We start from the raw sequence: 72,089 nt of genomic DNA, 5'->3' as shown, positions 1-72,089 counted from the left end.
TTTACGTTTTGGCGTGGGGGAAAATAATTGCCTTCTCCCGTTTTGTTCATCTCTGTCTTCAGTCGAATGTTTGCAGGAGCTGCCCCGCTCGGGTCGAGCTCCAGTTTTGCAGAATCTATGAATAGGGGAGGGAATGTCGAAAGCAGAACCTCCGGCTTAAAGATAGAGTAGTTTTACTGGAATCAGCAGGACGGTTCATTTTTAATCTGCGTAAGCATGTTTCTGCATTGTTCTTTATGCATAGCAGACAACTATATAAATATATATAAGTGTATACATAAATGTATAAAAATAAATGTACAGTGTTGGGGCATAACTCAACTGAGCCTCTGTTCCCCCACATCCACCTCAGTCCTGATACAAGGATGGAAACAGAAACCTCTGGGCTTGGGGGGAGCTTCTCGCAGTAGTTTGGTAGAGGAAGGAATCAAAAAGCAAGTGAAGCTGAACACTTGGAAAGAAGCAGAAAACTGGAGGGGGTTTTCCCAGTTTAACAGATAATAAAAACGTCTGGCAGAGCACAAACAGCAGGAAACATTGCTGAACAAGCTGTTCTAGAAGTGACCTGACTTTGCAAGACAGAAGGGTTGTCACTCTCAAGGAACTGTAGTGCACCTCTCGGGAAAGCTGCAGCTTTCAGGGAATTTCAGATTCTGAGAGAAAATGAGCCATTTATGAATATCTGGCTGCTCAGAACTGTCTACATCTCTGCAGGAGTATTTGGCCACTGCTTTTGAGTACTGAGCTCCAGAAAAGGGCTCTCTTGCTTCAGAACTTGCTTCTGGGTCACACTGAGAGATCACGCTGTGTTTACGGTTCTACATTGAAAAATAAAGGTGCCAGTGAGCAAAAATGAGGCTGCTCTGGGCTGTGGGAAGGGGCCCCACCTCAGGTGGATTTTTCTGCTCATTTTACTAAGATCAAAGTAAGCATGTGCTGATTACAGATTCCTAATAATGAACATATCAACAGTGCTTTTGTAAATATTTTAGTAAATGCAAATTAGCAACTTATTAATTCTGAGTAGTTTTCCTTGCTTCTTTTTTTTCTTTGATATTCAGATCTTCGTCTTTGACTAAGCAGTTTTTTACTGTCTTGAATCTATTCTGTTCTTACTAATGTGGTAAATCCTTTCTACTGCAGCTGCAGTTATACTGGCCTGGGTATTACTACTTAAGTATTACTACTTAAGTGTAACAGTAAGACATCTTTGCTGGCATAGTGACTTGTAAAACCAACATGGTTGGCAACATTTTCTGAAGTCAACTTGATGACATAGTTTATATTATCCTGCACATTAAATTGTATAACTCTCCAAATTTATTTATTTGTTTGTTTGTTTGAAGCTTTGCCTGTCTTCCTTCAAGGATTTGTTGTAGTGATCTGGCTCCTTTATTTCATTTTCTGTCTGAAACCCACTTTTTGTAAATATTTTTCTCTTAATTTTTCTGTTGATGATCTGTTCTCTTTGTGTATACTTGGACCCATATATATATATATATATATGCACTTGTCTGAGCTGATCTGCCTTTGCTATTAGGTACTCTAAATAGGTGTTCAATACCTTCCCCTGTCTTTGTTTAGACATTAGCCCAGCCTTCTGAATGACACCTATACACAGATATAAACCCAGTGTGCATTCATGGCCCTCATCCATAAATACAAGCCCTCATCAAATTCACACTAATTTCATTTTCTCACAAACCCATTGCTTTTCCAAGGCACACACAGATCCAGTGTGTCATGTGCTCAGCATCTTCTCACGCAGTCATTTCTGTTCATAATCTGAAGTCTGAAGGCAGGTCTTTTTTTTTTTTTTTTCCCTACCAGCCAGAATGGGAATACCAAACCAGAGAATAGCCAGGAAGAAAAAGCAGGACCAAAATTGCTTGCATTAGCTGTGCCCAGCAAGCAACAATTCCATCTTTTTCAGAGGCACCATCCTAGGTCCTGTTTAGCTCTGAAAAGTGATGGTTCCCAGGCTCCTTGGGTCAACTCCCACGTTTGTATTCATCTTCCCTTTCACTTAAAAGTTTTCCTGTTTACCCCAGGCACAGAACTACTCTCATTTATCAGCTCTGCCACTCCAGTTACACCTGCCTACAGGCACTACAGGCACTGCTTCCACCTTCGCTACATCCTCTGTCATGTCCCATGCCCAGCAACACCCCTTTTCCTTCTGGGAGCCCTGCCTGTGTGTTTCTGTTACACCACTCCCTCCTCTCTCGCTCCCAGGCAATCACTGCGGCTTCCAGGCTCTGCAGTTTCAGACCCCATCAGCCCACATCGGGTCAGACGGTCCTACAGGATAGCTTATACTGGCCAGTTTCAGGTTAACTGAAATCCCTAGTTGCAAACTGCCAGTTTTATGTTCACTAGTCAGAATATGTTTGGGGTTTTTTTTCTAAATGTGACTCTAAGTTTTGTTAGCTATTCATAGCTTTAGGCTAGAAACTTCTTTTTTCCAAAGTGAAAAACTCCCTTCTAAGGGTGACACCAAGAGCATTAATACAGCCTTATGCTTCTAAAACTCTGCTACACAGCTGCTGTTACTACATGGGCATGAAGTGGAGAGAGTAACCTATGCGGCTGTTACTGTGCCACCTGAGCCACCCCCTGGTGAATCCTCACCTTTCCAAGCCCTCCGTCCCGCCTCTCCCAGTAAAGGCTCACTTGACACAAATCTAGAATACTTTGTTATAGTATAGATGCTTTAATATTGGGTAGAAATTTTCCTGTTACTATAAATCTAGCATGTCAGACTGGCTGTTGATTGGCAGTAGTATCAAATTCAATAGCAGACAGACATTCATACAGTCCATCTGATGTAGCATTAAGGGAAAAAAAATCCGATACTGCAATACATGCAATAAAACGAAACTGGCTAGTGGGTCCAGAGCTGCCTCTGGCCTGTCCCCGTTAGCTTTTCAAAGCTTGTCTTCACCTTATCCTTTCCTTTTGAGATCCTTGGCACAACCATAACTGCTATGTCATTCATCCTTCCATGTAACACAGTAATTTTTTTGCCATTCTTGTCGTTTTTCTCATGAGGGTTGTCTTTCCACACTTACCCAATACAGTACTGCGTGGAAAATCTGCCTGCCTTACTGGTATTTTGCCCATGTTCAAGGCTTTTAAGGAAATCCTCATTTCACTAATACATACACACCAATACCATGCGTTTCACATAACTACCTGCAGCTAAAGCAAAAATACACATATGCTTATAAATGCCTCTCAGCAGTGAGGCCAGAAGGACATGGGTAAAATAGAGGGTGAAGAGTTCTTTGCAGCATCCCGAGCACGCTTTCAGCATCTCCGCAGGGAACGCCAAGAAAACAGGGAAGTGGCTGTGGCTCTCTCTTACCCTTTGAACATCGTCTCTTGCACTCCTTGAGGGGAGGGACGCTACCATGTTGTGCAGGGAACAGTCTTGGATTTTCCCTTGATTGCTGTTCTAGTGAACTTCTGAGAAAAGCCATTGTTAGGTCAGGACTTTGGATCAGTAGAGCAAAACTAAATCACACTGGCACCGTAGAAAGGGGAATTACATGCAAAGAACAAATATTCAGTAGAGCTCCATTTTTGGCTGCAGTCTTCATGCAGCTTTTAACTACTTCTGCTCCCAGCTGCCCCATGTCTCAGTGTGTTGGCCTAGACAGCCTATGCCTAGAGAGATATTTTCCAAAGTCTTCCTAACCCTGTTAACTAGCGCAGGTTTACAGAGCTCAGAGCCGTAACGTAAAGCTGATGCACCGGTTAAAAGCATTTCAAGAATTTGTCACATAACTGATCTTAGTGTTTAACTTAAATTTTCAACTCTGGCAAAAAAGCTAATTTATTGCTTAAAATTTAAGCATTTATGTGCTTATAATGACTTCAAGCCTTTGTATATGCCCACCTACACCAATAAGGTAACTGAGACATGTAAGTACTTTGCTAACCTGGGGTCAGCATGCTTAAAACATACATGGCTGCCATCAAGGGAGCCTTCCATTGTTAGTACTATTATAGTGAAATCAACAGTAGAATAAGACAATTTTTTCAAAGATTTGCCACAAAAGAGTAGTTGGTGTGTTCACAAGAAAAGCTGTTAATATTGGACCGTAGACTTGTTTACCAAACAAACCTATGACTGATTGTACTCAATATCAGAAATTATATATACTGTAATCAACAAATGTTACACTTTTTAAACAAACCAATAAAGCCATCACTTAACTGCCTAGAAGACATTTTAGAATAACTATAAATAACCATAAAACTTTCACAGCTTTTGTTTCATGGTTTAAATGCACCTGAGAGACTGATAGGTTTCTCTGTGTTTCTTAATCATATGTGAACAGGTTTGTAGGCAAAACCATTCCTGATTTGTTTGGCCAGATGTGTCCTCTACCCCGTGCTAACCAATTCCTTAAGGACAACCCCTCTTCATTTTGTTGGAACGAAGCTTCATAAATCGGGGTAGTAGGGAATAAGCAGGTTCCACTACAAAAAATGGGAGTGGGCAGTGAATCATCGAGGACACTTTTTATCAGCTCCAGGAAAACCGATGCTTTCAAGCACAAGGTCTTCAGTGAGCGTGTCCCCTCCACGTCTGCGTGCCCACGCGGCCCCACCAGCCCGCAGCGGCAGTCTGGCAGCAGAGCTGCAAGGCAGCACAGCAGGGGTCCAAGCCCACCGTTGCCGGTCTCCAGCGGCCACCTCCAAAACGCCTCTTGCCGGGTCCCGCTGCCTCACTGTGCATCCCGCTGATCTAAGGGTGTCTGAAGCAGGAGCACGTCCATGAGCTGGGCTTGGCTTCGGCATAAACTGGAGTGGGCAGAAGCGAGGGTTGGGACTAGCCTTAAGCTTTGTCATTTATTAAGAGACTAAGAACAATGACTTAGGAAGGACAGACAACCTCTAACAAGTACCATCAATCTAGTTGGAAAAAAAGACTTGACTGGGTGTAACATTCAGAACAAGGATATACGCTTGCAGAAATTCTAGGGCATAATGCGTACCCGGTGCTGACATGACTTCACAGGTTGGAAGAGGGTGTGCCTTTGCACCTTGTACATTCCTTCTCAGAAGAGTTGATCTTGTTTTCCAGCCACGCGTATGCATTTAGACTCAGAAATCCTACAGCTAATGGAAACCTTTACTGTACTCATTAGAGAATGTGCACACAGAGAAACCCAAAGCAATTTTACTTTGCCTCTTTCTTTTAACCAATTTCTTTTCGGGTGGAATAATTTTTGCATTAGACACCTTACTTTGTATTCAATAAAAATGCATAGACATTTACTTTTTTGTTATCTTCAATATTTTGTTTTGTGGTAAATCAGATATACAGTCAGTCTCATATTAGAGGATCTAAGAACCAGGATTTAAGAAAGTCTGGAAGCCAGAGCTCCCATTGGCTTCACACAGTGGTAGAATCTGTCTTCATTACTTATATAATTATATTTTATATTATATCCACTCACAGACATACAGATAGGCACCAGGGAACCACTTGTTAAAATTTCTGCGCTCTTCTCTGAATTTTATGCTGGTAAGACAATAGAAAAAGCAAAAATGTTTTTCCTTTGCATCCTTCCATGCCCAAATTGAAAATTTGTTAACAAGCACAAGAAATGAAACTAGATTGATAAAACCCAACGATCTCTAGTCACTCCTCACTTCAGGTAGGAGGAGAATAATGTTTGCTGGTGGATTGTTCCTGTGAAAGAACTGGACACACGTTTGCAAGAATAGCATCATTTCGCTGCAGGGAAGTTCTGTTTATTATCATGAGGCTGCAAATGTGCAGTCAAAAAACTTCAATGCTTTAATTGCAATAGAGTAGATGCTCTGACTATGAGTCACTGAAAGGCTCTAACAACTTTCTATACAGAGAAAGGCAGGAAAATTCCCAGCTATTCATCTTTTGCCTCCTTTATCTCCTTAGAATCTCAACATGGAAGAACTCAAAATTTAATCTAAATTAATTAAATCCATGACTGTACAGCAAATCACATAAACTGAATTAAACATGTTCAGACACTCTTGTCTTTACTTTGGAATAAAGATTAACTAGATTAAGACCAGTCCAATTCAAAGTGAACATTGTCTACAGAGTTTTCTGTGGATTATCCAGCCCACCATAAATTCCTAGACATATTTTGGAATGAGTTTCCTGACTGCTGCTAGTGGACAAACCCTAAGGGACAGTCACCCCACAAGCTCTTTTGGGATGCCGACTAATCACCCACAGAAAATACTATGTTCAGTGAGAAGCCTCTCTCTCTGGTAAATCTCTTTATCTGCCAGATTCAGAGAACATCAGACCAGGAATCCAAAACCTGTACATCTATGGGAAGGAGATGTTGAACTGGTTTCTTGTAGCTGCTCTCCCAGACAGCTTGAAGCAGTAGCTGCAAGTACTGTAGGATGAATACGAGAGATACAGACTACTGTGTCTGTAAAAAGTTAAATTCTCTTGCTTGACCATGGTTCCTTTGATTATCACCTTCTGTGTTGGCTCATGATGCGTTACCGCAGAGCACTTTCTCTCCCTGCAAACGTGGGGCGGGGGGGGGGGGGGTTTGTCAAAAGTTTTTGTAACAATTCATTGATTTTAAGGATTTCTAGGACTCTTAGCCTCAGCTGTTCTTTTCCTGGTTTGATGTATTTTCAGGCTTAATTTCTCCATCACCTCTGAGACTATTGGTGATTTTGTTGCTGTTGTTGCTTTTTGTTTGGTTGGTTTGGTTTTCCTGTTTGGTTTTCCTCTTTGGTTTGGCGGGGGGATGTTGTTTTAATTTCTTTTTTTTTTAATCTGTCCTTTTTCAAATCTACTGTAACCTAAAGTAGAAGCAACTGAGAGTTTGTTACATGGTAATTATACTATAATTATAGGTCTGATTTTTAAGTCAGTTGAGAGTTTTAGAGAAAGCAAGTTTTAACCTCTCACCTAAGAAGATCAACAGGAGATACAATTTGCCTTTGAAGTAGAGTTATTAACTTCGAAGCCCGAAGTTGGTGGTACACACTTGTCCAAACACAGGCAACATCCAACTGCTGAACACCAAATAGAAATTCCCTGTTTCTTCATACATGAAGGACTTGGGTTTATTTACACTCCTACCTATTCTAAATGTGGAAACAGTAACAAAAAACCCCACTGTTGAGGAAAATTACCTTGTGGAAAAATGGCTTTTAAAAAAACCAATACATCATGCCTTGAGAACTTCATCTATGTGAATACAGAAATGTCTTTAAACTGTTTCAGATTGTCTGATTTGATTAAAAATAAATCTAAACTGTAGTGTAAATAGCACAAGGAAGGGAGAGGTCGCAATGAAAATTAGGTTTTGGTTCTCTCTGCTTTTGCATGGTGACTGGTAGAAGAGAGAGACTGAGCCAGCTTCAGGAAACAAAGTTCTCATCTACCAAGATCTTTGAAAGGCCAAACCCTTTGTATTTATCTAATCTACACTATCTGTCATTATTGTGCTTTTGTTGCTATCCATCAATATTAGCTGATATGTATGTCAGTGAAAACACATAAGAAAAATTTCTAAGCACAAACCATTCCTAAAAACAAACAAAACCAAAAAAAAGTATAGACTTTTGGGGGTAGAATACATTCTAAATTACATGCCATAAGTATACATTATGCAATTGTATCAGGTTCAGTTTTCACAATCCACTGTGAAATGCAAGAGAACATGATCTTCTTGTGTGCCTGGAGAATACAATAGACTTTACAGTTCTGTCAAGGGTGCAGAGGAATGTTCTCTTCCTCAGAGCAGGAAATTAGCAGACATCAAAATACACGACTTTTCATTATAGGAAAAAAAGAATTAAAGAGATTAGAGAGAATATATGCACTTTGCCATGTAGTTCCAAAAGGATATTACTGCTGTTACATTTATGGAATGGATGGATCTTTAGCTTTAAGCAAGTTGTGCAATTTCAGGATCGCTGTATAAAAGAATGCCATATGTAATCAATCAGAGTTCCAGAAATAGGTTGCTTACAGCATTCATCCATTAACTCATTTCCTTGAAAAGTAAAAGGATCATAAATAGAAGAAAATCCAGACATCAAATCTCATGTGCTGTCTTAAAAAAAGGTGGGAGAGGGGTTATAAAATAAGCTCTAGGGTATGCCAAAGCATGAGAAATTTGCTAAGATTCATCAAATCATGTGAAAGCAATGATAAAAACACATGCCAAAATGGAAAATGAAGAAAGAACAATAAAAGTATATTAAAAATGCATTCAATTTTACAATCTTTATTCAAGGTTAAATAACTCCTTTTTTACAGAAACAAGTTGAGGCATTTACCTGTTTCTTTCAAATAGACTAAGATAAAAATTGCCTCTTTTTTTTTGTTTTTAGATTGTGTGTGATAAGTTTTGTGGGGCAATAACTCCCTTATGCCCACTGCAAAACAAACCTTGAATTTCTGTATAAAGGCAGACATTACATGGAGAGTATTGCACTTGACATCTGAGTCTCGTATCGCAGACTCATTACCCACTAGTTATATTACAAAACAAAGTTGAATGCAATCTGGACATATACAATACAGGTTAACATGCAACTTTTATAAATCAAATGAAAAATTATCCATTTAACGTACATTACTGAAATTACCATTCTACAGGGTGTAAAAGATACACAAATACCATAAAATTGCTAATGATTATTCTTTTATTCAGTTTAACTCTTCAGTGAATAGAAGTATTACTATTAAAAAAAATGTTTTGGCCACTCTCAAGGTCCAGCCTCAGGTCAAAACAATATTCATGAAAACAGCAGAAAGACTTTTTCATCCCACTCACCACACACAAACCCACTCATAATTTGGTGGAGAAAAAAAAAGAAAAAGATGAAATTTGGTACAAATGCTACACAATAAAAATAATATAGTTAAAAAAAAGATGAACACCACTCTTGTTTCTAGGGTGAATGCCAAGTGAGATCTTGAAAGTTCTTGAAATCTGGGAGTTTAGTCAAAATTCATTATATAAATTAATGCTGTTAAAAGGACGGCTCGTATGAATGAGCCTAGTTCTTTGATATCCCTCAATAATAGAGACCTTCCTCACCAAGACCACCTATTTTCTCTCTTCTGATGAATTCTTAATTATTTGAGTGATTTCCATCCTGATGATTTTGAAGATGCACAGAACATTTTAGTACAGTCAGTCACAGCAGGGAAATTGCAAAACATACTGCCTGATTTCTGTACATCTTTGATAAATTGGAGAGAGATTGCTAGGAGAAGTAATTGGACTGTAAACATTGTCTATATACCAAATGGGATCTTTGCTGATGATCAGAAGATGCAAGTGATGGGAAAAGCGCGAGTAGCTTTGTGAAATGAAATCTCCTGTAGGAACAGGGAATGTAGGCCACCAAGCGTTTGACAGGAAATGTGAACACCACTTTGTTGATAATGTTTGAATACTAAAATGTATTTCAATATTGAAATGGGTGACTTGCAGAAGAAAGTCTTTCAACCCTAATATTGAGTAGCAGAATCAGCCTTCTCAGAAACAGAACTTAAAAGGTATTTAATAAACAGTATAGAATTTTATTACTTTAAAAGTAATAAAAATATTTTCATTTCTTCCAGGAAAGTTTGTCATTTGATGACTTCTACATGAAAAACAAAAGAGTAACAGATAATTTACACGGCCTAAATCCAGAGTTCCCTAGTTCCTTAGGCAATCCTGACCCAAGTGGAATCTGAGACAGAATCCAGGGGTCAGCTTTGCCTCCCATGAGTTTATCCATGTGCCAGGGAAACAGGATTTGGTCCCACATGTAAGTTGCACTGACATATGTGGAAGTCCAGTGGTTGGAAGGGCTGCAGATGCAAGCCTTTGTCTGTGCACAGTTTCCACTATGAGAGATGCAGGAATACTGAAGAGTACAGATGTGAACCTGTAATTAATCTGTTCCAGTTTAATGACAGCCATCATTTCGTTCACACTGCAATAATTTTGTATGTAATATGTGATTATAGCATCACCTTCTTTCCAAAGGCATCTGATACTGTTTATTTCTCTTCGCACAGAAATATATACTATAGGTTCTAATCCACTAATAGACAGTATTAACCAGTTTGTTTAAACAAAACAATCTTTGTAAACCAAAACTAATAGTTTCACTGAAACTAGATCCTCATCTGTAGCCATTGACTCCAGTAGGCTTTGGATCAGGCCCTAAAACAGGCATGGGTCAGAGCTAGCTAATATATCAGTCTCGCATCCAGGAGTTGTAGAGGATACAGAGACTAAAGTTGCACAGACTTTGTAAATATTTATTACAAAATGGACATCAAGTTTTTTAGATCAAATATATGATTTACCATAGGGAATGTACATAATTGTTTGTCTGTGACTGTGTCGATGTACCTTTGATTTCTAGGTCTTCTTTTGTAAGTACATTCATATGTACATTTGGACCATCTGTTCCAGAATACTAAAAAATGCGGAGGAAAAGTTATATTAAAGAGTAAAGTATATTATTGTTCGCTTAAAATAGTCCAATGTTGTAATTGTTTATGCCAGCATGTTAACTGATTTGGGGGGGCTTTTTATTTCCTAGTGCTATGCATGATAACAGCATTACAATTTAAGAATTTATGGCAAGTCATTACTAACTAGCTAAAACTGAGATTAAAAATACTCACTAACGTAATGGAAATTAATATGAAGTGGAATCCATAGATCTATTTGTTGCTTAGTTTGGAAAAAAAAACCCAACAAACCAAAAAAAACCCAAAAAACCAAATCAGCCCAAAAGAGCTGAATACATTATTTCACACATGAATACATGGTTTGGCTGCTGGGCATTGAAAGAACTTCACAATTTTGGATATATCAGCAAAAGACTACTGTCTTTGTGTGTGATACTGGGTCTTTGCGTGTGAACTTTTCCCGCATGTAAAGGGCTCCTGCAACTGTTCATGCAACGGTCCAGCATGTGAGGTTTATTTTGAGTGCCTAAACAGGATGTAAATGGTGAAATGGAGTTCTGGTAATCCTCTGGTTTAAAGTTTCTTTACTGGGGTTTCTAATTTACAAATATTTCTCTTTTGCTCTGGGTCCTCTCTACTAGAATTTAAAGGAAAGGGGAGGGGAAGAAAAGGCAGTCTATGCCTAGAACAGAAAACAACTCTGCAAGTGAATAAGGGCTTGATTTAGCTTTCCCTGAGATAACCCCAGGGACTGTGTTCTTAAACAACACCAAACAGCAACAACGACAAGGAAATAGGGAAACAGGACAAGAAAGAAGAGTTAGAGAGGAGATGTTTCTGTATACCTTAGATGCACAGAAGATAGACAATAGCACTCCTTGTTTCTGATGAAAAACTATTTAGTCACACAGGTGATATGAGGAACCTCTAACCTCAGTAGTTTAAGCAGCATTCATGAAAAGAATATTTTTTTAAATTTAAACCAGCCCACCAAACAGACTGGTACAAATACATTCCTAAACACAAATATATGGGATTGTGTGTATGAACAAAGTAGTATAGAGCTCATTGTATATACCTAATTTCACAAAAATAGGCTTACACATGATAATTTTTAATCCTCAGTATTAATGAGAAAATTAAAAATATTTGTGATGCTATTTTTTTAAGATGGGGTGCCTTAATATTAAAGGGGGAGGTTTAATATTTCTGCTAACCTTTACCACTAATGTGTTATCTATAGTTTTCCCAACACAAGATATATTTTCTCTAACAGAATGATTATACCACTGCAATGTGCAAACAAATATCACATAATCAGCTGAGAAGAAACAAGTGGGTTTAGATTTTCTGCCAGTCAAACTAAGTTTGTAGTGTCGGAGGTGCTAACAGAAATCTGCAGCCATGGCCCCTTTTTGCTTTTCTTGGTTCTTGTAAGTTACATTTTTAAAAGTGGTTGTTGAGCCTCTGTACAGTGGATTTGTTTCCTAAAAAAAAACCAAACAAAAACAGAAGAAATGGGAGTCACGCAATGTTTAACTCATCTTGCCACTGCTTCATCTGCGAGCAGATGTAGTTGCACAGAACTGCCTTGAGCGTACCTCTTCAGCAAAGGGATCATTTTGGTCCATGATTCCTGACCCCGCATTATGATATAGGTCGTACATGCACCAGCTAGTACCACTCTGCTTCCTAATGTGCAAAAGATGATTTGTACTCTATTTCATGAGGAAGTCGGGCCAGACATCTGCCTGGCCCAGCGACGTGTTCCCAACAGCAGGCAACGCAGGCTGCCCGTGGAAAAGCTGACACACATTTCACAAAGCTCTTGGGTCAGAGGGGATGTCCTCCTTCTGGGGATTTGTCTGTAGACATTTTGAACCCATGCAAACTTTTATCATCCAGAATATCTTTGGAAATAAATCATATGCCCTAAGCAGGTGTTGTCTAATGATATCTTCTGGCTCCTTTGGAGCCTGCTATCTCACTGTGCTTGCTTGGGAAAAGTCAGTGAACAGATGTCCCCTCTTCAATTTCCCCAGTCATAATTTTATAGACCAGTAACACACCCTCCTCCCACCGTTTCTTTTCCCTAGTGAGGACTTCTGGTCTATTCTTTGTACAGAAGTAATTTTGCACCTTTGGTCATCTTAGAAGAGCCTTCAGCAGCTCGCTCACATTCCAAGCCACTGAAATTCAGACTGGTCTATATGAGGCAGCACAAACCAGTCTAAGGGCAGGAACATGCTTCCCTTCGCATCTGCCTCCCGGATTAAAGTAATGCACGTCATCAAACAATACTTTATCAAATATGTCCAATATAATTTGTGTATCAAATGTTGTGGTTGGACCATTCTAAAAGCACAGATAATGTCTCAGCGGTGAGGTGTGACTTGTCACGGTCCTTGAGCCACACAGACTACCACGCGTTGGGAGAAGGGTAAGTCCCACCTGGGCTTTTAATCCTGGCCTCCCATGATTCACTTCCTATCATTTCCTCTTGCAACAGAAAGAAAATGAAAATGCTTCTATCAAGTGTATCCTTCCCTTCCCTCTTCCCATATGTAGCTCACTCGAAGGATAAGAAAACATTCTCAGGTGGCCTTGCCTGTAAGCAACTGATTTTTCCCATCTCAAAAGCTGAAAGGGCAGCAGCGTCCATTCTTGCAGAAATGTTGCGATCACAGGGCTTTGTGCGAGAATGGAGCTGGGTGAACGGCAGCGTATCGCCTGTCCTCCTGACACCCACCAGAAATGCTTACTCAACGTGCTTTTTTTCAAAGAGCCTCAGAAGTCTCAAAGCTTTTGCAGAAGAGCAAAAAATTCAAGGGCAGAAAGGAAAGAAGAAAAGGGAACATGTGGTATAAGCTTGCATTAGACATCCGCAAGCTATAGATAGAAGAGAAGGCCTGAACTTCTCTGGCCTTTTACCTACATTTTGGGCAGCTTACATTGATTGCTCCTCTGTGTGAGTGGGCTCTCATCATGACAGAGACCATCAATAACCTCTCTTTCCCAAAATGGGCTCTGTTTCTGGGAAGAGGAGTATGCCTCTGATAATTACATGGGCAGCGAACAACTTCGCTAAGGTTAATCAAAGGCGAGGTACTGATTAAAAAAAACAACTAATAATAAAATGTTATCTACACGCTTTTACATGTGGAAGAAATTAAACTAGGAGATTGAACTCCAGCTATTTTTCATCCCTAAAAAAATTGTAATTTTACTTTATAGAATACTTAATGTAGTGAAAACCTATCAGTAAAATCTATCAATTTAAAAGAACAAAACCAAGACACAGATTTTTAAAGGCAGTTGTGCATCATGCAAGCAAATTAAAGAACCTCATATAAAATCAATGCAGTTAACGTACCGTTTGCCATTTAACTTTCGATTTTTCTGCTTCAAACTTGGCCACCTCTTTTCGGTCTTGAACTGACACCAGTAATTTCCATATACAAAGTAAAACAATGCCAATGAGGAGGATAGCAAGGGTGACGCCCACCATTATCATTGGGATGTTTGGAAGCTGTGGGCAATCTGTGGAAACAAAACCAATTATGACTATCAATAAATTTTAGGCGATTAAAAACATCCAAGAGGCATGGTGGGCTTCTCATTTGCTGTGAACTGTGCATGCCTTTTCCTTCAAGTCTATGTTATTTTCCTCCTGTTAGCTTGCTAAAGGGTTTGTGAAACTGGCTGAAAAATATTGCATTAAAACGTTTAAAAATTTAATTGCTAACTTCTTCCACTGCTCTTTTACCATGTCTATTAGCAGCTGCTGGATACAGACGCAGATTCTGAAAAGAAATGTTAGAAAATAATTTTCAGATCTGTGTCGATATAATTCTAAAAACCAGGGCTGAGTTGACAAGATTATGAATTTTACAATATTACGGCTGAAGCTCTACTTCAATTAACTGATATTTAGTGTGTTGCAGAGGAAAAGATTCTAGCAAAATCTGTATCAGGGTGAAGTCACCAATGATATTGAGAAAATAGAGGAAACTGCATTTCACTCATTAAAACATAGAGGAAAAAATCCATTAGACGTGATGAAAACATTGGACTGAAGAATTTGAAGGAATTTTGCATTTCAAATTCTGCAATAAATTTTATCATACAATATTTCAGAGAGTCGAAATTAAAACTGAAGTTTTTGCTTCACCAAAATGCAAAGAAGTTCCGTTGTTTTAATATTAAAAAGTATTGTTCATGAAAGTTGGTGAACGCTAGTATTTTACAAATTTTTCTGCTGAACCATGGGTTAAGGACATTGAAAATTTCATTTCAGTCTTATTTGGCTTACATGATTGTATTTCACATTACTTTTTTTGCTTGATGTCATCATTTAACTAATTCTGAGGGGTCTGGTTTGAGCAGTGGGTTAACGGTCTGGCTACTGGTACCATCTTGAGTTTGGTTCCATAAATGAAATCAATTTCTAGAGCATTTCTGAAGGTCTCATCTCAGTTCATATCTGCATGCATTGCAGCCACCACAGCACAGTAGTTTCAAGGCCCAGGAGCAGAACAGCAGATGACAGTGAACCTGGTTATCGTAGGGTTGTTGCAGGGCCACTACACAGCGTTTAATGAACCGTGCTTTCCTTAAGATATGTCTTTCAAATTTTTTTTTTCAGGTCTACTTAAAATGCATAGTAAATGTATTTAATAAAGAGAAAATCTTACCCTTAAATTCTTGAATCTTAGGGGTGTAGTTTACAAAGGGATGCGCTTCTTTAGTACTAGCTTTGTTACAACCGTCTTTGCTGTAATAGTAACCTATACAAAACCAGACTACTGTTCTTATGGTAGAAGCTGCTTTTTTGTGCAGTGAAATCCCTTTCATTTTCACATGTATGCTACAGAAAGGCTGCACAAAGGGTTAACAAAATAAATGCCATTTGTGCCAACAGAATGAGGTTACAATTCTGCATGGCTTTCCCTAAAACTTATCTAACATTTAGCGCTGAGACACTGGGTGTGCCATGTCCATCTTCCCCGCCCCCTGCCCCCAAAAAAGGCATTTTCTTTGCCTGGAAACTAAACTGTTTGGCAGCTGAAAAGTGGTGTCTGTTCTCTCCTGTCCTAAATTGTTAGGAGCTTTAATGAAAAATCAGTAGTGAAACAACACTAAATAAAGAAGTAATGTTAAATGAAAGGATATCAGGAGACTGGTTGAATATCTGTTAGTTATGCAAAATATTCAAAGCTTAATGATGCTGCAACATTAAATGTAATTATATTTTAGAATTTCATCAGGTATACCCAATCAGATAGTCTTTTGGAGATTTGTCCATCTATGAAATACATGTCATTTCAAAGTGAATTATAGTTTTCTCATATAATGCAAATGACATTTGGTATCATCATCTTATAATTGCACAGGGCTTTAGAAAAATGAACTTACTCTTGCAGCCCACGGATCGTTCTGCCCATCTTTCATGAAAGGCCAAGTATTTATTTTACTAATACATTAAATACGTACTCGAGGAGGTGCTCTTTTGGCTGGGCAGAGGAAAGCTACAAACACAAGGAGGTGCAGTGCTGCTTAAAAGAGCTCAGCTTCTAGATAGCTCATCCTGCCTGTGTTTTTAAATCAGATTTCATGTAGAAAAAGCAATATTCACTGCTTACCTTTCTGTTCTATGCTATGAATGACTGTCCTTCCCTGCTCATCCATAGCCAGTAGAAATGTGGTTATACATTCGTTTTCCCCCTGCAAAGAGCAGGGAATGGATTTATCCTCTGAATAATCTGCAGAGGGAGGGAAAAAAGTCATTCATCAGATCAAATGAAATTTAACACATAGTAACAAGAGAGACTGCTGGCATCGTGTCTGTCACAGCCTCGTCTGTGGATGGTAGAGAGTGAAAGATGAAAGCAGAAATTCTACTGGGTTTAACAACTTTTCCTCCAACCCAAGCTTTGTTTTGTTCTGACTTTTCACTTATATTTCCAAAGAACTGATCCACGTGTTGTCAATCTGCACCAACCGTCTAGCGCACCTTATTAATCTAGTCTACTGTGAATATCAATGAATTGGAAGTGCTTCCAAGATGCTTAACCACCAGCTGTCTAGGAAATGTAATAGTCCCCACTTATAGGACAAAGTAAACAGTATGTTCTCTTTGGTTTACAGTTCCTCCTACCATGTCTAGATTCTGTTTCAGAAAGAGATATACATACATCAAACAGCAATGGATATTGTTAAAAGGGTTCCCATTTATTTCTTCCACAATAGCCCTCTCAAAGATTAGTGTGTCCAGTACTGTCACAACAAAAAATATAGATTAATAACAGAAAACTGCAATTCTGGGATCTTTGTAATGTGATTCCAAAGGAAGCAGATAAAAAGTGACCCAAGATGATGGTCTGCCCCCATTTATTTGTCTCTCCATTTAATGTAGATCTGCACAAAAACTTAATTTTTTTTTTCCCCAGATGATTCCTAACTGGGAAACCTTTTCTGCAGAGAAAAGTTCATTCAAAGGGAACAGGGAGGCAGGAGGAAGCTGGCTGTGAGGGAAAATATAAAGCAAATAAGTCGATTGAAAATTGAGACTACAGATCCAGAGCCAGAAATGCCGTAATTTGGAGCATAACCATTATATAATATTTTTACAGAGCAAAAATGTCTGGCCTTATAACTGTGTGCAATAATACCTCTGAGGCTGAATGCCTATTATGTTTCCATATAACCCATGATTTGAACAGCACTGGAAATCTAGGTATGCTTTTCAATACATTTTTAGAAAAACTTCTTAGGTTTTATTTTTAGAGACAAGAAAATACAGTAAGCTTCTCAAACATTTCTTTAAAAATAATTGTCACTCTCCATTATTTCTTACCCATTCAAAACTCTTACTGAAATTTCATAAGCAACTGTACTAAAAACCTTAAGTCCTCAAACTTTAATATGAAGAGTAATGAAATGCAAAGTAGGAACCAGATAGGACTATGGATTTTAAAGAAACCTATGGTACATAAAGAAATAAAAGTGCTCACTTTTCTACTTTTTTCTTTTTTTTTTTCATATTGCTTATTATCATAAGATTTGATCTTATAGAAAACACTATTAAACACCATAGAAAATAAGAAAGTATAAACAGTTGACTACCTTACAGTCATTTTCTCTGCTTGTTATGAAAAGAGAATCACATCTGATTGAATTTCAATGGAAACATGCTCTTGATTTGGGATAATCTTGCATTTAAGCTGTTGCCTGTCCTTGGTGGCAGAGCAATGTGTTATCTGTCAAGGTGACAGGCAGACAAGGCTTGCTGATTTAACAAGATTTGGTTTTGTTAGAAGGAAGGGCCACAAACTGCAGACTGAGTGTACTGAATTAATGGCACTCATTGCCAGGTCACAATTCCAGTAACACTGTCACAAGTTTTGCAATATTTGTTGTTTCCCAACTCTTTTAAGCAAGCAGATCCAAAGAATATTAGCTTGGCTAAAAAAAAAAAAAAAAGAAGAAGAAGAAGAAGAAGAAGAAGAAGAAGAAGAAGAAGGAAAAGGGTAGTTGTTAGCTATTCTGAAGGCAGAGAAAAACTTGCAGGCATATTCCAAATATCATCCAGAAGGCAATAACTGCAAATATAATCATTATTTTTAAATTGTGATTCTTAATTTAAGGTCATAATTTGAGACCTAAGGGAGCTGAAATCTGATTATGTGCAAGGATGTAGAAATGAAAGCAAAGATGCCAGTTCAAGCTATTCAGAACCCAGCTTATGCTTAGTATTTTTATTTCTCTGATGTTATTTTTAGGATGAGGGATCACTAAAAGAGACTACTGCATAGATTATTCTCAGTTCATCAGCACAAAAATTTGCCTAGGTAGGTAAAATCCTGTAATTTACACGTGTGTAACTTTCTGAGTTCTGCAGTGAATCATCATACTTTCTCCACTTCTGCCTGCAGCCTAATTCCATTCATTTCAATGGTATTTGAAATCGTTGGAGTCACGCTGGAAGAAGAATTGGGTAACAGGCAAGCTGGGGCCTCAGAGAGTGAAAGACTGTTTCCTAACAGATACTTAGATAAAAGATTCAACAAAAAAAGATTAGCTGTAAATTTACATGTCATTATGCCCTTTCTTGTTTGTCTTTTGCTCAACAAAATGCTGGTTTTGAACAGTTTCGTCTCACTTTGAGTCAGAACAAGAGAGCAGCACCGATATAGAGGTTTGTTCAGGCTCCAGCATCCACTTTGTTGCCGTACTGGGAATTTGTGCAGTGTCAACACTATGTGGTAGGAAAAACTCCGTTCCTCCGGAAAGTGTAACTGTCCCTGTTGGGCTTGTGGCAGGAGCAGCCTGGTGCCCTGTGGCTGCGGTGGTGGCAGGAGCCACTTTTTAGGAATTGCGGTTCCTCCTGGGTAGCGAGTAGTGCAACAAGGGCTCCTCTTACACCCATCTGGCAAGGGGGGGATTAGCCTGATTTACTATTCAAACATTAAAAAAGGATGAAAAGAAATATTTGAAAGCGATGCCTGCCATGGAGATAAGGCCAGTGAATGTGAAGCCGTCAGCAGCCCCAGAGCTGCTGTGCCACCCCGTGCCCTGCTGGATCCCCAGCCCAGGCGGAGAGGCTGCCCGCACCGCGGCCGTGCCGGTGACCCTGCTGCGGCGGAGCAGGAAGAGAAAACCCCGGCACCACAGAACCGGAGCAGAGGAGGCGAAAGGCACAGATCAGAGGCTAAAATAGGCATTCCCAGAAAACAGGAAAATGTAAAGACTACGCCTTTTTTTTTTATTGCTCCACAGTTCCAGTCACTGTGTTGCAACATACACATGCAAAAGAGAAAGTAAATCTTTAAAGTGCTAATATTTTATTTAACCTAGAGCTATTTCTAGTTTTCATAAATCCCTGAAGCATTAAAGAAACTGAAATATAAACCAGAAAGAAGCAGTATGCTACCATATGAAGTTGCTCGATAAACTGTCTTAAATATTATGTGGTGGTCTAGTTATACCACTTTCAAATTATTTTTTTTTTTTGTTTAGGTAATAGAGTTTTGATTTTAGGATTTTTTTATTATTATGATGATGAAGACTTTTTTTCCTCTTGATGCTACCTCCATGCCAAAACAAACCCTTTGAGCTATTACACAAGCATTTAAGATGAAACACAGTTTGCAACAGCTTTTTTTTTGGTTTGTTTTTTTTTTTGAGGGGTTATTGTGGAAGCAGTTACCCAGCCTTCACTACAGCAGTTGCTGTAACTGCTGCAAATAAATTTTAAATCTAAAGAAGTAGCTGACAGTCCCAATCAGGGAAGCACAGGACATGAAAAAAAGGAAATAAGCAGGAACAGGAGATGATGTTGTCATGCTCATATTCCTGTGACCTCTGTGTACATAAACAGAGCTATATAAATGACTGTTTCTGCTTTTGATTAGTATTCATTATATTTGAAAGTAGAATGTCTTATATATTCCTAGCTACAAATATCTGCCATCTGGCAAAAGCAACCTGAAAACTTTACTAACGACAGAGATACAATAAAAGTGCTTTGAAGCTTGTAAAGACATTTTTTTTGTTTATAAACAAATACTGATGTCTAGAAAGGCAAAGCATAATAATAATTTCAATAAAAATACAAAATTAGAGTTAGTTTTCCTTACAAGGGCAATATTTGCAACTTTTAAGTGCTGTATTATGTAGTAAAGTCATCAAAAACAAAAAATGGAGCTTTGTTGGAAAGATGTACATCAGTGAAATTTCTGCATGCATGCAGCTCTGGATGGGCTTCCAACTTTGGAGACACAAACCGTAGATGTGCATACAGCATTCTGCATTGTCATCCTAATTCTTCCATTTGTCTTATTTAATACTTGTGGTACATATGTGATGTGGATATATGTACCTATGTTCTGCCTCACCTAACAATTGCATTTTGCCATAGGATTGGGACTAGAATTGCAATTAGAATAAATACAGACTGCCTACTAAACAGGCAAGCACCTTCCTCTACAGGAAAGAAAAAGATACACTATTTCATTTTAAGTTATATTTTTTTTTCTGAGAGTACTATTTTATTCAAAGTTAATTCCTATTCCAGAAATACCTATTGTTGGGGGGCAGTTTTTAATTAAAGCAAGCAACTGAAAGTTGTGCTTAGCCTTTAGACTACTAGAAATGTCTTTGCCACAGGTAAAAGGGCTGTATCTAGTTGCCAACTGTAATCAAGAGTCTGCATAAGGACTGGAGTCAGGTTTTGCATTTGTATGGTAAAAGAAGCCATGCTGGAACTCACGGTACAGGCGTGACTTAAACTCAGGGCCTTTCATCAGCCATTGATTTGCAGGGACTGGTATTTATTAAATTCTATACTTTCTTACATAAACTGCTTAGAAAGTAGGCATGATCCAGTGAGTTAATTAACCTGGAAGGGTAATACCAGCCCTGATCTGCATTTCCTACTTACCACAGAAGAACCATAGACAGACAGGAATCGCCTTATGAGCCATAACATAATTCCACGGCAGAAAAACAAGGCTACTTTCAAATATAAAATTGCTGAAAGTGGAAACTATCACTAATCACGCACACACAGAAAAGGAAGACGGAGTATACAAACCCTTTGTGGTGCTGATAGTTGCATCAACCAATTTGCATTTGTCACTGCATTCTCCCGGTGACTTGTCATTGGAAGCCAAGTGACATTCCACACAGCTCCTGCAGAAAATAATTCAGCAGCTCATCAATCTCTGCCTGTCACAAGGCAACAACATAAAAGCCAGTATGTATGCATCTGCATTTTAAAAAGAAGCTAAACAAAAGGTCTTGTGCTATGGATACAGTAGTTCTTGGAAATATGATAGGTATTGCCACCAAAAAAAAAAAAGACCCAACCAAAAAAAAACCCCCACCTGAATAAAGGTATTGTGGATAAGCTCTCTCTCATCCTCTTTTCTCTCCCAGCTTATTAGCTACCAGACAGAACCCCAGGCAACATTATTCATGTAGGTCTATCAAAGACATGCGGTTACTCACACATAACATTCATTTTCAAAAATAAATATTCTGAACTAAGCTCACGCTAAATACCAGCTGAAGGAATGCCTATCAGATGAACAATATCTGAAATCGACTTCAGAGAGATCAAGCTGGGGCACCTACTATAAGTCTTCCTTTGTTGAAAGTCTATTGAATAATGTATTAAAACACTATTCAGGTGTCTCAACAGATGTATCTTGAATGTGATTACTTGTCTCAGGAATCGCTTACTTAGATCCTAATTATATTAATGCAATTTATTGGAAAATTATTTACTTTATTTAATGGTGGAATGACTGAAATATTATTTAAAAACAGAGTCTAAACCAATTCCTTTAGAAGTCTCTGAAAATCTTCCCAGAAAGTCAATGAGGATTTTAATAAATCCAGAGTTTATTCATGGAAAAAGGCAACAACGAGCAGAATTCATATATGAAAATTTTTGATGCAAAAATGTATCTTGCTGATTCTTCACAAATACTTTCATCCAGATCAAGGGGCTGAGACTCTGAGAAGCAGCCTGAAGGACCGACTGCTTAAAGAAAAGAAAAGAGAAGAACTGCAACAAAACATCCCCCCCAAACTGGCCATCTCTTCTTGCACCGAGTTACGTATATCCATGGGAATATGCTGAGGCTGCTGAGATTATCTTCACGGGATGGAGATGACCGTATCACTCGCTCTGGAGATGGCAAATAGTAAAAGCAAGTGGGTAATGGGATAGCCTCTATCTCATGGAGGCAAATTCAGTGTTGTTGGTGGTTTTGTAATATTTGCCATGTTTCTCATACTACCACTTTTTTTCTCGGCTGCCTAGCCATTGATCTCAATCCCCTCTGACCTGGTCTTTCAGCTCTCTCGGTTACCCTACCCAGGTATTCCCAATGTTCTCTCTCTTTTGGCTTTCCCTGCCCTGCGTTTCAGCAAGGGAAGACACTGAAACAGAGAGAAAAGATCTAACACTGCATACAATATACATGTTTAAATAGGCTAATGTAATGCCCATCATGTAACTTTATATTTATTATTCTCTGCCAAACTGGGCAAAGCAGCAGCATTGTCCTTTGTGTTTAGAAGAGTTGCATGCAGAAGTTCTCTTTACTTAAAGCTTTGAACAAACTGATAGGCTCGCTTTTGTAGGTCAAATTTAGCACTAACATAAATGACGATTTAATCACATGCCTTAGAATAGCTTCTCATCCCAGATATAGACTGCAACAGCAGGCACGAAAATACAGTGGCGGAGAGCTGGTATGGAAGAGAAATGGGCCTCAGCTCTAAATAAGTAGACATGACATCATCATGAAACATTAATGCAACCTACACTGACTCGGCGCTCAGCAAGCAAAACCAGGGTCATTAATAACATGTATTCTGTGAAGTCTAATTCAACTTCTAGCTTAAATTTCTACTGAAGACTGCTCATTTTGGACCGACTTTAGCCCTACAAGAGCTCACAATACAAGCATGAGCATGGGTGTACTTAGAGCGGTCAGCTTTATGTCACACATTTTTGGTTGCTTTTCCTATCATGCAGCATAACATACACCGTGCATCACAGCTACATAAATTTTGTATGCTCAGTGAACAGAAGACACTTCACCCTTTACAATCAATTTATCATCAACTTATACATGACATACAGCTACCCACTCATTTCATCCTCAGACTATGACCTAGTTTATCATAGTTGGGCCTCTTTAATTCAGCCAAGCTTAACTGAATTTGGACTATGGATGTGCACATGCGGAAAGCTTGAGCAGAGAGTGTGACCTTATTAATTCATATGCATGAGAACGGTGATACAAATGCCAAATTTTTCTGTGAGTCCTCAATTTTGCTGTAGCAGCTATGCTGGGATGTTTACATTCTGTACTGTGGACTGGAAGGAGGTTCATCTGGTTTTGTCTGATGTTATCGTATAAGCCCACCATTCTGATTAGTTGTACAGCCAGGGACAGCAATGGAAGTGTGATGTGTTACTTGTGCTGCTTGAAGGTGATTAAACTGTTTTCCATAAAGTCCTTTTGTACAAGAGTAATGCTGATAAATGGTTGATGTATGAGTTACGACTACCCGTCTCAAAGGACAAAGAAGCTCTTGGGTTCTGGTCTGTAAATCCAATTTACAGTAGCGGCAGCAAGCACGCTGTTGAGTCAGTATAGGAAAGAGATACCTGGATGATACAAACATCAGAGACGTAAAACCAGCACATTACCGCCTGGAAGTGCAAGGGTCACCGCAGAGAGGACATTTTTCACACGTTTGGCCTGAAGCCCCCAGATGGGTGCAAGCACATGACCCACAGATGCATTCGCCTCTCCCACTGCACAGCGTCCCATCCTCAGCAATGCAGGCGCTAGTGTCAGTTGTGCAATTACAGTATTCACCAGTCCATCCACTGTGGCACATGCATTCTCCACAGTCACAGTCACCATTGCCTGGAAAAATATTTATTATACTTCAAATCAGTCTCTTAATAGGAATCTGAATGATGGCCATTAAAATCATTCTCCTTGATAGTAGATGTTTTCCCCTCTCCAACTCTTCTCACTCTTAAACATCTTTCTTCCTCCCCTAGCATTTGCAGTTTTAAGCCAGGGGATCAAATTTTTGCTTAGACTGGCTGTAAGCCAGTGCAGCTCCATTCTCTTCACTGGAGTCCTCCACACAGATCTTATCTCCTGACAGTGCACAACCTAACGGGTAAATCCTCTTTTCATTTATAGCAGCATAATTTCAGCCTATCTGTTCAGCACAATCTCATTGCTGGTTCCTGCCAGTTTAATGCTATCCCCACTGTTTCAATATAATCACTTCTGATTTATAATGGTATAGCCCGGAAAAAAATTAGAAATACAAGTTCTCAAATTCTGATTGTATCTTACTAAGATAAACCGAGAATCATTGTGGTTACTGGGTTAAAATTATAAAAATATCAGAATTATCCTAAAAGTGATTAATTAATTAAGATTGCTATGCTTTGGTAATTATGTTAGAGTGAAATTGTACACTGGCTAACACTGGTGTATGTCAATACACTTACCTAAACTTCCTTGGAGCTACGATCATCTACAGCCTTTAAAAGTCTGACCCAGTGTGATGGTAGCTGATATGCTCCAATAAAGCCATGCCAACTTAGACTAGCTATGGAGTGGTTAAAGGCGTCTCATTTTTAAACTTGCAAACAGCCTTAAAAGTTGTTTCTTAAGTCTAAAGATCGCTCAGAAATAGCAAATAACACTTTATACAGAACTGATTGCAACTGAATACATGACGAAAACACAGATTCACAAGCTCATAGCTGAGAGTGAGATGATAAAGCTCTCAAACGCAGCTGCTAAGATAGCGTCAAGGGACTGTACCTCCACACTGGAGCCCTCTGTGTCTCACACAGGAGAAGTCATCGCATTCACAGCGCGGCCCGTACACTTTTCCGTACAGGGACGGGTGGCAAACGCACTGCCCGCAGTAGCAGTCTCCTCTGCCACTGCAGGAGCTCTGCTCTGCCGAGCCCTTGCAGGAGCTGGTGCCGAGGGAGCTCTCGTCGCATTCGCAGTGCGGCCCCACGTACCCCGGGCTGCAGACGCACACCCCGCACTCGAACGACCCTCTCCCTTTGTTGCATTTGGGGCTGTTCGCCTCCGCCTTGGCCTGACAGTTACAGTTGCACTGGGGATGAATTTCCATTTCCAGCGTGTCACTGAGCCCCACTGGTTTTATCACAATATGCCTTCTGGTTTTTTCACAGGAGGAGAGACTTACAGTCACGTTGAAAGAGACCTGGAAGAAAAAAAGGCGGCTGTTCAGAGCTGCAGCGCACGTAGCTCTGCAGGGTGCTCGGGAAGCGCGTGCAGAGGACAGAACAAGAGGGTCGTAGATGCTGCCGACTTTTTTGTAACTTGTCTGGAGGAAGATTGTTTATTAAAGAGCAAACTCTCTGCCTTGGGGTCCTAAATTCTGTGGACTTCATGTCTTTTGAGAATTTGTTCTTTACTTACTGTGTCTCCCACCTTCACGTGAGAGCATTTCTTCTGATGTGGAAAAAAGGTCCCATTGTTACAGATGGCTGTGAAAGAGAGATTGAGACCTTCTGTCTCACCCAAGATCTCCAGCTCCACCTCGGACCTCAGCTCCTTAAAGGAAAAAGGCGTGAGATGAATGGAGCAATAACACCGCCGAGCGCTGCTAGTGCCCCACGCCTGCGTAATATGGACTGTAACTTATCCCGACTTACACAGCAGTAAATTAATGGGTTTGGCACTTTATTTACAGACTTCTCTATTGCAAGAAAAATGGGGAACGAGCAAAACAAAGCCAGTGCCGACAGAACCGTCTTTCAGTGGAAAGCAATGGTGGTATCAGTTTAATATCCGCTATCACGGGGCTTATTTCCTGCCCTTGCAGGAGAATAAATTCAATGTTTTATTAAATCGTCTTTCATCACCAAGCGCTCTGCTGACTGATACAGGTTTTCCTTTAGCTCTGGTCTTACTGAGGAATGGATTTGTGTCCCCGATTGCATTGCTAGCACTGGGCTTTTCCTGATTAGCCAACCTGTGTCAATATCGCTCCCTCTTTATCTCTCCTGGTAGAATCAAACCTCACAACCTCTCTCACGGCAGGGCAGGCTCTGAGCTCAGTTTTGCCTCAGTGCGGGGCCTCAATGAGTTAGCCTGATGCTTCCAGGGCCAGAGACAGAGCTGACCCTCATGGTGAGCTCCTGCAGCTGGGGGGCTTGCTCCCTTCCTTTCTTCTCCCCACGGAAATTCCTGCTTCGTGAGCTGCTGGTGCTATTTCAAGTTGTATTCAACAATGTTCTCATTTCTTAAATTGATCTGTTCAATCAAACTTTCATTTCTTAAATGAAAAACTTACTTACTGAACTCTCTCGTACCAGGTTTTTATATTTTACTCTTTAAAATACTTTATAGCAACTTTGCTTACACAACTTAGGCTTAATCCAAAGCCTATGGCAGACCATGGGGAAATTCCCTATGACTTCATTGGACTGTGGATCTGGTAGATGGAAATTTTTCAAAAGTACCTTAGCAATTACTGAGCAAAAGTCTCACTGACTTGGCTTTGTGCTCTTTCGAGCTTAATTGCTTTACAAAATACCCCCTGCACTTCAATCAGAGCATGAGGAGCTCACTGACCTTACTTCAGTGAGTCATTCTAGTAAAGGCATCAGGATGACTCATTGGAGTAAAGGTCTGGCGGGGTAAACCAAACTAAAAGTAGAATAGGTATAAACCTGCATAGACAACAACTCCTTGTCCTTTGTACATGTCCTGGATGCCCTGGAAATTTGTCTTTATGGTTGTGTTTGGTGGGGTGTTTTTTAAATGTCTCTTCATTTAGAAAACCTTGTCAGTAAAGCAAAGCAACACATGTCATGAGAGACGTATTCATGTAATACCCAGAGCTCTTTCCAGCAGGCAACCAGAGCAGTAAAACTGTGCTCTGGGCATCAGGTTGGTAATGTTGGTAGCTCTGGATGTGTCCAATTTTCCCTTCACATCTGTTTTAGAGTTAGGTGCTTATGTTGCTATTGAAACAAAGAAGATAGTCTTAGATAATAGCTAATAGCTGGGCTCTCACAAAAGGACCAAATATAGCAAATCTCTAGATAAAACTGTGAATGTTGGTATGTGCTAATATTACAGGAAATATCACCAAGTAGTCCTCCTTTTACCAGCTGCAAAACTTCAAGGCTCAGATAGACTGCAACTGTGAGAGAAAATTAAATACTGCTGAACACCAAGTCACGCTACTTTGAATCCTGGTGTCTGTACTGGGTCATTTGAACATGCCTTGCTGTTGTAAGAGGACATAATATGCACATTACACCACTGAAAATGAACACATGAACTGTGACAAACTCCAGTTTCTTAGATCTTTGTATCTGTGAGGACTTTAATGGTATTTTAAATCTACTAAGCTGCCAGGCCATAGTTTGGGGACAAATAGTGGACAGTTTAGTGACCTTTAAGCCATTCACAGAGAAACATTTGTCGTCCCCTTGTGTTACCTGTCTTTTTTTAACACATTATTTCTTTATTCTTATGTTTCTGTAAGTGAAAGGACCAAGCACTGGAAAAAAAAAAGAGTGGAATTTTCCTGAAATTTTAAAATGCTGGAATGACTTTAAGCAAATGGCCTGATATCTGTCACAAAGCATTGTAGCCTACAGCTCTGCAATACAAAGTTATGCAGAATTCAGTGTTAAACAAAGCAGGCAGAAATATGCTTACAGAAGAAAATGAGTCATACTTGGAAAGAACACGAGAACTCCTTGTAACAAATATTTTGACAGCTCAGACTTTCTTAACTTGCTTACTTCCATTCTGAAGGTTTTGCATAGCACCACATGGTGAATGGTATTAGCAAACCTCGTGTTTGTACAGCAAGCAAAGACTCGAAAGCACTTTAAAAGCATTAAAAGCTTTAGCCTAACTCTACTCTTGGGGGGGGGCAAATAGTTATTTATTCTTTTTTGTGGGTAAAGAAACAGACACCAGGCATTGAATTACACTGCTGAGAGTATCACGAAAAGTCTGTGACAATCATGGAATTAGATCTTCTGTTTTGCATGTGATTTTTAACCGTAGGTCTACCCTCATTTCCCCCTTCCCAGTCCAAAAAAATTCAGATGTCTTCACTTATGTTAAATAAGGTGGTTTTCAGTGTTTCCTGCTTGGGAGATTTTCAATCGTGAAGCAACAAGATTGTTAACCTTTAAGGTTATGTGTAATAAAATGGGCTCCGGGAAATTTTGACTGTGACATGTTGCTACTTGTACACTTTGTACACCTTGTAACGTACGTGGGATTTTCAGAACCGATGAGCAACGCTGGCGCATGGTAGAGGCACGCAGTACCCGAACGAGGACATGACGAGTTCTGGCCCGAAGACAGGAGCGCTGCTCCTGCAGCCGCCTTCCTGCTGCTGCAGGGGGGGAGCGGGCACCGAGCTCAGGACCCCCTCCAATCCCTGCCCGCAGGACGGATGAAACCAGGACCAGCCAAACCAACTCGGGAGCCACACCGAGGTCACCACTGACAGCACTGGGAGATGATCTGCTCAAAGCATGCAGCGGCTAAAACGCCAACGATGTTCTGGCCGGCACAAGCAAGGGTGCTGAGAACAGGGCAGAGGGCATCATTTTGCCTCTGTATAAACCTTAGTGTGCCCCGTCTCGTGTACTGCAAGCTCTTCTGGACTCCACATCTCAGGAAGGACTCATTGGAGTCAGGGAGCATAAAGAGGTCACCTAAAGTTACCAAGGGGATGGAGCAACCAAGGAGAGACTGAAAAGGCTGGGACTGTCCAATTTGGAGAGAAGATTGGGAGGTAGAAGGTGTCTCAGTCACAAAATACTATGAAATTGTGAAAACATGAAGATAAGGTGAATGCAGAGCTGTTATTCAGCAAACCCTGCAACACCAGAACGAAGGTGCGCTCAGTGAAACTTTAAAGCATAGGGAGTAGTTTAAAATGGGAAAAAAGAAAAATGTATCTTAACACAGTGCAGCTGAACTCCTTTTTGCCGCAGAAGGCAATGGGGACTGAAAACATCAGCAGGTTCAAAAAGGAGAGTAGAAAAAAAATAATCGTGGACAATAGCTACATAAGCAGACAGGCAAGGATGCACTCTTCACCTTTCCAAAGTTCCAGCAAGGCAGAAGGTGCCATGACATGGCAATTAGAGGAAGCACCATTCTGCGCTTAACACAATGTTATAGCAAAGGCATCAGGACACAGCACTGGGACAATTATTTTATGTTTTTCCATTACTTACTGGACAACAAAATGGTATTTCAGCTGTTAAATGCAGGAACTTCTGTCTATATGTTAGAGTGCCAGCCTCAGGAAATCCTGATAGGAACCAGGTGTGGCTAACAACAGGTAGGGCTCCAGAACTGATATCCTGGTGCCACTGGATGTTCAGCCCTAGCTTCACCCATGTAAAGATTTCCCTCATATTTATTACAATTTGTAGACTCCCAAGATTAACCTTAAAGTTCTCGGCTTATTAAATTTTCCATAGGACAGAGAATCTTCCGGTATTTTGTATTTCATTAAAAAAATCATAACTCACCAATTGTATTGCTTTTATAAGAGTTATAAGAGTTAGAAGAATTTTGTTTGCCTTCCTATCATCAAGACCAAAATAATTTTGGGCATAATGATGATCATCTCATTCAGGTGATAGGAGGAGGAGCAGAAAAAAAAATAGAAGGAAAGAAACAGAAGCTATTTGCAAAGGATTATTTGGCATTGTAGCCAACTGGTAGAGCAGGTTTTTAATAAAAAGGGACTGAGATGGAAGAGAGAAATCTATGGTATATTAGCATATATGTAAATTAAGATATCTGTGTAAAGACATGTAAAGCTGTCTAAAAACATTCCCCTGACAGAAGAGAACCAGGCAGCCAGGATGCATTTTACAAACAAATCTCTGAAGAGCAGCGCTGTGTTTATGTTCCCGTCAACTTTACAGTATTTCTTGGTATTATCTAAACAAACACATTCAAGTCTTGGTATTATCTAAACAAACCCATTTTGGCTCCTGTGTTATGCTTTTTAAAAACCTCAGAACAGCCTCACAGGGGCAGCAACAAATTGCTAAAGCAGAGAAGAGCACTGAGTACAGGATAGTGCTTTTCCCCCCAGATATTCCTGCAGAGCAATTGTACATCTGCTGTGGTGACGACTACCGATGGGAAGAGAGTTGAGTCCCTGTCGAGGTATTGAACTGGGAGACCTGAATATCTATATTAAAGAAGGCTTAAGAGTAGGTGTGAAATACAGGACTATGAAGAAAGCAAGACAGATGAGACACTGCTGTGAATTTAGCATTACAGCAGCACTAAGGAATGACAAAAGGTTATAGGAATTTTGTTTCTGTGCTCACTTAATCCTCAGAGGGAATAGAACTTTTCCTGTTAAGGTCAGTACCTAAGCATAAAAAATGATGTTCTTGTAATCAGTGCATCAAAAGAATCAAAGACACTTGTTTTCAAATTGCAATCTAATTTTGAAAATACAGACATGCCGGAAGAAAACACATTATAACCATCTTACCTGATATGCAGCAATGATCAGCTGGAGAATATTTCCAGAATCCCTCTGTAGTCGTCCAACAGTAGCTCCAGGAATAAGCTTTGCATAGTTCTGAAAGTATAAAAGGAATTTAAAGCACAAAAAAAAAAGACTATGTGACAAGAAGCTACCATCTGGAAAAAAAACAAAATACATTGAAGCCAACTAAAATAAATAATAGTGACATTTTCGAGGACTCTTGCAGACTCAATAACACACACCTTATTGAAAAAGTCCTATGAAAAGTGCTAATTTCACTGATAATTAATGGGACATATGTTGCTAAATCACCTCTGCGTGCTTGGAAGTTTCATACTATAGTATTTTTCAGCACTAATTTTTCAAATTTAGAAGGAAGATATATTCTCTCAACAGTTGTGTTTTTCTCTAATAAAAATAACCAAAACCAGATTCAGCTGCTCTACTGCTGCTGTACTATTTGAGAGTCTTAGACTCTACATTCAATAACAGCAGTAGCAACTGAGCATTCTGAATTCCGATTAGCGAGGGCACAGAAGTTAAGAAGTTTAAACTAAGGGCTACAAGAACTTTGAACAAAGGCCCTTAAAAAACTGCTGCTAGTTTATGTTTGATGTAACACCGCACATGTATCCCAGTGGTCTGTGGCTACGATTGATTGTATGTTGATTTTATGTTAATAATAAAGTGCCCATTTAACGATTTATTTCAGTGATGATTTTTCTTTTGTTTTTTGCATTAAATTGCATTGTGAGACTAACATGACATCTAGCAGCTAGATTTTAAAGATGCTTAATTAAAATTTATCTTGCCTGATTGTTAACTACATGAACTTCTCTTGCTTGTACCCATGCCTTTGGAAAATAGTAAGTGTTCATCATTAAAAAAACACATTGTAGCATTCATTTTCTTTTGCAGTTTATCATATCAATGCTGTTATTTTAATTAAAAAAGAATTCCAGAGAGCTATTAATAAACATGGATAATTTGATACCCTTATATCCGTCTTCTTCACATCTCCAAAAGCCCTGTGATTACTTTATATATTATGTATGGAACGCTTATCATTCATTAGATTTCTAAAGTGCTATTGTAAATCAGTGGGATTAACTGCATTTTATGTTACAGCTGGTGACTTTGCATTCCTGACTCCTCCTGTGATTAGTGCTTTCTCAAGGATTCTTAGAATATTGAAACTCTGCATTTTGTACACGTGGACCTTTTGGGAGATAATTATAAGAAAAGACGATAAACCTGGAATTTAAAGTATAGTACCCTTTAATCTGTGGTATGCAAAACAAACAGCAGGGATATACTGTTCTGAAGACTTCGTTTTATCTTTCCTCTTTGAACAAAAATTTTCTGCATGGTGATACAAGGATGACGTTGCAAGCCCAGTCTAAGCGTGTATCTCCAGTCCATTGGTTAAACCCTACCTTTTAGCAAATATTTCTGTTTAACCATTAACCAGGTGAGGCAGACTGGTGCTTTTGGAGTGCTAGTATTGTAAAACATCCAAAGGATGTCATGGAATTTAGTCTTTTAGCAAATATTCATTAAAAGGTGAACTGCCATTTTATAGAGATACTCTGATTCATTTTAGTGAAATTTGACAATTATATATGAGTTCGGTGAGGTTATGTCTAACTTTTAGCAGTGTAAATGATAGAAGAATTTTCATCATAAATAGTGTACTATGCCAAATTTATAAAAATCATTTGAAATTCTGTACAAATGTGGAGACTGGAGTATTTTTAGTTCAATTTTCAGCAGTGAAATGCAGCCTGAAAAACCAATTTTCAAGCTGTATTCTCCTGTGATATAAAAAGAAATAATTTGTCCAAAAAAGAGCAATTTCTGTTTCCAAAGAAGCGCTGCCTAGTCAGGGTTAAAGAGGGATACTTTTCCCTGATCTAAGTTTGAATACATTTTTAGAGAATTCTGCTTGAAAAAAAATAATATCAACAATAATAACAACTACTTCATGAAACCTTAAAAACCAGTGTTTTCTTTTATACCAAAATAAGATTTACACAGTATGTCAAAATATCATTCTTATTGCAATATTCATGGACACTTTTTGAGTTAATAGCTTTTCTAGAATAATAACATTCCCTGCTGCTTTAGTAAGAGTCAGCTGAGACTAATGATGTAAAAAACTAGACATATATGAATATATTTTAAAATGCCTTTTGGGGGGAAAAAAATAGCCCTTTTTATAAATAATCTCGGATAATCAGGGCTCCATGTAAGGAACTTCCTCCCCTCTCTTGCATTTAATTTTGGGTGGTCTTACAAATGTTTCCACCTGACTGCTTTTAAAGTTCTTGTGGTCAGGGAGACCACCAGACCTAAACCTTCCCCCTCTTTTAGATTGCTGTGCAGTAGCTGTTTGGTTGCATGGAAGGATCAAAACTAACACCAGCTATGTTACAAGCATCCGTATTCTGTGCTTGCGCAATCCGTAATATTTGTGTTAGATAATAATACACATACATGTAAGTGGATAAACTGAAAATTCTGTTGAAGAGGATCAAGAATATTAAATGACTGAATTATTTGGGGCTAAATTGTTGGGGATTATACAGGGCTAGAAATATAAAATATATATTTGACAGTCTGAACACTGCACTTAAGAATAATGGAATCTATCAAGTCTATTTAAAGAGGTGCTTCCTAAGTCCTCACAGTCATTTTAATGTACGTTTGTCCCCAAGAAGTGAATTATAAATAGCAATAGTCAATTTTGGGGTCTGATATAATTAGATGCTGAGTTCAAGTAGATTTGAGATGAGATATTTGGGGAGAGGCTTTCAACCTCAAAGGATAATTAAGTTTGGGAGGGTTTTCTGAGGGAGATATTGCAGAATCTCCATTACTGAGGCTTTTAAAAAGAAGTAAAACACCAAGACAAGAGTGGTTTAATGGTGATGCTCAAGTGCCAGTTTAGGGTCCTCTCCCAGCTCTTCCAGGCTACCTGAGCACTGGCCTTAACACAAGAATAATTCTCATTGTCTTGCTTTGTTCTTTTCACATACTTAAGCATGGATACCTGGTTATTTACATTTATATCACAACTTTGAATCACACAGATGAAAACATGACACTATTGTCCTGTTTGCAGGTCCTACATATACCCTTGAAAGCACACTGTAGTGTGGAAAAACTGCACTGTGAGACAGACTTATATATGATTTTTGTACTTGCCGTGACTGATTTTCCACATCACCTACAGGACAGAAAGCAGACCATAACAACTATACCTATCCACATAAGTGACAGAAAGCAGTATTAAAAGATGAAAGCGGCAGATAGAATATATTGAATGGTATTACTATACACCCTACAAGATAGAAGATAGTTGCACTTTTTTTCCTAACAAAGAAAGTAACAAGAACAAACCATTCCCCCTGTTGGGTTAACAATGGCTTGCATTTTTTGTTAGCTATAAATCTTCATTTAGTGTTCCCAGTGAACAAAGGGTGCCACTTGATAACTTTGATACTGGTATAACACTGACACAGGGATACTGAAATAGAACCCCCCCGATAAGAACACTGTTGGCCAACTCTGGGAGTGACCACCAGCAATTTCAAAGGGAAAATATAATGCCATCAGTGAGAGAAAAGTTTCTTTGGACAAAATAAGGCTCTGTAAATCAAAGACATACTTCCAAACTACCTCCTAGAACAGCCCCTATTTATGCAGCTGCTATTAAAATCAGGGAAAAGATTTCATTTGTCATTAATTGGGCCCCTACTAAGAAATTGTTGAGCAATAATAAGATTTAGTAGAAGTTTTTTAATGTGCAAATTTTAACTAATCTGTGCTATGACTATAGCATCCCACTGCATTTGTAATTTTCTAGATTTTCATGCTTCAGCTCAGTATTCAATACAGTCTTTTAAAAGCCAGGCAGTCAGTGCTCCAAGATGCAGAGTGTTTCCTCCCTTGTCAAGACTGTAAGCTGAGAATCAGTTTATGAAGGATGTGACTCGTAACTTTTGTCAAACACCTGGAGTATTAGTCTTACTCGAGACACCTCTACAGCTGGAATCGGTTGCAGAAGCACTGGGGCGTCTTCCCTGGGTTACTCACAGGATAGAAATAGAAAACCATGATACGGGTGAGTACCTCAAGGACCCATCTGCTCTCTCTGCTGCAGCATAGGACCTTTTCCCCTACTCTTTCTTTCCTCTTTTCTATGTGGTTATCACACCAGAGGAGCACCTCTCTTCTTAGTCCTTTACTTTTGGCTTTTAATGAGGAATGCTGTGCGAAGGTTTTTCCTTTGGAAAGCCAAGCTTATTGTATCAGGAGGATCACACTTATTGACTCCCTGTCAACCAAACTGAATAAATTTGGAGGCACAATTTCTCTCCCCTTGTCCCCCTTCATGCAGCAGCATGTGGCCAGGCAGCCAAGCTTAGGCTGAAAAACCTCTTATTATCCTCACTGAATTCTTATCCAGAATTTCTTTTTATACGTGAAGATTTCTTCCCAGCAGCAGGACTGGACAGAAAAGGACATAAGAATTGCCAATATCCTTCTTATTTTATCTCAGAGGGCTTTTCTCATGTTCACCGCAAAAAGCAGTTAAGCAGCTGTTGGTGGCTTTGCCTCAGCTCACAGCTGGAATATCCAACAGGCCAAAAGCAGCACAGGGCTTCAGGAGGGCTTTTATCTGTGGAGGATGAAAACAGGTGCCTGCACAGGTGACTGATGGAGCTGCAGGTATGAATGATACTCAATTTATTAATAATATGGATTTTGCATATCCACAACCACTGCTCCTCTGCTCTCCCCTCTCTCCTGGCTCCCATTTCCCATGGCATGACTTCACAGAGCAGGAAATGACTTCACAGAACAGGATCTGCGAGTCCTAATGTCAAAAATTCCTGTAATGAAGTGTTTGCCCTCAGTAGACATGAGGAACGATACATGAGGGAAGAGGACTTTGTCCATCATGATTTGTGGTTTTAATCTTGTTGCTAGTTTCCTATTTGTCTCACTGGAAAGAGACATAGAAACAAAGAGAAAATGAATAAAACTCTCAGGTCAGCTGAAAAAAACAACACCCATGATCTCAGAGTTGAGCATGAAGACAAGTGTCTTTTTCATAAGGTATTCTTGTCTTATAAAAGTAAGAAAAGGTTCAACTGTCCTTCTCTAGCCTTATAAAATACAAAAAGGCTAATCATAGTGATTACATTGAATAGTTTAGCAATGCTTAGTTTGATGATCCTTGACTTAAAATATTAGTGTGATTCAACTTGAAATCAAATTTAAGAGCTACACAAGAACATCAAAATCAATACATGAAGAAGCTCTTCCTAAGTAAAAGAGACTTCCTCTGATATATAACTTCCTAGCTATTTTTATTACATAAATATCTTGCAGAATTCAGTCCTTAGTACTAGAATTACTGTATCAGCTGTGAGAAGTTGTGAACTTTAAAACAAATAGTAGTGAACTGAACATTTTAGTTTGCTCACCTCATATATGTGAACTTGCTCATTCGTTACAGCAAAAATTAATAGAACATTGTTTTGCACAAGTTTGTCAATTAATTGTCCAATTGTGGGATACTCCTGCAAGCAAACAGAAGAGAGCCATATCAATCCATTTTTCCTGTGCAACCAGTTGCTAATTATCTCCCATGAAACACACATCCAAATGATCATAATTAACACTGCATTCTCTGTAGAGTATAAACTATAATTAGGCACTACATGTATACAAAATAAAAGATAGTGTATATAATTTCCTCGTGTTGTTTTTAAGGAAACCTCTCTGAGAAATGTACAGTGCCAGCCTCCATACTAGGACACTTGGCTCAGTAGCATCTGTGATATATATATATAATCCAAAGAATAACACTGCACCAGAGCAACTGGGTATTTGTCCTACACTGAACACCATAGTGTATATATTCGGTATTTTTGAACACTGAATCTTAAGCTAGTAAGTTCTCCTACACAAACAGTGTCCTACAAATTCCTGAACTCCTCCTGAATTCATACCCTTACAGGGAAAGGAAGGAAATACTAGTCAGTCCCATTCTATGTGTTTTCTGGTTAGCAGGAATAAGATCTGTGCTTTCTTTTTTCCTAGTTATAATCTGTCCTAACTCCATACTAACACACTGTTGTCTTTTTACTGAAATGTGCAATTACAAATAAAATAGATTACATGAAGTATCTGGATTCCCCAACTTTTACACATTTCAGTGATAAAGGTATACTTTCATTTGTTTTCTAAGTTGCTCATGTTAGTATTTAAATTTCCAGAATGTGAGAGTTGTACAAAATTCATAGTAAATTACCAGAACAGTTGACATGGAATACTCGTTATTGTGGTCCAAATGACAGTTCCCATCATTAGGAATAACAATCCCTGCCAGTTTACTGTCCATCCCAAAATGGGAATCCGCATCACTCACAAACACCAGCAAATGTAGAGAATCATTCCTCCATCCAATTTTTTCCTGTCATTTAAAATACATTAGTTTAGCAGGCTGTATTGCACTTACAGTACAGAAAAGCAGCAAAAGATGTGGAGAACAGCACCTCAAAATAAATTAAGGGAATAATTTTCAAGGGAGTGTCAAAAACATCACAACATCTCTTAAGAAATGATGTTCATTGCATTGTCTTTGGCTAACATTTCGTCTCCCCATTTCTGTGTTTAATAACATGGGCTGGCCATGTTCATGTCAATCTGCTTACTACTCTAAACATAGTTAATAGAAAAATATTTAAAGAAAAAACAATCAAGAAAACAGACCCAGTAATTATACAGTTGGGTTTTTTCTATCCCTGGCAATTAGAAGAAACACTAAAATACTGCAATATGCATGTTTTACTTGATACAGCCAAAAGTATTTTCACACAAATCTAATGAGGCTCTTGGACTGCATTAAAAAAATCTTCAAAAATAATGATCTGCTGCTTTGAAATACAACACTATAAACACTTTGAAATATAACACTAGAAATGGTAAATATACAGAATAATTAATATTATACCTAGAAGTTTCAAGTACCTTGCAAACAGCTGCCTGCATAATTGCATCGAATCCTCCCTCTGGAGTGTCTATATTAGCAGAGATTCGCTGTCCTTTCACAATTTCATTGAATTTTTCAGCATCATTTGTTAGTGGCAAAACATGTTTGTATCCAAAGGTGGGTAAGCACTCGTATGGTACACTTCTACAAGATAAGTGAGACAGTTTATGGATAATACAGAATGAAAAATCACTACAATGGCAACTTTGCAGGCCTGCCTGGATTCGCTTTTGGTTATGTATCTCTCTTCTGTGTCTGAGACAGATGTAGTGAAAAATGTAAGATAATCAAAGAGCATCCAGTGAGGTGGGCAATGCAAACACATCTGTGTAAAGCCTGGGAAACGCCTCCTAGAGCAGAGTAATTCAGCCAGTTAACAACGTGCAGTCCTTGCCGTGCTCCCTGCTGCGCCTTGTTTTCATACTCAGAAGCACATTAAGATCTGTAGTCCCTTAATGACATTCAGAGAGCACCACCAAGCTGCTGCAGTCCTGCTTCAGGCTGCAGAGCACAGCTTCTCCTCCACCTAGGTTAGGAAAGGGCTAGGGCAGCCTGGGTTTGGGGGATACTGCTAGACCTTAAGGGAGAAAAAAACCCAGGAAAACAACACTGATCGGCAAATGAAACTGCTATTCTGTGTTGGGTTTGAGTTTGCACCTGCTTAGTATAGCGATGTCATAAAATTCTTATATATAATCTATATGTATATTCTAGCAAATTAAAGAAAAATACATAATTATTCTGCATGCCTGTTAACCCCTTAAGCACATTTGTAATTAGCAGCAAAAGCTAAAAAATTAATCACTCCCAGATTCCTCTCTCCAAATAACATAAGACTCAACAGAATAATGATCAGAGTGCAAAACTAAAAGAAACAAATCTTGTTTCCCAGCCTGACTCATTCACAGCTGGAAGAGGGCAGAGGTTCTAGTGAAGCTGCTGAATTGAATTTTATCCTAAAGATTAATATTATGATTTAATGTTGGCATGCAGACAGATGTGCATATTTTCCCTGCCTACCTGCAAGGGTTGTTTATTTCTGCAGCTGTAGTTTTGATAAATGGTGAAACTGGTTTTTCAACAAAAGATCCAAACCCCAGTCTGAAGTTGCTTGTCAGTTTTGACATTTCTTTAGAAAGAGTTGAACCCAGTTCTTTGATTGTATTCAGATCATCATCCATGGAGGCGGAAAGATCCATGAGGTAATAGAGATCAATTGGATAATCTTCAGTTTGGCGGACCTTGATCTGTATTGTTTCTTCATGTCCTATTAAGGTCATGGGAAAATGGGATACATATTAGCACTTCTACACAGAAGTTATGAGTAATGCCAATCTCTTCATAAACTTACATATATGGTGAAAATTATTTAGTATTTTAAATCACCAGTAGAATTAACAAAATAACTTCAGAAATTCTCTGTCAACAAAAATCTCAAACAGTGGTCTGAAAGATTAAAAGCAGTTCTAGTTGTTCTTTTCTAAAGTCTTCTTCAGTAGAGCCATAAACAGAGAGTTACAACTGATTGCTATAATTTGAAAAAAATATGATAAATTCATTTCAGCAATATGCAGCTTTAGAAAATTTAGATATGAAGCTAATTAAAACTAAAGGTAGCACTTATGGGACATACCATGTACTTTAGAAATTTAAAGAAAACCGGAGTGTACACACAGGTTTTATTCTCAGTTCCAACAACAATATGACCTAACTGGGTGTCTCGTACGTTTCTTTATTCCAAATTTTCTCCAGGAAAAATTCATATCTCAAGGACCCCAAAGTAAGTCTGGAGTGTTTCCATAAATGTCACTGGTACCTCGTAAATCCTCAGAGCAAGATTTTATGCTGCCTCTGAGATACGCTGTTTGCCAGACCTGCAGGGGAGAGGCACAGGAGCAGGGCTGGGGAGGTAGGAGGGAGTTCCATGCTCTCCCTGCCACCTCAATGGCAAGAGAATAAAAGAACTAAAAAAAATATATCCTTACTTTTATGAGGTACCCTGCCCTTCTGAAAGCATTTTGAACTCTGTCAAACCCAGTTTTCATCTGATGCGTCAACAAATAATTTTGGACTCAACACAGGTTTTTAATCTTTATTCTATTAAGATTTTTTTAGACCATTCAGTCTGAGAAGCTTCAGTATATCAAACTGGCTGAAAAAAAATATCCCCACATCTATGAATTGAGTGACTTACCTGGTCGCAGCCTTAGAGTTAATTTTTGAGGAGAAATCTGTGTGACATCAGAATTGTTCTTCTGGGTCACTAGTGTTAGGGGCTTGTTTCTGTGAATTTCTACTTCTGAAATGGGAAATTCAATCAAATTCAACTGGCATCCTTTTGACAAAAGGTTTTCTGGGGTATCACACCTCCCATGAATTCCAGCTGAGTCTGTGTAATTCTAAAGCAAACGGGAGAAGGAAGGGATGAGTTAAATCTATTTACTGACCAGCCACCAGCACCTGGCTGATGAAAGGTCAATCCCATGCAGGGAACAGAAACAAAGGTGCAAGTTAGTGCAAACTAGTGCAGAAAGAGATCTAGGAGGCACAGAAATCTAAATTTGCCCTTCATGGATCATGTCGCACAGGTGTATAATTAATGTAACTTACACCGATTTGGCATCCTGGGAGAAACTGCTCTATTGTTGGGGAATGGGAATTGTGCCACTCACTGCATTTGGCTTCTCGCAGTACTGGGAGTAATAACACAAAACCTCTATGAGCCCCTGGTATTTCTATTACAGGACTATGCCGCAAATTCATCAGTCTTTCCTAAACAGTTTTGAACTGCTGATGGAACAACATCATTTAACAACAGAAGAGGTCTCGTAGATAATGAACTCCTACAGATTTTGTGACAAACTGATGGTGCAGTACCCAGTGTTCCCTGCTTTTTTCTGACCTACTCTTTCTCCTCAACACTTGTTTAATGTGTTCCCTGAAGCAGGTAGCAATTCCTTGTTACTCTGCCTGGTGCCCAGCAAGAACCCCAGCCTCCCTCCCTCGGTCCCCAGCACCGGTGGGGCTCCTGGCATGTCCATGTCTTTCTGGTTATGTTTGTCCCAGTGTCCTTCTTGACCTTCTCCTATCCAGAGGAAATCACAAGCCTATCAGTATCAGTTGGATAGCTTGCAGTTTATTTTTGTTACTCGTTTCAAAGCACTTGATATGCATTCCTTTCCACAACACTGATGCAGGGTAGGTACTATCCCCCCGTAGCAGTGAAGTTAATGGTTAGTTTTACAAAGAGGCTTCTGTGCCTTATTGCCATTTCCTAGAGCTATGTCTAGAGTTTAGATCCTCAAAATCAGGCAGCTGCCTCCTGAACTGGAAACTGCTCTGGCCTGCAAGACCTTTTCACCAAAACCTGGGCAATGCCTGGCAGAACCAGCACCAAAACATTCAGTTCCTGGCTGATGGTCATGGGCCCATACCACAGGGCTGCCCTTTTCTCCTGGATTTGGACAAGCAACCTGGGGTTCAGCCATTAAGCCACAAATATTCTCTGAATCCAGTCACTGAAAAAGTTTCCATCCAAAGCAAACCAGATTTACTTTAAACCTATTAAAACCAGAATTGGGACCCTTCTTTCCGCCAAAATGTCACCCCTCATGCCTGAAAGTTATCAGTGATTTTATGCAGTTTAGTGGAAGCAATGTTGAGACACCTGATGGGAACAGTGGTTTATTATTCTTCAGACCAAATCTGATGTCTTTGCTCAGGCGAAGCTCTCGCCAACTGCTTCTTGAATACAGTGTGCATAAAGATCACGTACCATTATAAAACTTTCACAGGGAGATCCATATCATCTCCTTTAGTTACACACTTTGAGTTGCTGGCTTTTCAAAACATGTGTGAAGAGGCAAACTCATATTTCAAATACAATTGCAAGTTGTGTTTTTATCCTACAGAAAACAGTGGTTTCTTTGGAGGCACTTGTGTTTACTCTGACACTAAAGCTCCTACGTCTTTTACACTCTTGATGTATTGTTCTGTAGCAAACAAGTGAATTAGCCTCTGAACAAAGAAAAAAATCATTTTTACTACTCTGAAGTTTTCAATAGTTCCACAGTTGTTTGTTGGTTTTTTTTTTAAATCAATAAATTGTGTTTCAACTACATGGCAGTAGTCAAAATTACATGATCAAATTTCATTTCAAGAAAATCCTGTTTTGGTTGCTAAGTACAAACATAAAAACTACTGCAAACACACTAATATGGGTGGGGTTTTCTTGCCATAGTAACATTTTTTGCAAACTGATTTTTTAAAAAAAGTGCTGTTTGGTCTTTGTCAGCTACTTCATAAAGCAGCATGTTAGTCCCATCTTAGGTATCATTTTGCTATTCAAAAAAGCAAGAAATACTTTTAACAGCAAAGGTGTAAATCAGAAACTATCATGAAAAAGACTTATTTTATTTCTCTATTATTTCTGGCAAGTTTTTAATTGTGATAGCTGACTATCTTGCTAACATTAATGAACTAAGAGCTAGAATATTTACTGTGATGTAGGGAGATATTATTTAGCATCATTTACCAGTGAAAGTTTTAAAAGCAGAGATCTTAAGTGACTTGCCCACAGTTACACAGAAAGTCTGCAACAGATATATAGGAAACAAATCCAGATTATTTTTTTTTTAAGCCCAATGTTTTAGCCAAAACACTTACACCTATATCATACAAAGTATAAAACTGACACTATCATCATACTTAAAATCAACCACAGATTAACCATTCGTATATGCAAACTGACTAGAGCACCTTCTGTTTACACTGCCTGGCTTGGCATGTAATATGTAAGATGCAGTCTGGTCTCTGACTCGATGTCTGGTGCTTCATCATCAGTGCTGTGGGTGAGTCAGCCCTCAGGCTGATGACCTGAGCCCCTCTAATAACACTGCCTTACGTGAGGAAGATTGGTTTTTTTAAAAAACAACAATGAATAATAAAGTCTATATTGAATTCCACTTTTGATCCCCAGGAAGGCTTCACTAAGCACTGCATGCATTACAAAACCACGGGCTGACCCAATTAAGTCAATACTTCATCACTCAGAGCTACTACAAACACTTCAAGTCTTACTTTGAAATTTTTTTTTATCATTTACTCTACCTCTTGAAAACACCAAGCGCAGTGTGGTCCGGAAAGCAAACAATCTTCACAAGTCACTGCACTTTCCTGAGAACAGGTCCCTAAATTTAAATCCAAGAAGATAAAAGACTATTAATAATGTGTTTAATCATTCAATTTATGAAGAATCTTGTCATTTAGAGAATGTTGGAGGTGAAAAATGCACACATTTAGCCATATTTAGGATTATTGCTAGAATTCCTTCATAATGGTATTTCTATTGGTAGAAGATTAACTCTCTCATAAAATTCAAATCCCACAATTGCTGGCAATTAACATACTTACTTTTGCATGCTTTATGGATGGCATTCACTGAGAACATGTTACTTGTTTTCTCCAGCGCACCTGATAAAGTGTTACGTGTGTTTCTGGTATGGTGCAGGTAAGACATTTCCAACACAATCAGGGATATTAAAAGAACAGATTTATGTTCACTCTGTACGCTTAAAATTGCTTCACTCAGGTCTATAGATACTTGATATGATTTTAATTTATTGTGCAAGTACCAGCAAAACACTCAGTCACATGTATAGTATTAAGTTTCTGAGCAGATCAAACAGTGATTAGTATAATCAAAATTGCTCAAACGCCCAGTTCTCTCATACATGTTGTGCTATGTAATGACCACATGAATCTTACATGAATTTGCAGGGTAGCCCTACAGCAGTCTGTCAAAAAAAAAAAGTCACCAGGCAGAAAGGAACGATTAAATACAGAAGACAGAAAGCTATTTCATGTCAACTTCAAGCAAGAAACAATGCAAAAATGGTTTTGAAATGGATCTCCCTACCCCTGACCCTTACCTTGCACATAGTTATTTCTTTGCAGAAAGAGGAAACAGAGGCAAAGCAATTCAATCCCCATTCGTTTTCAGTGCTGGCTGCGTGACAAAAAAATATTAGCATGTTAGTTATCGTCCACGTAAAGGTAGAATGTCGTAAAAATCATACATTCCTGGAGGGTATGTTTTCAGATGTCACCTACACCGGATTGCGAGGAAACTTCAACCCTACCAGGACAGACCATGAGTAAAAGTGAAAACAAGGGCTACCTGGGCAGGTAAAGAGAACAAGCTGTGCATAAAGTAACGTGAACATGGTTATCACTTCCTTGTTTTCCTGGACTCCTTATAAGGTATAAGGGGAAAATTCATTCAGGTGAAAATTTCTGTCAATCCCAGTCACTCTGGGTCCTAGAGCAACCCAGCCGAGCGAGCAGGATTTCATATCTACAGTAACTCTTAAAAGGCTGCTCTAAAATAATGCCTTTAATTGTTCCCTGAGGGAGTGTGTTAGGTAGATGGATCATTACGATTGCCAAGTGACTATACCTGGAGAGATGTAAAAATCCCATTTTTTCAGATTTCCTGATGTGGAGGGAAACTTGTAAAGGCAACTGTGAAAAAAAAAAACCAAAAAGCAATAACTTATTATAATCAAGGAACTGGCTTCAGCAATTCAAGATACATTTACTTTATTAACATTGCAAACTGAAAAGGAAATGCTCCAGTTGTGCATTTTTTTAATGTGTAGAAGTAGAAATAATTGCACTCCCAGTTCTGCAACTGACTTGGAAAAAAAATCATGTCAGCTTTAACTCTCTGTAATAAGTGGCCAAATATTCTACCAATATAACAAGTCGTTGCTACCTCTTCCCCCCCTCCCCAACCTGGAATGAAGGCAAAATATGCATTTCTTACAACCGTATTAAAAGGAAATAAAAATTCTTATTTGTAGAGTTCATCTCTTCCCATCTTTTATGCTCTGCTATTGTCTGTTTTGAAAATGATTTGTTGAGGACAAGCCCTCTCTTATCATAAGGGTTTGCAACAGACTGTACACAGTGCAGCATAAAATTATAATTTCATCAGTTGTGTTGCTGGCCTGAAAACACGTATCCTTTTTTTCTGCAGTCAGAAATCCTACCAAAGTTAGCTGATAAGGACTAGGTTGCTCTCACCAAGAGAACTGGCAGGATCAGACCTCCCTTTTCAGGCTGGTGGTAGCTGCAATCTCGGGGCAGGATGTGACGGTAGGGATGGGTCTATACTAGTTAAACTCGACATGCCTGGAAACATTCCTGGGCATTGAGGCCAACTGGCACAGAAAGACCGGAGTTTATGCTTGCAAATTGCCTATTGGGACCACTCTAGCAACCAAATTGGGTCCAGAAATTGTTTGCAGAGAGTGTTAATTGGAAGAGGTCAAATTTACGCCAGGGAGCATTTTAACAGTTTAATAGCAAAGACAATCTCATTCTAGTGCCTGGAAATATTCACAGGCGCATCCGATTTTACTAGTATTTACACAGTCTATGGGTAGTTTCATAGCAGCTCAAGCTGAATTATGTCAAGCCTACCTTTGCTCTGCCCTTGTGTTCCCACCCCTTCGCTCCTACCAGTACTCATGTCCAAACAAACAGTGAGCTGATTCAAACTGGTCCAGTTAAAACCCAGTCACCTTCTGTGGGGAAGGTGGCAGGCTACTTTGCACCTGGGTGGGTCCCTTGAACTGTGCGGCTGCCCAGTCCGGAGTGAGTGCCGAGGAAAGACAGGCAGGGTTGGCAGGAAAGGTGGGAATACGTTAGGCTGAATTTAGCCCAGCTTAAGCTGCTGTGGAACTGCATCTTAATGTTTCTATTTACAACAACATTCCTAAGTCTCCTTCAACTGCTTTCTATACCTTGGAGCGTCCTTTGTAAGGCATTTGTTCAGCTACAGCAATTTCCTGTGGCATGAAAAAAGCATCCATTAGATTATGTTCCCTCAGCTGGTGAAGACGCAACTCTGTGAGGACACTGTCTGTAACTACGTAAGGTCACAAAGAAGTGGACTCAAAATGTTTGCTCATACTAAGAAAAAAATCCTCCTGTAAGTGCCATCCAAAACATCTGATTTCCCTGTTTTTAATTTACATTTGTGTACATGTTCTTTAATATTGTTGCTATCTCTACAGCCTTGCGGAGCTCCAAAACCCAGTGCTTTCCCTTTCCACATAGAAGGTCACTTTGTAGCTCTAACTAGCACCTGGTAATATATCAATGCTTCAAAGCACGTGCTCAAAGGACTTGGTGGCAGTCCTTCAGCCACCAAAGTGTATCAGACACCAGCAGCGTCCCAGCTTAAGGACCAGCCAGCTGAACAGCTGGCAATTAGCAAATGCTTACTCTTAGATTCAAGATATCAAACTTTTTAGTGTAGAGAGAATGAATAATATTGCCTACATAAAACTTACAAATTCTGTTTGATATTATCAGCTCCCCATTTGCTTGTGTGGTAATATTTTATATAGGTGTTGGCAAGGACAGCATGACTGGAGGCTAAGTGCCTGCCTCTGAATGGGATGGCTGCCAAAGACTGAGTAAGGTCTTACCTGAATAAAATAACTAAGTTTCTGCAAATTATTAAGAACAGACCTCCCCAGATTGTCTGGAGAGAGCAGAGAAAGAAAAGAGAATAGCAGAACAAACAACAACAAAAACACACATAAAAAAAAAAAGAGAAAATTCAAGGTCAGTTTTGATTTTTAAAAACTCACACAATGAGAAGCTCACAAGACTGGACAGAGCAGGAATAAAAAACTCACTGACAGGAGGTTAAGAGAGGTCCAGGAAGGGAGACAGCACATAGCAAGAGTAGATCTTGGGCAAGGCAAGAAAACCCAGGCAGGAAGTTGATTCTTGTTTTGAAACGTCACCCAATATCTTGTGTAGTATCTAAAGGTAAGTTGACCAGGAAATTCCTCTACTAATTTAATGCTTTATTGGCTTTAACTATCACACATGTTAGAAGAGCCAAATCACAACCTGGAGTAGCCACACAGATGTGGGGAGGATGTGTAAAAGTCTTTGGGGTCCTGGCATTGCTTGGTTTGACTTCTTTACAAGGTTTGTAAGACCGAGACTTGTTTCGTTCACCCAAATTAGAGGCATCAATTCAATGAGATGTAACAAAAAGATAGTTTATAGTACAGACAGAATACAATTATTATTGTTTTCATCAGCTACTACATACTCATTTTGCAGCAAATCCTGGTCTCAGTTAAATCAAGGTTACGGTTTTATAATGACACATCAGAACAGAAAAGAGCTGTTTATCTTTCAGTATGGGCAATGCTGAACAATGCAAGCCTGTTGTTCTTTAAAAGATAATAAAATTTGTATAGGATAAAAACTTTAGTGCATTTTCCCCCATACCTGGCACTTACAATACACAAAGATAGTGCAGGAAGATAGTCTGTTCATCCAATCAACCTTTAACAAATTCACTGGCAAGTAACAAACATTGAATATTGAGGTACAGAAAGAAAGCAAGCTAATGTTGGGGACAGGGATAAGAGATAAACTAAAAAACATTAGACTCAAGTTGTATTTCATTAATAATAGTAGGGGGTTTTTATCTAGAACAATGCTGTATCTTTTCTGGCACACTGAGTTGAATCCACAATTCAGCCTGGGGATGGGTCTCTAAAGGTTCCAGAATGGGAAGTGTTTGCCTACAGAAGCATGCCTCACCATTGGCTCATTCAAATCTAAAAATTACTTCATTTTAGAAAAAATACCAGCCTCTCCTTCAAATAGGGTATGAACTGATGTAGCAGAATTACACATACAGGGAGACCAGCCCAAGGGAAAACAACAATTAGTTCATTTTGTGCTAGACAAAACCTGGAAGAGGAGGCATGTTAGCTCCAGTGAAAGCTTATCAGTCAACGTAAGAGATCAGTATGTCCCAAGCTCATCAGAGCAAGGAAAATCTCTTTTAATTAGGAGCTGGAGACCTATCCATATGGAGGAGAAATTCTTGTAAGTCATCTCTTGGCCTCACACACAACCCAGCTCTTAATTCCCAATGCTCTTCTCATACCCACTCTCACCCTGAAAGCCTGGAAGAATACAGAGCAATTTAAAGTCTGAATGTCCCACAGGCTGAGACAGTTCTCAGAATATTTACAAAGGTGGGGAGAAGTGTCTCCTGCACTTCGGAAAACATTTTTCTCTTCTTGCCCTTCACCAGAGAGTTCTGTGGGACTGGAAGCAGTGAGGTGGGGTCTCCTTTCTCTGCATCATATACAGTGGCATTCACCTCCTCAATGCATCTGTAAGAGGCAAAGGACTATGCTCATTAGGTCAGAGACAGGTTGCTTTACATTTGAAACATCTGGTGACTTTATTCTCTCCCTGGTTGGCTTCCAAATCAAACCTGCCTAGAAAGCTCCTGGCTATCTCTAATGGGGAATCAAAGCAGACTTTAAAAGTTTTGGTCAAACTTTTTAACCTGAAAGATAGCAACTGAAGAATATGCAAAGGTGTACAGAATGAGTGGTTAAAATACTTTTCTCCCAAAGAAGACATGTTCTGTAGCTGTACAGTCAAGTGCTTCCGGACTCTTGGGCCAGCAGAAATGGAAGGCATTCTCTTTGGAAAAAGTCTACCCAGAAATACTCAGCAGCCTGACAGACCCAGTTCCAAAGAACAGCAATGACAGATGTTGCAGAGATGACTGTCAATTAGCTAAGCAATGAAACTTGAAAAAAAGTTTCCAAGCTTGAAAAACTTAGATTTGTCTCTAAGGAGCTAGAGGTGATTTGAGTAGCCACATAGCCGTGTGAATGTCCTGCAAACAGGGCAATCCAGCACAGTCAGAAACCACACACAAATACCGCAATGATACTGGCAGGACTGTCCTATCTATACCTTTGCTGCAGCATAGGTCCTGGCAATACTTTAGGGAGAGCTGGCAAAAACATTTAAAGAGGAAGCAACAATCCCTAAAGAGCAGTTGTATTTAATGGGGAAATTCGCAGTGATGGTGAATGTGACTAACCAGTAATTTTTACCTTCTTTTTTTACTTGAAATTTTTTCTAGCTATAAACCAATAGTATTACCTATCAAATCACTGTGTAAAATAAATAAATGTATCTGGATTTATACATTTTAAATGCCAGTTGATACTATTTTCTATCTCTTTGTTAATCAGCATGGTGAGAGATAGGTATTGTTCCAATAGAAAATGGCGTCAATCCAAAGAAACTTCTGTAAGCATTCAGGTCCCTGTAAAAACGATACGGACCCTGAGGTAAGCGAAGATCTGAGCATACAGTGACTGAGCTGCTTCACTCCAGCTTCCATGTTTTGGGGTGTACTAATACCACACCCCATTAGGTATGGACCTAGGACCAAAGCACTGCTGCGCAGGGTAAGCCACAGAGTCCACCCAAGATGTGGGCAGGTGTGTGGAAAGGCAAAGGCCTCTCTTACTCTCCTCTCCGGGTGTTGTTTGCAAGCACGGCTGCACGCGATGGAGAGCGGCTTTAGAAGAAGATGAGGGGTGTCTGTAGCTCCTTCCAGTGGGTCACAGGAGCCGAAGAGCCACACAGATGAGAGGAATTTTTCCCCTCCAGCTCTGAGTAAAGCGGGACATTGGGGAATTCATGACTCAGGCTGTGATTCACGCTCGGGTCTCCTCTCTTTTCTGGAGCAGCGCGCTGCTGTTAGATGAGGGCAGGGAGTGAAGTCAACAACTTACCTCTGAACAAACAGAGAGGAAGAGGAGGAATAAGGAGGAATTGCTCACCAACTGCAATGATCAGCAGGCAGGCAACCCAGGGTGTTTTCAACTCGTGTTTACCTTGCCCACAGCTCTGCCCCAGCTGGTTCCAGCCGAGGGCGTGAGCAAACCTTTGTCCTCAGTTTCCTTCACAGTTTCCTTCACATGGGTGAGCACCCTGAAAGATTTGTTTGCTTTTCAGATTTGAATACGCTCTCACACTCAAAGCGAAATAATCAAACCTCCGAACTGCAGAAGGGCTCAGGTGGAACCAGTGGGAAAATCATGTTGCATTCGAGCGGGGCTGCGAGCCAGCCAGCCCACAGCACTCCAGCCACGCCAGGGATTTCCACACAGCCTATCCAATCTGGCCTCAGTTTCTGTTTGCTTTTTGCAGTTACATGGTACACCTTGCTCCCCCTGTGCTATAAAAGCCTGGCGCTGGGGCACCAGAGCAAGCACCTCCATTCAGCGCTGGTGCAAGGCTGATGGCAGGAACTGCGCTGAGCACTGCCTCTGCAACGCCTCAGACCTCCCGCGCTTCAGCTGAAGGGCTTTCTGTAACTTACTCCCTTCAGATCAATGCCAAGTGCAGGCTGGACCTGCTGCCCCCGTCACAGAAGGGCCAAAGGCAGTCCCGAGACAGGCAGGTTGCAGCCCCACCAGGACAAACGCGAAGCTTCAGCTCAGTCCTGCAGCAGGCTGGGCTAGGCAAGGGTGCAGAGGGAGGGCTGACTTTTGAAGCTGGTAGGGTGTAAACACGATGTATTCAGGCCTGAGTTATCCAGATGTGAAGTCTAAACTACTGAGCTTGGACTAAATCACTTGTAAAAAGTAATTCCACTCTGGTCTTACACACAGAAAATGAATTTAACTTATAGTTGACCTTGCTGTACTTAGACCTACAGAAGCCCAGTGCTTTGCTGAAACACGGGGTTTGAATAAGGTTAATCTAGAATAACCAAAAGATAAGCATGTTTAGCTAAGCACCCAAACAGCTGCTAAAAACTGAGGAAAATGGGCTCAGGCACTGCCTGAAACCAGCTACATTTCTGAAGCTTTCCAGGAGCTGTTCTGAACTTGGCCAGCATGGTTTCTATTTACAGAGACGTGGCATTCTTGCCACTCGCTCCCGCCAGTGGGTGCAAGCTCTTTCTGGGAAAAGAACCGAATTTAGGGTTTCAGGAGCTCTTTGTGCAGGGTGCTGCCATCTTATGGCTACTCTGCTCTTCTGGAGTAGAGAAGTTAATACTTTAAAGCTTAGAGGTATAAAAAAGGTCTTCAGGTACTAACTGTCCTACTACCTTTTAGCAATATTTTGCCTTTCTGCACAGGTAAGAACATTTGGAGATGATCACACCTTTGTTAAACAATTTGGTCATTTATGTTGTATTATTAAAGCTGTAATTTTTTGTTAGCATGCTTTTTTCAAATTCCTGTCCTGTCACAGTAAACAGAACATTACTTCTAGTGTCTTTGCTATGTATGAGCTCAGTTACATGATTCTGAAATGTCAGAAATCGTTTCTGATGTCTTTGTCAGTATAAATTATTATTGTATTTCGCATACCTTGCCTTATTGCTATGTACATGTTTCTTATGAAAATAAGAGGAAGGAAATATAAATCAACATTGTCAGCTCACATTCAAACAGAAGCATTGGAAAAACAACCTTAAATAGAAAGATTGGTGTTTCTACAATTCTTCTTAAAGAATTGGTAAAAACTGTTGATATTATATATCAAACTAAAACCATGCAGGACAAAGAACATGCAAATAGAACCATCTCCAAACAAAAATAAAATCAATTAAATCAATTTCAGCTATATTTTGGCTGAATAACATAAAAAGGATAAGGCAGGGCAGATTTTCCCTAACAATGTTTTCCAGGAGTTCAAAATGATTGATCATGTAAATACTATCGATAATATTTGATCCACTGATACCTTATGCTTCTTCTCTCACACGTTTGCAACCTCATTACCATGCTTTGGTTGAACACTTAGCACACAGAATTGCCATAATTTTAAAACAATTCTTTTACAAAAAATGTAATTCTTAACATTTTGTAGCATGTCAATACATCACAGGAGGCCATAGAGTCACACTTTCTACCCGAACCAATAAATTCATTAACAGAAATTTAAAAAAAACACTAATGCACAATAAAACACAATAGCACAAACTAGAGGGCACAACACTGCAAAGGATCTCATAGATGCTGAAAACATGTCCTTCCACCTTACACAGCTGTGTTAATAAACTTATCAAAATCCACCATAAGAATACACAGACTGTTTCTCTCTCTGGCAGAGAGTCAAATCAAATGTGGCTCTACTCACCTTTATGGTATATGCAAGACCCAGGTGAATTCTGCATTATCCAATTTGCAAAGAAATAAGTTCCATTTTACTGTGATATCCTCACCTACAGCGGTTTGTTCCTGTCACTCTTACTAGAAGACTCTTTTGGAGACTTCACTCTTCTCATGGCTGGAAACCTTCTAAGCTCCAGCCTGGATGGACTAACTTTCAATTTATATTCATTGTCTGGTAACTTAAATAACTTCTTTCCTTTCCTAGTATTTGCTCTGCCCTTCTTTCCCCTCCCCTTAATGTATTTATAGACAGCAATTGTATATCCCTCATTCTTTGTTTTGTCCAGTACTACTTCTCTGCGTTTCTTTCAATGCTCTTTCCTAATTATGGGTGACAGACTCTTCACAGTACTCCAGAAGAGCTTTGACCAGTGCCTCCTACAATAGCGTCCATACTTGTGTATCCCTCCTTAAGTCTCCTGCATCGTATCTAAGGAGGATCATTTTTGCCTTTCCCATGGCTCCATCCCAGGTCTCAGCATCCTTCTATGACTGACCAAGACATTATGGTGTTTCTCTTGCCCAATTGATAAGCCACAATTTATAACAGAAATCGTTTCCACCTCAGTTTGTGTGTGATCTGGCACTTGTGCTATTAAATTCTACCCCACACCTCCAGCTCTCAAGTTCCCCCCCAATGTTTATATAATAGTATGGGTATTTTTCTCATCTGACCATGCCAATTTAGCAGCAATGAAATTATTAATACTTCCAGAGACTAGCTGAAACTGTAATGCTTGAAAATCTCTACTCAACTGTTAAGTAGCCCAATAATTCCCTTTCCAGAACAGATAATATCATACATACATTTCCTCAGCCCTTATACATTGTATTAAACATCTATTGCTTTCATCCTGTTTTCTCCATTTTATCTCCACACCCTTATTTATACTTTCTGGCAAAAATATGTACAAAATTTCCGTATTACTAAGGTCAGATTAATGAAGCTGTAGTGCAAGGTCACTTTTTCCTCTGCTCTTCTCTCTCCTTTGTTTTGGCAGATCTTTTAAGAAAAACTTCCTCCTGTACTTGAAATGTAATTTGCTCATTCTTTCAGCATTTTAGGGTGGATAACAGATATTGTTCCACTATGGGCCTACTATGCTCTGGATTTACTTCTCAAGTTTGTAAATGTTAGCTTTAATCTCTACCCCATCCTTGCCACATACCAGGCCCCCTTTTAGTTGTGTAGAAGAAACTTTCAGCCTTTCAAATTTTGTTTACAGATGGTAAATGTGTAGACTTGACAAATATGACTGCATCCTCTGCTTCTTGGTTCCCAAGATACTGTTTTCATTGATGATCTGGTATGGTGGGGTCTTCTTCCCCTATGACCTTCACTGTCCTTGCTCACTCCTAATATCTTTTTTTTTGTGAAGGATTTATTAATCCAATAAGGTGCTAACACCCTTCTCTACTTACAGTACAAAGTGCAGATTTTTAAAATAGTATTTAAATTAAAGAAATTTTAATACTTAGATTTGGAACCTTCATCCACTTGACATTGCTAACTAGTTTCCTTAGGTACAACACTTCAGAAGGACAAATTTTGAGAAACTAACAGGCCTATTCTTGTTTATTCTTTCACTTATTTTCAATTTAATCAACTTGGGATAACTTTAGCTAGGTTATTTTCTACAACCAGCTGCTCTATGTCATCACTACCTAACAAAGACCACCTAGAATAGCATCATGGTAGTCCAGTGACTGCTTAGTGATGAAATCTGCCAGCTATTACACCCTGGAATAACTGGCTCTACTGTTATCAGTAACATTTGCTTTATACTCTATTTCTGAGCAGTTAAAGTCTCCTGCAATGAGACAATGCTTGGAAGCTTCTCTTTCAGCTTGTAGTCATCTACAGTGTTAGATATATGTGTAACAGTTCCTTAGTGGTCCTTCAGAAGACCTTTAGTTTGACAAATTCCATTCTGCCCATGCCACCTCTCTCTGTAAGTGACTTCATTGTTACCGAGTGTACCTCTGTTTTTATTTCTAGTTTTCTTAACAGTGTACACACTGGTTTAAGTGCATTTCAGTCATCGATTACTTATCCACCATACTTAGCTGTTCTTGGGAGATTCAGGGTCATCCTGGGTGCTGCAGTTTGCACACAATTTTTGTACACAAGCACCTCAGTTCATCTTCTATGATAATGTGCAAAATTTTTAATTACATTACTCATATCCCTTTTATTCCTGACACCCAGGCCATTCACATCACGTTCCCACCTGTGTCAGTACTGATACTTCCTGTCCATTTTGCTCCCATCTATTTCTTTCCCCCTCCATATATTCACCGCTTTCTGCTTTTCAGAAGCAGGTGTGGAAGTTACTTACAGGTCTCCTGCAACCACCTCTCCTATTTACTAGCTTACAATCCTTTTACTGGTTATACTGATATATGAATATATATTGTTATCATGTATTATTTTGTAGTATGCTACATGATGTAATCATGTTCTACTATATTGGTATCAATTATAGCAATCTTGGTTCCGGAAAATTAATACCACGTTTTCTCTGATGGAGTTCATCTAGTTTGTGTGAAAAATCCTCTTTCCTCTCAAAAGTTAAATGCCTTACAACACTCCTCATAACATCAATTCTTAAGACATCTGCTGCTCTTTATTATCTTGCCTGCTTTAACACACCCTCTTCAGGAATGAAACGCTGCAGTGGGAGCTTTTCCTTCAGGACAAACTTACTCACACAGATTTCCCCTGTTTTGTGTTCTTCTCAGTGCTCCCTCCTTCAGTCTTTTATCCTACAATGTGAGCTGGTACAAAGTTAAATTTCATCCCAGAGATGACTGCATGGCCACAGACACTAAAATGGCATCTGTTTTATAAATTGAATAAATAATAAAACCGCACACACGTACTGTGTGTGCATCTGCCTGGCATACAATCATTTTAGCTTGAAATGATGCTGCAGTAGTACCGCTGACTTCACATTTTATGGGGCAGTTTTAAAATCGCTTCAGTTAGTTACAATAAATGTATTTTTGAATGAAAGAGATAAAGTGAAAGCTTGAATATCCTTTTGAACTTGAGTAACTGTGTGAGATGTCTCGTCAGTTGTCCTGGAGATATTTTAGTCATTGGGAGTTAATCGTTACCTGAAACTATGTGAAAAACCTATTCAAAGCCAGTCTACAATATGGTGTTGTGTTAGGGAAGAAATGCAGACGTTGAGTCATAGCTGTCAGTTATTCATTATACTTCAGTCAGTTATGATGTGATTCTTTCCAACATTATTCTTGCTTTTGATTTACAGTAAGATACTGATCTGGTGGGCGGGACTTTCTCAATTAGAGCAAGACCCTGCTGACCCTAATCAGGAGAGACTTTTGAGTGTCTAACTACCATAAGGGCTCTACAAAATTTTAAAACTGTATGAAAAATATACATAAGCATAGAGAGGTTAACAAGTTCACGTTGATTTGGAAGAGGCATCGGAATGGCCTTTTACATCAGAGAATAATAGTTGTGCTCAGTAACGTCTGAGAGCAACAGAAGAGACCAAGGAAGAATTCAAACAGGTCAAACACTGGTGCTGCGGATGCATGCGGGGACCATGCCAAGCCATGAATGTGGTTATAAGCAAACCTCCAGGGAACAGCGAACACAGGTCTTGGGCTAACACAGGAGGCACCTTACTCTGCATTTTACACAGACACAGTTAAGGGCAAACTGGTTCCTAACTTGGGCACATCAGGTGCTCACTGCTACACAGAAGAAATCTGGGCCAGACAAAAGTCGTCAATCCAAGATATTGTTTGTTCTTTTTATTTTTCAGCTGTGTTTCTGGACTTTGAAGCTAGGGAAGTTCCTCTCTTGCTCTGTATAGTGTGTGAACTTCCTTGCATGTAGGAAAAACACAAATGCCTTCTTCTGCCTGTGTCATGCTAACCTGAAGATAAAAAGGGTACATGACCTACAAGTCAAAATCATGGTAACAATTTCAAGCAAGTTTATCTAATAAATAGTGCCAGCAGTGGACTGAATATGCTAATAATGTCTTGTGGAAAGTACATATTTGTCATGTTCTCATGATGTCATAATTTTCTGTCTCATTTTGTGAAAGCTGCTAAATATTTATGGTTTTAAACATATACAAAAGCAAACAAAACCATTGCAGTTATTTATTCAGACTGTTCTGAGACATAACTACTCACAGTGCCTGCGCAGTCACATTACTGATAAAAACACTAAATTTTACTAGCTCTCCTTCATCATCAGTTTGCTCATGTGGGGTAATAAAGCCTATTTTTCCTTCATCCTGAACTGGTATTTATGTTCTCATATGTTATCATCTGATTCATCCTTACCACTTTTATAGGAGTATTTTTCTTTTCTTCCCCTGCTGCTTCAAAAACCCCCTCTTAGGGTTATTTGCTATGCTTGTGTATTGAGCAATGATAGTTTGATTTAGCTTGTGCTTCTGAACTTACATATTAACGAATCTTTCAAGTCTTGGCCTTTTGCTTACATTCTTCTAAGTTCACAGTCTTCATAGCATAGCATTTTCTTTATGACCCAGGTACTGTGCTGCTTCTGTTGTTATAGTAATGCTTGAGGAAGATTGTTCCTTGGAAGAAATTGCTCCTCTCTTGCAACCAGAACTGGTCCAGGCTCGGGGTCAGACAGAGCATCACAAGCTCCAACCTGGGCAGCTTTCCTGGCTGAAGAAATTCCTTAGTGGAAATTCCTTGTGGGAGAAATCTGTCAACCTCTTTCTGTTTGTAATGTCTGTTAATACTCTGAATAACAGCACAGGCATCACAGAGGCCTTGATTTGATTCTACAAGGACAGCAGGTAAATACTGCCAGAAAAATAACAGTCTCATGTCAGGAACAGGGGATTTCCAAATCTGAGCCCGAAAGCCTGGGTGGAGGAGAGCCAAGCACAGGGGGTGTGGAAGCCAGGAAGAGGTCAGAGAGGGAGCAAAGCTTGCTGAAGCTGATTTGAAACAACCATTTGAGGTACGGGCTGTGGTTTTAATCCCCATTGCTACTGGATGAGAGGAATTGCTGCTAGCATGGCACTGTGGGACCAAAGGGGGCAAGAAGCATCTTCTTCTGATGATAAGGATCATCATTACAAGTAGGTTTTCTGTCCTGGGAAGGACAGCAGGATTTGCAGTCCTATCCTCTAGACGGTTCTGCTAAGGAAGGAAAAACCAGTCTCTATATGACCTTAGTAAGACACCTCTGCAGACACAGCCAGGAGGCTTTATCATACAAGTGCTGTTCCTAGGTAGGCTGGCAGGGTCTCCTATCAGGGGCAGCTAGCGCTAAATGAAACCTCGTTTTGATCAGGCTCTACCTCCCAGCTGAGAAGCTTGCAGATGGCCAAGTATTGCCTTGTCACAGCCTTCAGGCTGTCTGGGTGCCAGCAATGGGAAACAAACCCTAACAGAGAAACCTGACCTCAGCTTTGCACCTCTGTACTCCTGAGAAAAGGATGAGAACTGCTGCAAGAGCAGCGATGCTCCGGCTCTGCTGGTCTGCTGAACTCACCCCAGCTGCTTCCGTTCTTACTGGAAAAAAGCGCTGGGCAAGTGTACGGGAAAATTCAACGCATTAATTTGTGTTTTCTTATATATAGGACACCAGAGAGCAAGTCGGATGAGAGTTTTGAATGCCACTGAAATGCTGACCATGTTACAGAAGTCTGATTTAAGAGGCATATTCCTATCTTCCTAAACTTTCAAAATAAAATGTTAATGACAGGACAGGCATGTGACGAGTTTCCCCAAGCCACAACACTCTTAACAGATAGTGTGAATATTTTAATTAAAGCTTTGACAGAGAAGTAGATCGGGACTACTGTATCATTTTCCTTTCATGGCATGCTTCAGCAAGCTGATGCAGATTGCTAGGTCGATAAGATATATCAATATTATAAGACATACCATGTGTCAGGCCGAACATATTAAAGGCTGATGTTAAATTTTAATGCAGGTAATGAATCACTCAAACTTCTTCAGCCATCCAGAATTAATATGAAAAGTATGAGTAATAAGAGGGTTTTTGCTTCGTTTTTATACAAGCAAGGGGATGAGGCACCTGAACAAAGGTTCATATAAGACAGCAACTTAAACTCTGTTCGTGTTGGAATGGTTCAGATATTTAGATCATGACACAGAAAAATCTACATTTGCATTTTGTTGAAGACCTCGCCATAGCTTTCTGAGAACTAAAATTTTGACAACTTGATTTGGGGGGGAGCCTGTTTAAGACCATCAAGTCTGGTTAAAAAAAAATCATCTGTGTATATTAAAAAAACCCTTTTAAAATAAATTATCCCCCACATCTCCCAAAGAGAGAATGGATAATGTTCAAATTGAATGCTACTTTACTCAGTTTTTCTCTTTTTGACCATTTATTGGCAGTTAGCTGAATTTTCTTACAAAGGTATTCAACTGTAATATTATTTTGGGTTAGATCTCAACAACAAACTCAGTCACTAACGTGACTCACTGCATTGATTGGTCCTTGACTTTACTGGCACTAACAAGGACTGTATGCCCTACAAATTGTAATAAGTACTTACATGATCTTGCATACTTTGGACAATATGTTATCATGTTTCATCATTCTTTATCTGTCTATTTTTGCCGATTTTGTTTCTTTTATAGCTTACCTCTGTCTAGACCAACACACAACTCCTTATAAACACAAGCTTAATCATACCTAGACATGCAAGCTCAGCTAGGCAAATAGGTGATGTTCTCTAACATTTCTCATCAGATTAGCAGTTTCCCTTTCTATTTCAGTAGCATGGAAATATTTTGTTCTCAGAAAAAAAGCTTTATTTTTTCCTCCTAATTGTAGGATGTGTGTTGATGAAGTATCTGATGATGACTTTCACTGCGGACTGTTATTAAAAGTACTTGCTGCAATAAGATTACTCATTCACTTTCTGCACATTTTTATTAGGCCTGTGGTACCTCAGAACCTGCGTCTGTCACTGGGGACGGCACAGAAGCACTCACTGAGCTCTACAGCTCTGCCAGAAGGAAGGGGACCGTTTTTTGGCATCCTGAATAGCAGTAGCTCTAGAGTGAAAGACCATTGTTCAAAAATGGCACAATCGGAGATGGTGGCACAACAAAAGAAGCGCTGAGAGCATTGCAGCCAGAGACGCAAGTAACAGGTCTATTCATAGCAGTGCTTTTCCCCAGGGGATGGCGTCTTGCGAGTGACTTCATTAACTGCTGACAGCAGACAGACTGCACTGCGCTGGGAGTGAAAGAGAAACACTCGTCAGATGGCCCCAGCCACAACTGAGGAAACGCACAGAAAAGATAACTGGCAAGTGTGGTGCTTTCCTCACTGTTCAGAAGAAGTTAGCCACATCCCTAAATGTAACGCTTTATTCCTTTTCTTTCGGCAGGGCAATCTTCTCGTGTACAGACTCACTGTTTGCACAAAGGGTGCTGCTGTCGATTTAATGTGCTCTTGTAAACTTCCCAGGCTGTGGAAGGTGGGGTCTGAATTCCAGATCAGTTGCTAATTGTAAGGAAACCCCCCAAATATCTTGGCATTTGTTACTCTTAATAGTTAGGAGAAGACACCTACCAAACCTTGTTACATGTCATTTAATGCCATGCTGTGTTTGAGCTCTCGCACTGCATGCAATAGAACTTGCCTCGCTGCGTGGCCAGCAGGCTGTGCACTCTCTTTGGCATCTCCAGCACATTTACTCACAGAAACAGGGTCGCACACCCCAAACAACCTATATCCTTAGAACCAGGGATCCCCACTCCCTCCCCAAGCTTAAAAACATCCATCCCTACTGAACCGACCTTGAGGGTGTTTGCCTGCAGGTGCTCTCCGCACTCAAAAGATCATAGTAACAGCTAAACAGCTGATAAGCTGAAATACAAGGTTTTCTACACACAATTACTTCCTACTTTGCTCCAAAACTATACAGAAAACCACATCAGCTTACCTGCTGTTCCCCAGTACACTTGAGCATTTTTCGGGTGCAGAGCAGACTCTCCGACATTGCAGCCATACTTGCGCTGCAACTGAGCTTTCCACTGGATCACAGGGAGCTTCTCTTTCTCCGCATGGCAGCTGCCTTGCTCCTTGCCAGCCCTGAAGCCAAGCCTCCTTTTTTAAATGCACACCACCATCCTGCTCCTTCTAACTTCGGTTTTCTCTGCGAATTTTCCAGGCTTACCGGGTGTCTGTGTTTCAAACATTAATACCTTGATTATTCGCTTTCTTTAGCAGGTTTTCTACTCTCCAAATGCTATGGCCTCTAGAAAATTTGAAGAAAACTGGCCTAAAATACTGTTAGTCAAAAGTCCTATTCTTCTCAGAGGAAACACTAATAGTCCTTCATAACCAAGTAGGCTATTTATAGGACTGGTGACAGTGTGTCTAACCCCACAGTACAATGAGCGTGAGGCAGTCCACACGAGACATGATGATACAGGCTGTTCGTAAAATCAAAACTGGAATTTGTGTGCTGTACGTTAATAGTGATTTAAGCAACCACTTTCTTTCCCCACTCCAGAGGGAAGATATGAAAGCCCTCTTAGCACAGGGACACATAGCACAACGTCACTGGAATAATTAATCCATTATTTTAAAGAGTAACATTGAAGTTATTCTGATTTTTAAAACTTTTATACTTGTTATAATCCTAATCTACTCCCTTTCTGCAATGCAGTGGTTCCACTTCTCGCGCACTTGCTTTCTGCCCAGGTCACACACACTTTCTGAAGGTGCTTCTTCCCCATAAACTACGTTGCAGGTTCATCTTAACAGACTTAAAACTAGGTTCTTTGACCTGAGTAGCAGAATACGATTAGCTTGGGATAAACAACAGATGAATCCCAGACAAAACCAGAAATGGCAGGGAGGCAGAATTACCTTAGGGAATGAGCAAGGAAGCGTCAGTACTGGCCAGGTTGTGAATCAGAGCAACAAACAGCTATAACGCTCTTTTCTAAGGTACTAACTGGGAAGCTGAGCACAAAGAGCAGAAGCATCCCAGCATATACATTATTCCTCTGGGCAGGAGATGAGGAGCTGGGGGAGCACTGTAAGGAAAGGGAAAGGACACAGAGAGCAGATAGGGATGAGATGAGGATCTAACGTAGGGTTAGGGATGCACTTAGTGGAGGATTGGAAAAACCTGAGAAGAGGCAGGGAAAGGGCATTACTTGGAGCAGGTCTGGGAGCTGTGGTGCCTGGGGCACCCTGCGGGGGCACAGTGGGGTCAGCAGCCCACTTGCCCCTTCCCCATGGCCAGGCTGCCCAGCTACAGGGCCAGAGGAGCCCGGTGCCGACCCCATGAGCCTCAGCCCCAGCTGGGGACCCCTCACCACCAGTGCTGCCACTTTCCCTCTACCTACAGTGATAAATAAAGCTACCAGCCCATCTCTGCAAGACCCAAGTAGGAAGATAACAACCAGCTCGTGCTCCACCCTCCCTCATCATGTCCTCCCCACCCCGCCTGGGGCACAGCCCTTTGGGCTGATGCACACAGGTCGGGAGGCAAGGGGACCCCGTGCTGATCTCCCCGTGCTGCAAGCGCGCGGGGGGTGCTGCCACAGGATAAACGCCTCCTGTTGTCCTCTCCCCCTCCCTGCCTTTGAAGAAGTGAAATCCCTCAGCAAACTTCACTCCCCTTGTGCCAGTGGGTGACTCCCACCAGCGAGCTGGCGGCAGAGCCCCTGCGGCAGCTGTGGGGTCCCTCAGAGGGCGGGCGATGTGGGGTGCTGCAGGGCACCTCCACAACGCTCTGCCCCGCTCCAGCTCTTCTCAGCCTGTCCCTGTCCTGAGCCACCCTCAGACGGGGCCAGCTGAGCTGCAACGTGGCACTGGGTCAGGACCATGCCTGGAGAGCAGACCCCGGGGAGGTATGCTGTGGGGACCGCTGGAGGTTACTTCTTTCACGTCAGCGTCACCCACGCCTGCGTCTGCTTTTTTGACAGAAAGTTGCCTTGGGCCAGAGATGTCTCTGCATTCAGTCCAGCCTGTGCTGGGGCGTGAAAAGACAGTGGTGGAAGGCAATTTCCTCCCAGAACATCCAAGCTGCGGAGGTGTTTCAGAAGGAAGGGAGAAGGGGAACAAATGACAAGCAGAAAGGCTTCAGAGAGCCAGGCATGAACCCAAAGCGGAATTGATAGGAGAGGCAGTAAGGTCAGAGTAGGAGCAGTAGGTTATACTGTAAGAGAAGAGTCCCTTAGAATTGGAGGGAAAAACTAGCAGAGGACAAATTTTGCTCTGAAGGACCAGTAACACTCGTTGCCCCCTATAGCCCACCTCATGGCTTTTCATTGATATGTCCCTGGCAGCTAATTAGGGCCTAAAGTTGTAAACTGGCAGCTGATTAGGGGGCCAGAAGCACCTGGAGAACATGGATGTGGAAGGACGCAGCAAGAAAGCCCACCACGCTTCTCCAGCCGGGAGCCGCGCGGGGTGGGAGGCACTTCCCTGCTCTCCCCCATTTCTGGCTGTCAGCTGCAGCGAGTCACCCATCGCCTTGGCAAGCCGTGTCTGGCGTGTGGGGTCACCGAGCAGCGCGTCCGCGATGTGCCAAAAGTGCAGGCAGCGGGTGAGACCCAGCGTGTGGGCAGCACCAGAGTTCTCCCCTGGCCTCACACAAACCCAGCAGCCTAGCTCCGTGTAACAGGCGCTGATTAGCGTTTGTGTGTAATTATATAATACAAATCATAAAGACCATTTTCTCGGGCTTTTACCATCAATGTGGCACTAGAACTGTGACACACTAGGGGTTTCTACCGCGTGCCCTTGAAAAGGGAATTTAAATGTCTACAGAATGACTTTCTAATAATAATTGGCAATAAAACTTCTCTACTGAACTTCTGGGCCATGGTCAGTACAGTGGAAAAGTACAATATTCCATTATGATCGTTTTAGCATAAAAGTACTGTTAATTTGTCAAAAGATACTGGACAAAAACCTGTAGATACCAGGTAGTTTATTAGATCTGAGAGTATTTTTGCTTGGGTTTAGTATTTTTATTTACTTAAATAAGTGTAGTCTCTTCCTAAGTGCAGCTTGCCAAAACCTCCTTTCAGTAGAGTGTTTCTAGCTACATTTTTAGCACATTATTCTTTCACTTTCTTTTTTAATCTGATGATTCAAGGAGGATAGGTGTGCAAAATCTGACCAGCCAGTAAGCCAGACACGTGCTGAGGAGGACAGAATATCCTTATTTCTCATTATGGGGCCCACAGGCATGCAACTCAGGTTGCCAGTGCATTGTTGTGGCACATCTTAACTTTTGTGCACCACTTTAATACCAAGGTTGCTGCAGATGATAACCGTGAGCTGTACTTGTCCCACAGGTGGTATCTACTTTCCCTTTTTGGAGGAAGCATTACATAAACAACAAAGTGAGACGAATTTAGACTTTGATACCCAGACTTGCCATCTAATAGGTGGGACTGAGTCAAGACTAAAAAAGCAATGGACATTAACAGAATTAGTATGATTAACAGCTCTGGGGAAATAATTTTCAAAGCTGTCTCATTAGCAGTACCTGAAGATGCATTTGAGGGTTTTCTGAATTATATAAAAAATTCACATGAAAAGAGAAAGACTGAGCCTTTCTGTATTGGGTTTGCCCCCCACACCTTCCAATCGAGATGGTTGGATTTTGCCTTTGATTCCTGGAGGAGTATATTGCTAATAGCTAGAACCGAGTTTGTCCTTAGATACGTACCGCAGAGAAAAGATTACCCAAGTTGTCTGCAGTGGTAGCAACTCATTACCATCATTTTTCTTTTTTCTTCATACAGGCACAGAATTAGAAGATTAATTTCCTTCTTAAATAAAGATCTGAGGCTAGATTAATCCCATATATAATTCTGTAACTTCTGATCCTGTTGATCGATTATATTTCTTCAATAATCCATAAGGATCAAGAGTCATGGAAAATTTGAAGGGAAAGAGGATGTTTGTTAAACACAACTATATGTGCCTTAATGCACAAACAATAAGTAAGACCAGAAAATATTTTTCCTGTAATAAAATGCAGGTCCCCCCCATCCCCAGAAATTCACTGCTTTTCTTCAGAGCAAACATTGATTGGTAATATACATTTCCCTGAACTAGGTAAAGCTTGCAGCTGCAGAAACAGTGGTGGTAAACCAGAGGATCTAATATGCAATGAACAAATTACAGGTAAAATTATTTTTGACAAGCTCATTGAAATCCAATGCTGTCATCACTTATGACAGGCCACCTCACTGATCGTACTGAATTTGCCTAGATACATCCCTGAGAGCAGAAACTGCAGCTGCTTGGCATAAAAAGTCTAGATATAGAAGCCCAACAAACTCCCACATGAGAACTTCATCAGAGCCTGGAGGATCAACTCATGTATAGCCCTGCTATGCAAAATTGAGTAATAGAAGTACCTGAATATTCTATGGGACAAATTCTTCTGATGTATATTTATTCAAGATGACCAGAAATGTCAAGCCTGCATTCCTGAAGATACTTACTTAATCTGTCACTGAAACTTTGGGTCAAACTAGTGCTAAATTAAGTCTTATATCACTTTAGATCAGGATGGGCAAATATTGCCTGTACTTGATTTGTAGATATAAAAGATGCTGGAGGTGGTGACTGAAGCAGTTTATGTGTTACTGCTTCTATTACAGTACTACCTGAATCAGAAACAGAACTTTGTGGTAGAAATTGCACAAACATCATTAGATACAACTCATACCCAGAAACTCCGTGCAGGTGGATTAATTCCACAGCAACAGAGGTAAATTTTGGGGTGCATACCAGGCACCGAAGTTGCTAGAAAGGGGGCATGGCAACGGGGATGGACTCAAAGCATGATGGAATCTGTAAGTAAACAGCAGCACAAGGGAGTATGGGCTGAGGAGGGGCTTTGTGATGCTACAGGAGTGAATGAGTTCTGCTCCTGCTCTTTGGTAAGGCGACTACTGAGCACTGTGCTGGGGAGAAATGCAGGCACGGTTCCGGGTCTGCCCCAGACCAAGTACAGTGTCATAAATCACTGTTCAGAACAGAATCTAGTATTAAATATATGTAGCTTTATTTTATCAGTCACAAGCCTGAGTGAAATGCAATGCAGTATTAATAGTCTGAAAGTATTAATAAGGAAAATTTAGATCAGTCAAACTATAATATTCGTAATTATTAAAACAATTAACTATCATACCATGCGGTGAACAATTACAGGTGTTGTGTGGGACCGAGTTCTTAGCAGACACCACAGATCATTTTAGTACAACTTTACAATTGCTTTTTTTAAACATTCTAAATGCAGTAAAATATCTGAAAAAGCCACCATGGGTTTTAGGCTGCATAAATGGACTATGACCTTCACTCATGTTTAAAAAATAAAAGATATTAAAGTGATGCATAGTTACAGCAACCCTGACAAAACAGCTAAACTTCAAGCATACTATTTTCATAGCCAAATCAATTTCTGAAAGACCTTACAAAGTAAAGGATATGCCAGTAAACCTTTCATGTCATTTACTCAAATTACCAAAAGAAATGAGCATTCACAAACTTATCTATATTTCAGAATGACTTACGTTCTCTTTTGCAGTCAGCATCAGTATTTTATCAAGAAACTTGTTGGAACCACAGAATAATTATTTATAAATAATTTTTTAATTCATCGGTTGCATGTATTTTTTGTATTCTTAGCTGCAAATTACGGTGATAATAGGAACAGACGCAGAATAAGTGCTATGAAGCCTTTAACCACACATTGCACTACTTACCATTCAGGACAGACCTTTCAATTCAGAAAGCGCTGAATGCATTACCAGGCCCATTGTCCAAAACCTCTGCTAGACGTATCATTTGTCTCTATCGTGGTAATAAAAAGATTCCTGGCATTCTGGTATTAAGAAACCAGAAGCAATACATTAGTTTTACTTTTCCTCTGCTACTTAAAAATGAACACATATGAGCACATAGTTTAGAAGACTATGAAGATAGTATCCTATTGAATGACAGACTGTCTGGTTGATTTACATGAAATACCAAGTGCTCGTATGAGAAAAGGTTAAAATTAGATTGACGAGCAAATGTGCTACCAGACTGCTGGCTGACAAATGGCAAAGTTATGCCAACGTATTACTTATTCTGGAGGCGCCCAAGCAGCAAGCAGGAGGATAGTAATTCATGTGCTAGAATACATTCACGTTTAGCATAAACAAAGAGTCCTCAGGGTCTGCAACAGAAACATATTAGCTATATGTAATTTATGTCAACAAATAAGTCAGTGGAACAATTTCATTGTTCGATACAGAATTTGAATGACTCCTGTTTTCTTAAGTCAAGAGCAAGCTGCTCTACTATCATTTAAATTAGTTCAGAATAATGCCCTGTTGAATGACTACATTGTTCTTCCAATAAATTGACTATTGTGCTACATCCTCTTTCCTCCTACCAGTCACACAGTGAAAATACAGATTAGTCATGTAGCTTTTCACAGTGGCTCTTAGATTATAGTCTGATTGCTTCTTGGTCACTGCAAAGAGTAGTCTAGTTCAGTGGTGGTAACTACTTTGTCTTTCTCCTTCTTTTCAGCAAGGTCTGCTGAGATCCATGCAGTCAGCTATATTAAAGCTTGTTCACTAAGAAGTGTGGACTAAGGAAAAATTTTAACTTGCCCAACTGGAGGCACTTTGGTTCTTAAAATTCAGCAGTGAATATGCATCCCAAACTGACCTTCGTGCTCTGGGCACTCAGCAGATCTGAAAATAAAGTTCTGTGAGTGATGGGTGCTACAATTAATACATCAGAGACACAGGACACTTCTGTAAGCATTAGCTGTAATGATTAGCAACTGGATAATGGTGACAATGAATAATAACCACAGATGTGTCTCAATTTTGCCTATAAACTGGAAATACAATTCTGAAAGAGACAGAAACAAGTTAAATTACTGATGGCTGCTGTGTTTTAACTCATCCTATACAGCTTAACTAGTTACTACTTAAAATTTAAAAAGCTGTTACTTTATGAAGTGGACAACACAAAACTGTATCTTTCTCCCTTTGGGGTTAATGGAAATTCTGCAGCTTAGTCCTTTGGAATTACAGGTTGGCTATAGAGTGAATTTTTCAATATGTGAACATGAATTAAATAGGAATTTTCAGAGCAGACAATATGGGCTTGAACCTGCTCTTCATTGGAACAACTTTTTGACATTTTGTTAATATGAAACTATGCTAAAGCTTTAACAGACCCAAACCCATTTGCCAACCTGTTTCCTTAGGGAAAAGTGTTCTTATTCCCTTTCAAATCGCCATGACAGACAGCATGTTAGGGGAGGGAGCTAATTGTCCCCATTAGTCATCACCTTGTCAGGATGACTGGCAGTCAGTAGCCTTCAGGCTTGCTTGAAAAACTAAAGCTAGTTAAGATCTTAAGTCTGGACCGGAGAGACACCTCTAGACCGGCTGCCCCGCAGTGACATCTGAAAAGCTGATCCAGTATTTTCTGCCAGGTCGTTAATATGTCTGGTAGTTTCTTCTTCTTCCAAAACTACTGTCAAGTAACAGAGGAGGGAAAAAAAAGGAATTCAAGGTTTGAATCGCAGCAGGGCCTCCTCCTAGCCTCATCCCCCTGCAATGTTATTCTTGCAAGTGATTGATGACCAGGGATATGCAGGAACAATTTGTTGCTATCTAAAATAATCCACTAGGGTGCAAAATAGCCTCTATAAAAAGAGTAGCCATTTCTGGAAAAATCTCTGCTTTTTAAAGCTATGATATATTGAATGGAATTTACCATCGGAGCCTTCACAAGTAGCTGTTGGAAGCAGTTATTAAAGTAGGTATTAGGCTAGATTCAGATCTTGCGCAAACAGTTGTAGCTCCCGTGAGTACGATCACACTGACAGGCTGGTTTCAGTCCTTTAGGCAAGAGAGAGGCAGAAAAGTGAGAGACGCTAGCAGAGCATCTGCTAGTTAGATCAAAAAAAGTCTGTCTTGTTGGCAGAGCTATTGTCCTTTGGTCACACCAAACCTAATTTGAGTCCTGCTTGCAGCAGCATATAAAACCTGTTACAAACATAGTCATGCTGACATTGAGGTGGATGCCAAAAGAAGATAATCACAAGTACTCAAGACTGCAAATAAAAAAAATAATAAAAAAAAAACAACAGAGAAGGAAAGCTTTCAGATCTGAAATTTGGGGGGAAATCTTTTTTTTTTTTAAATTTATGTCTTTTTCTGCCCAATCCTCATTCAATATAGAAAGCAATCCTCAAAAATTGCAAACACACGCTTGGATCAGTTCCTTTTCCAGAAATTCAAGTCTCTGTCTGTGCTCTGTTTAGCCTACGGCTAGGGCGTATGCAAAACAGAGAAATACTTTATATTTCCAGACTTACAGTATTTTTATTCATGACTGTCTATGAACTGTCCTATTTGTTCTGGTTGCTCTTTGGGTCTTTTATTGTGCCTGATACAGCAATTTGGCCTGATGCAGAAGTGATTCATCCAATTACTTTGAAGAGTGACAAAATCCCCGGCAGAGATTAACAAATGCTTCTTGTAGTCTACATCTAAGAGCAAGATTGTGTAGGTCAGAGTCGCTGGCCTTGCCTGGGGCATTGATGGTGCGGTGTAAGAATGAGTGTCCAGCAGAACGAGAGGTGAACACAACTGTCTGAAACGCGTAGGCAAGCCGATTCCCCTTGACCAAAAGGGATGCTACAAAAAGCTTCTGAGACTTGAAGCACTAACATCCCCTGTGGGTTATGGTTAATTTATTCATTAGATTCAAGCTCTACTACCGATAGAGACAAGGCTGCAAAAATAACTGTTTCTGTTGTCCCCTCCTCCCACCTTCCCCATCTGTATTTTTAACCTGGATAGATACGTAAGAAGTCATCTTTAATGACCACTGAAAGGTCTTCTTGAATGAACTTTGCAAAAATGAGCAGCCTTCTCTGTATCACCCCAAATACTTTGCCTAGTTTTGTTTTGTGGTATAGATTTTTCATTTAGCCCCCAAGATATCAATTTATTTTCAGAGCTTTATTTACTTCCTGAAAAGGTATTTGTTTCTTTTACTCTGTGTTTTGAATGAATATATTTTTAATTGTCTTGGCTCTTACGAAGATATCATAATAATAAAAAGGATGGTCCCAAGAGTATGAGCAAATAGACTGGCTTTGAGTTAATGGGAAAAAGGTTTCTCGGTCTGGTCTGGGTTGAATCTTTGCAGTCTGCTTGACTTCTCCAGAATTCCCTTGCTGTTTGGCTTCTCTTGTGTTCATCTGTCACATACAAGCTACTTGTCAAGTCTCCTTGACCCTGCCTGGAGCACTTGTGTTTTTGGTGATGATGTGGTTTTGATTAAATTCTTTTTTTTTTTCTTTTTTGCTTGCCTGCTGTGCAGTGAAGGCACCCTTACGCATTTCATTAACCAAAAGAAAATTACGCCTTTTTTTTTTCCTCTGATAAAGACAACCCTATGCTGTCTTAATGATGAGTAAAACCACATTATTAGAAATGTGAGCACTTGCACTGTATTGTGCAAAGGCAGGATGAGGTTTTGCTTTTAATAACAGGTAACTATAAACGCACCATAATTACGTACTATGAAAGGGGGTGCGCCTTTTTCATTCCGGTTCATGACGAAGATGCCCTCTGGTGGCTGCAAGATAAGATGTTATTTAAGCTCTGCGGTAAGAGCGGCAGCAGTGGGACAGCTGGGGTGCGGGGGTCTCCCCCTCTGTCCCCCCATCTGCACTAGCAGCCCCAGGCAGCTGCAGCGGCAGAGCCTGAGCCCAGGCCAGCCCAGAGCGTCCCGCTCGCTCACCTGCGTCAGTCCGGTTAAAAAAAGGATGGGTCCCAATGGTTGGCTTTGCCGATGAGCGCAACGTTGCTTAGGAAATTAATTGCAGCCTTGAAACAGGGCAGCACCATGCACTGCAGGGCTGATCAGATGATCGCCATCTGGAAGAGATGAGCTGTGCGTACGCTTACTGTAATACAGGCAATGGTATGGTTTGTCCTGAATTGTTTTCCCAGAGATGACTGGCTAGTTTCATCTGCAAAATATTTTCAGGAGAGGAATTCCTGGAACGGCACAATTTATTTTTTTTTTAATAACTGAAATCTGGATTTTCAACACTTCAGTACAAAATTCACCCTAGACCGGAGGGTAAAGCTTTGCTGTTTCTGGAGAAACTGCAATGAAGATGGAACTAGACCGCTCACTTGAATACAAATACAGTTTACTAAGAAACAACTTAAAAACCAAGGGCTCCCACTCTCGTATGCAAGCTCACTTCTCTGCTGCTGTCTTTCTTCAGTAACTTCTGTGCTTCTTAAGAGCTCGTGGCACAGTGACTGCACTAGTGGCAACGGGCCGTTTACTATGGGAAGCCTGTGACCTGCTGATGAGCTGCCTCCTTCCCACTCAGGTATGAACCCTCTGCCCACCGACAGCTGGAACTTGTTGAACTATGGAAAGCGAGCAGAGCAGGGCTGAAGGAGGTCATGAACTTGTGATACACGCAGCTGCTAACTTCTGGAGCATTTTATTCTATTGAGCTTAGGCTGGCCTCTCTTAAAGCTGCTCGAAACCTAGTTTTCCTTCTGTTCTGGCGCAGACAGCAACACTTGGAGCTCTCTGAACACCCACTCCTCCAGCTGCACTTGAATGATGTTTTCTTGACAGGAGGAAGACCTGGAGCACGTCACCCCCTCGCTGCAGCCCCTGCCATACGCCTCCCTCCCCTCTCCCAGGGCTGTAGCTGCCTGTGCACCAAGGCCCAGCTCTGACCCAGCCCAGCTGCCTAACCTTGCCTCCGACTGCTGAAAAAAAGCTGTGAGAAGGTCTGTGGAGAGGTAAGAAATGTATAATTACAGACGGAAGTAGAGCTGTTGGGACAGGATTGCCAGTCGCTCAAGGATTCAGGAGGGAAAGCAGCAACATGGAAAGGTATAAAACCTAAAGGAAGAAGAGTGAGGCTAGTCAGGCAGCATCAGGTCGGTTTGTTGGGACAAGCCATCGGTGCCAGGGGCACTGACGGAGCTTGGCAGAAGATGGAAATGCAGCAACACTGAGGGTCTGCTCCAGGGAGCTGCCAGGACCAAACCTTCCCCTCCAGCCCGATGCCTGCCTGGCCGGCAAAGCCACCCTGGGTACCTTGCTGGGTGAGCGTGCTCATGCTCAGCCTAACGGCTTGTGAAATCCTACCCTTCTTTTCTTTTCTGTGGGCTAGTCAATAAATAACTGCTTTATGCGCCTAGTTATTTATATTCTGCTTACTGATTATCTTTGAGACTGGCTAAGGATACCTGAACAAACAGATACAAAAGCAAGGCTGTAACAAATACCTGTAAATACATTTTCATACTTTTCACATTCACTGGAAGGCAAAAAAAAATTAGCATTTTCTCATTGGTGGAAAATATTTCCCATTGGGGAAAGACTGAAACACACAAAGCAAAGGTGATTTTCTATTCGTGCTTGCAAAAAACTAAAACTATTTACCAAAACATCCTATTTACTAGTAAATTTTCTCTTGGCCTTCTTTTAGACCATTGTTTTACTCCATTGCTCTTAAGTGCAAAAACATCAGCCCTGCATGTGAATTTCAGGTGGTGAAAATTCCTACTACAGATGACTTCGTTAGGGCCAGCAGAGTGTACATGCAGAAATCATTTTCCAAATGTTTTTTTTCCCCTTGGTAACGCTAGCATGCTAGGCTCTAAAACAATAAAGCTACTTAGAAAGCTGCCTGAGCAGGTTGATCTGAACACCTGTAGTGTGCACGTGGGAAGTCTTTAGGGTACCACATACCTTCACCCTTTTAAGTTCTCCAAAAATCTCTTTCTATCCTCGTGAAGCTGTTGAAAGAGATCACGTTATTCAGCTGAAGGGAGACCGATGAAACACAGCAGAATTCAGACCACCACTGATGTAAGTACTGAGTGAGGGGATACTGTTGAGAAAAGCAAGATAACTTAAACAGGTAAAGCTTGCCTGTTGACAAGCTGTTCTTTCTTCTTGGACACGGAAAAGTATCCAGTAGTATTTTCCTGTGATACGGTTTCTTCTTTACTACAGAAATGGGCCGCACAGGTTTCTCAGATGGCAGATGCAGTTAGAGCTGTCCTGAAAAGGAAAGACTGACTCACTGCACATGCGGGCTTTTACACACTCCCTCTGGTCACTGCACTGTAAATCTTTGCTGTTCTGACATCAGCTTGGCTTTTCTTAGTAGCTGGAGGAGAAGTTGCCAAACAGAATAGGTTTTGTATATCCTAACCCCTATTCTGGATAGAATTAATGGACCAAATCTGAAAGCCAAAAGCCTCAGATTTGTTTGGGTTAATCAATGCCAGAATTTGTTGGCTAGGGAATGATACAAATGATCTTTCACAGTTG

At 40.2% G+C, this 72,089-nt stretch overlaps 1 protein-coding gene across 4 annotated transcripts; it reads right to left on the bottom strand.

Annotated features, from left to right (window-relative positions):
* Positions 1-11,668: 11,668 nt before the first annotated feature.
* ITGB6 (integrin, beta 6) lies at positions 11,669-43,751 on the bottom strand. Of its 4 annotated transcripts, XM_010567763.1 has the most exons (15): positions 43,562-43,751; positions 42,741-42,820; positions 39,826-40,030; positions 38,652-38,898; positions 37,610-37,775; positions 36,891-37,052; positions 36,061-36,156; positions 30,569-30,658; positions 25,480-25,614; positions 24,844-25,261; positions 23,697-23,919; positions 21,060-21,157; positions 16,108-16,227; positions 13,839-14,005; positions 11,669-11,952 (listed from the first exon to the last, which is right to left on the bottom strand). In XM_010567763.1, exons 1-15 carry the CDS (start codon positions 43,620-43,622, stop codon positions 11,851-11,853), a joined length of 2,370 nt encoding a protein of 789 aa, XP_010566065.1. In that variant the 5' UTR covers positions 43,623-43,751; the 3' UTR covers positions 11,669-11,850. The 4 variants fall into 4 exon arrangements, with proteins under 4 accessions (XP_010566065.1, XP_010566073.1, XP_010566093.1 ...); XM_010567771.1 differs by lacking the exons at positions 42,741-42,820; positions 43,562-43,751 and adding an exon at positions 41,930-41,944; XM_010567791.1 differs by lacking the exons at positions 21,060-21,157; positions 23,697-23,919.
* Between the last annotated feature and the right edge of the window lie 28,338 nt (positions 43,752-72,089).

Source organism: Haliaeetus leucocephalus, unplaced genomic scaffold (genome assembly GCF_000737465.1).
Source record: "Haliaeetus leucocephalus isolate CR32 unplaced genomic scaffold, Haliaeetus_leucocephalus-4.0 Scaffold1, whole genome shotgun sequence".
NCBI lineage: Eukaryota > Metazoa > Chordata > Aves > Accipitriformes > Accipitridae > Haliaeetus > Haliaeetus leucocephalus.
Note: the sequence above shows the minus strand (reverse complement) of the source record. Positions and strands in the feature narration are given on the sequence as shown.

Bases quoted from the DNA above. Each gene is read 5' to 3' on its own strand.
- ITGB6 (XM_010567763.1), bottom strand. From the start codon at position 43,622: ATGGGGATTGAATTGCTTTGCCTCTGTTTCCTCTTTCTGCAAAGAAAT. The intron at 42,821-43,561 runs GTAAGGGTCAGG...ATTTAAATTTAG, and splicing joins AAGAAATAACTATGTGCAAG to GGACCTGTTCTCAGGAAAGT. The intron at 37,053-37,609 runs GTACTTGAAACT...TTTAAATGACAG, and splicing joins TGCAGGCAGCTGTTTGCAAG to GAAAAAATTGGATGGAGGAA.